General features: G+C 36.4%; 1 protein-coding gene across 1 annotated transcript; it reads right to left on the bottom strand.

Moving 5' to 3' along the window:
• Nucleotides 1–39,809: 39,809 nt before the first annotated feature.
• Nucleotides 39,810–64,007, bottom strand: Tmem47 (transmembrane protein 47). Its single transcript, XM_059250296.1, has 3 exons — nucleotides 63,523–64,007; nucleotides 50,664–50,804; nucleotides 39,810–43,159 (listed from the first exon to the last, which is right to left on the bottom strand). The coding sequence occupies exons 1-3, from the start codon at nucleotides 63,746–63,748 to the stop codon at nucleotides 42,981–42,983; spliced, it is 546 nt and encodes a 181-aa protein (XP_059106279.1). The 5' UTR covers nucleotides 63,749–64,007; the 3' UTR covers nucleotides 39,810–42,980.
• Between the last annotated feature and the right edge of the window lie 8,082 nt (nucleotides 64,008–72,089).

The following is a 72,089-nucleotide window of genomic DNA, read 5'->3' as shown; positions in this document are numbered from 1 at the left end:
ACAGACCCCAAGGTGAAATTCATTCCCATGTAAACATGACTGCATTTGGAATCTACAATCTATGAAGATATGGTATTATCAAAATGTGTTCCACTTGCCTAGTAAGTGCTTGGGGAATAGTCCCCCTTAATCTCAACTTCTCAGGAACAAATGTGAAAAAAAATCAATCCTTCATCATCTTTATGTTCTGTACAACTGAACACAGTATTTCATGGTACTGGCCACAGTGATTGGTTCAGGAAGAGATTCAAGCCCCAGCCAAGTAGCTCACATCCTGGGATTGTAACTGAAGTTATCCAGAAATTAGATGCTATCTTGCCTAAGGAAATTGTGTGTCTTCAGAACTACACAGATATGGAACTGTTCAAAAATGTCTTTGCTATGACACTAAAAAAGATACTTTGCCACTTATTTGTGCCAGATGACAACTCTATACCAGGATCTGTCAATTATATTAACCATGTAATACCACACTTTTGAAAAGTCTAGTTTATTTGTGCTTGTGTTGTTTACCATGACAAAACCCAGACTAATATACTTGAATAAGAAACTTCTATGTAAATATTTATACTAGGAAGATTTACTTACATGAGATCAGACAAAAATAGTATTCTAAAAAAGAACCCAATATTATAATATCAAAATATATCTAATCAAAGAAAATACTCTTAAATGAATTTTAAGTGCATGCAATAAAGAGAAGAAAATCAAGTCAGATTTTTAAAATTTGTAGGACTCAATTCTGAATTTAAAAACTGGGTGTGAAATGTACTAAAAATCTGAACTATCTGAAAATTTCTATAATCTAAAATGTTTCTAAAACCAAACAATTATTTTAAAACAAGGTAAGAGAAAGAACAAAGAAGAAATCAAAATAAAATATAGGAGGAATAAATAAAAGGAAATAGAAGAGTGGAGACCTATCTTGATATGCCATATCAATGTGATTTAATTAGAAGCAAAAGTGTAGTTAATAACCTTAGATTCTGTGGATAATTGAGTAAAGATACATTATGTCACCCTGCAGACCCACCCAAGCTTATCTTTGCTAACACCTGGAAGAGATAAATGAGAATCCCAGAACTTCTGTCACTGGTGACCAATGCCCAGACAGCACACAGGGCAGACAGATAAGGAATACCTGGACCCTCTGTATCCAGTGCGTACGTCTAATTCTCTAAGGGATGTTTACCCACCAACTCCACAGTTCCCCAGAGTTTTCTTGAGTGTGAGCAGCAGCAGAAAATATTAGATAGAAGGATTTAGATTGTGGAGATAAACAGATAGAAAATAAAGGATAGCCTCAAGAGGGCCTGGAACCTATTCCAAGGAGCCCTGACCTGACTGTGTCTGCCCCAGGGTATTTATAGAGATGCCCAGTGGTGGAACAAAAGACCTCCCACCAGCACAGCCAAGTGCAGACCATCTCAGATACCTGCATTCAGGCCTGTGGTCCCAATCATCCTCTCTATGCGGACCTGCTGGGTAAAGCCACGAGGGACCTGAAAATGGGCTCCCACAATTCTCCCTCCACCACCACCCACCATGGAAAGGTGTAGAGTCTTTGGATCCTCAGCCTATCTCTGGGAATACTTCTCCTACCCTGTCATCACCCTACTTAGGTAAGGGCTCCTCAACCTCACACTTCCAATACACACTTGCTTACCCTACCAGCACCCAGCCCTAAAAGGTAAGAAGTCCTTTAACCTTCTACCCCCATGGATATTTCCACTGTCTTCTGAGCACTAGACCCAGACAGGTAAGAAGTCTCTGGCCCTGTGCCTCTAGGGAACTCTTTTACTCTTATAGTGCTCATCCCAGCCAGTCATTTGCAACTAGAACTTCTGTAGTATCATTCTTCTTCTATGGAGCACCAGAGCCTGTGGAGCCAGAGTAAAGCAACATCATCCCCAACTTCTGCCACAAGGAACAGAAGGATAAATCCACGTTCACTTGGGATAAATACACAATGTTGTGAAGTTTCAAGTCATGGGATTTCCAGCTTCAACACACATTCCCACAAAACTCTATGGACTTCAGCTCTGAAGATCAAAACATAAAAATAGAAACCACAGACCCCAGCATGACTGTCTACTAAAGTCTGACTCTGGTTTCTTAGGTCAGAATCTGTATCAGATGCCACAGAGCTGAGATCACTTTCAAGTACCCATTCCAAATATCAACACCACTTCTCTCCACAACTAACATTGAACTCAGCCATGGCTCACAACACAGACAGAATAACAAGCACCCAAATGCTCACTTAACCCCACTATGTAAGAACATCTTAACAAACTAAATTCAGATGCACAAATAATAGTAGCTATGTGAAAAGACAAAATAAATATCCAAATGTAACAACAATAGCAATGTCAATCAAAGACAGTGACTTAGATGAAATAGTAGACAAATAAATAAAAAAGATTATAAACAATTTCAAAGATCTTAATGAGAATTCAAAGAGGATATGAATAATCAGAACAAATTTAAAAAAATAAAACCATTTGAGTGAAGTAAGGATGTCAAAGTAGGAGATCAATTTAGACTTCAAAAAAGAGTTAGAAATTCCAAAGAAAAATTAAACTGAAACAATACTAAATACAAAAAGTTCAATAAGCTAAGCAAAACTAAAGTGGAAAACCTCATCAAAAGTATTAATCTTACAGAGGACAGAATAACAGCACTTGCAGATAAGTAAGAATACACAAATTATTCAATTAAAATTAAAGACAAATGTTTTTAAATGTGTTGGTGGAACATGTAAGATCTTTATAATACTGTGAAAAGACAAAATTTACAAATTATGAGCATAGAAGAAGGGGACAAATTCCATGCCAATGGCATAGATAATACTTTCAACAAAATAATAGAAGAAAATTCTTAAATCTTGAGTAAGGATATTCATGCAGATATAAGAGATATACTAAACTGTAACTATACAGGATCAAAAAAGATACACACCCTTGCCATATTATAGTTAAAACATTAAATATAAATACAGAAGATGACCTTACTTGAACCTTGAATGCTGCAAGTAAGAAGACCCAAGTTACATATAAATATAGACCCATCAAAATAAAAAATGATATCTAAATGGAAACTTTAAAAGACAGAAGAACCTGGAGTACTGTACTTTGGATCCCATAAGACCACAGATAACAACCCAGACAATTATACCTAGGAAAACATTCCATCATATTGAAAAAAGAAAGAAAACTTTATATGACAAAGCATCCTAAAGCAATTTATGTTCACTGAGTTAACTCTATTGATCAGGCCCTCTGAGTGGGTGAGACAGTTGATTGGCCTGATCTGTTTGGGAGGCATCCAGGCAGTGGGACCGGGTCCTGTGCTCATTGCATGAGTTGGCTGTTTGAAACCTGGGGCCTATGCAGGGTCCCTTGGCTCGGCATGGGAGGAGGGGACTGGACCTACCTGGACTGAGTCCACCAGGTTGATCTCAGTCTGTGGGGAAGGCTTTGCCCTGGAGGAGATTGGAATGGGGGGCGGGCTGGGGGGAAGGTGAGGGGGGCGGGAGGGGGGAGAACAAGGGAATCTGTGGCTGATATGTAGAACTGAATTATATTGCAAAATAAAAATTAAAAAAAATAAATAAATAAATAAATAAAAGAATACTTTGAACATAGGAGAATGATAACTATATCCAATAAGTTAGAGGAAATAAAACATGCTAAGATATTTGGTAAGAAAATGAAGACTTTAAGCGAGACATGGTGGTGAATGCCTTTAACGCCAGCACTTAGGAAGGAGAAACAAGTGGATCTCTATGAGTTAGAGGCAGGCTGGTCTACATAGTGAGTACTAGGAGAGCTAGAGCTATACAAATAAACCGTATCTCAAAACAAACAAAAAACAACAAAAAGTAAAGAAAAAGAAGACTGAGTCTGGAGAGATGAATTGACAGTTAATAGTATGCATTCCTCTTTCCAAGGACCAGATTTCAGTTCCCAACAATATGTCATGAAGCTCACAACTCCCTGTAACTCTAGCTCAAAGAGATTCTATATGCCTCTGGCTACCTTGGGCAATAGTACTCAAGTAGTCTCCCAATTAGCTCCAGATGTCAACTTGACACAGCCCAGAGTCAGGTGAGGGAGTCTCATTCAGGAGAATAAATTGATAATATTGGCCTATGGACATAATTTTGTTTAGCCAGAAATTTCTCCAGTCCCATACAGCCTCACAGTCTTGCAGCTACTTATAAAATAATCACTCAGAGGCTTATATTATTTATAAACTGTACGGTCTACGGCTTCAGCTTCTGGCTAACTAGCTCTTTCATCATGAATTAACCCATTTCTATAAATGTGTATGTTGCCAAGTGGCTGTGATATTACCAGTTTGCTGACATCTTGTTGCTCTTTTGGTGGTGAGCTTGCATGTCTCTTGACTCTGCCCTTCTTCTCTATGTCTGCTTAGATTTCCCACCTGGCTGTAAGCTCTCTTGCTATAGGCCAAAACAGCTTTGTTTTCCAATGGGAGCCACACATATTCACAGCATACAGAAAGACATCCCACAGCACTTGCCTTTTCTGTCTAATCAAAAAGGAAGGTTTTAACGTTAACATAGTAAAATTATATATAATAAAACTGCAAGCAAGAATTACAGTTATAGTATCTAGTCTATTTGTATTTGGCAAAATTAAAGAAAATATTCTATCATCTATCCTATTTTTGTAAGTGTAAAGTTTCATATCTAATTTACCTTTTGTCAAGGAAAATATAAAAAATAATTATAACTATCTAGTCTTCAACTCCATCAAAGATGCCAGAAGGATATAATATTACCTGAGTAAACAGGAAGTACATTGCAAGCAACTTCCATAATTCTAGAAATGATAGAGACGTCTGGCTGCCTAGACAGTCATCCAAAATTTCTCTGTAATTTTGGGGCATCTATCTTCAGCCTACAGACCTAGAGTCTCTGGCATAGCTTTAAGTGAAGCAGGAAATTTTAAGGACTGCTCTGCCCATTCTGGCAAAGTTGGTCAGTTGCTTCTCCCTGTGTTCTGTAGAATGTCTGGCAATTTCTTCTTCAAAGCAGGAACCTGAAGGACCATCTCACCTTGCAAAGTTCAGTGGTCACCTTCCTATGGGTCCTGCATGTACAGTTTATACAACATACTGTCTAGCCATCCAAACAAGAGTAGTTTCTTGCCCAAATGGCTAAATTTTGCCATAGGGAAAGCAAGCTTCTTATGCAGTTTCTTCAATGCCCATCATCTTCTCTGAAGTAGATTGGTGCTGCCAGGAGCAGACATGTCTCAATGTCCAGAAAAGTCTAAGTTCTTAAAACATTTTAAATGCCATATTCTATAGGTCTTTGAAGTGTTTGAAGATCACCTACCCACTTGAAATATATCTATGTATACCCAGAAACTTAACTAACATGACTATAAGCTTATCATAGATGACTATTCAATATGTATTTCTTAATGATACATTACAATTTTAAATGAGTTGCAAAAACATAGTACCTTAAACAAGAGTAAAAATATACATACAGTATAACAAAATTAACTTTAAATTTGTATCAATAAACTAAAATCTATAGCAATGTAAAATATTTCAAAAGATTTGTTGCTTTTTAAAAGTGGATTCAATATTCTACCCTTTATTCCTATCATATTTATATTCTATTTCTATATCATATCTCCCTTTCTTCTTTTAGAAAGAGATTGACTATCACCAATAACATTTTTTTCATTCTTTATAGTTTTTTATTAAGAAATTTTCTTATTCATTTTACATACCAATCACAGATCTCCCTCTTCCCTCCACCTGCCCCTCCAGCCTTTTCCCCAAACCCAACCCAATTCCCTCCTAAAAGAAGGTAAGGCCTCCCATGGGGAGTCAGAAAAGCCTGGTACATTCAGTAGAGGCAAGTCTGTAACCAACCCCTTAAACAAAGACAAATATCCAAAATCCATTTTGGGGGAATGTGGGCATAGTCTTCTAGGCTACTTCCTGCTGATTGGGTCATTGTTAATCTTATGGGGATCCTGAGAAAATTCAAGATAATGATCAAGTCCTGGGAAGACTAGCTGTAACCTTTGCTGATAAATACCATCTGTTAAGTTTCAGGAGGTCCAGCTTGATCAAATCTGATCCATCTTAACCTGGAACAAATCCATAGCCTCTTGCTTTCTGTGGAAACAAAAGCAGAGCCTCTTTTCCAAAGCAACATATCCTTAGACCTAAATTTTGAAGTCAAGATAATATATATATATATATATATATATATATATATATATATATATATATTTAACACTGTAGCTTTCACAATCAAAGGTCTCTCTCCAGTTAAAAATCTCAAAGATAAAACAATCCAGACTCTCTTTGTGTAATTTCCATATGTACATGGCTTATTATATTTTTACATATTATTTTATTTTTTAAGACTGTATTTTATTTTTATGACTGTCTATATCTTTTATCTTCTCTCTCAAGCCTATGTACCTTTTACATATACAGTAAACCATTTAGTTTTACTCCATCTGAATCTGTCTTATTGTGAATCTATAATTCTTTTTTTGCCAGGAGAGATTTTAAACTGCTAAAACAGGTGAGCTGCATGGCTAGGACCAACACAGTAGCCTTGCCTGTTGACTCCACCTCCCTCAGCTTCCCAACATGGCAGAGATACATTTACCTCCAGCTCTAGGAGCCATGCTCACCACTCACTCTGATAAGCAGTGGGTCTATGTCTCCATCAAGCAGCATGTAGGCCAGAAACTTTTTTTTTCATATTAGCAACAGCTAAACTTACCATGCAACACACTGTGTGGCTTTGAGATGCCTCTGTGTACTGTGTCAGGAATCTGCCATGCTGCTTAGCTTGCAGGCAGCTGTTAGGAGACAAGTCTCTATGCTGGTTCTGGCATGAGACTAGGAGGCCTAGTGTAGCTCCATTTCTGTGCATTCAGAATCTTTAAGCTTTCTTAGGTCTATGTGGATCAATGCACAGTGGTGAGCAACAAATATAGCCAGAAATTACACTGGTCCCAACCAGCCCCGTGGTCCTGCAGCCACTTATAAAATAATCACTCAGAGGCTTATATTAATTACAAATTATACCATCTATGGCTTCAGGTTCTTACTAGCTAGCTCTTTCATCTTAAATTAACCATTTCTATAACTCTATATGTTCCATGTGGCTGTGGCATTACCTGCCTGCTGACATCTTGTTGCTCCTTCAGTGGCAGGCTCATGTCTCTCTCAACTCTACCTGCCTTCTCTCTGTATTTCTGCTTGGATTTCTCACCTGGCTGTAAGCTTTCTTGCCACAGGCCAAAACAGCTTTATTATTATTCAATGGGAGCCAAACATACTACAGCATACAGAAAGACATCCCACAGCATCTTTGGGGCATTTTTTATTACTAATTGATGTGGGATGGCTCAGCCCACAGTGGGTGGTTGGGGTCATGGAATGTATGAGAAAGCTAGCTGAGCAGAGGATGTAGAGAGCAAGCCAGTAAGCAGCATTTCTCAATGGTTTCTGAATCAATTCTTATTTGAGATCCTGCCCTAATTTCCCATAGTGATGGACCATTACTTGGAAGTGTAAATAAATTCTTTCCTCTCCAAATTTCTTTTATTCATAGCAACAGAAAAGGAAGCTAGAGCACAAGCACATGCACACACACAAATAAAAATAAATTCTTACCTGCTGTTGTGTCCCTGCCCACATCTCAGGCAGATATCTACTACTCAGGAACAAGCCATACCAGTCAGAAGGACAGGTAATAGATCTACTGCACTCAGAAATGTCTCATTCCCTCTGTACTGGTCCCAAAGTGCCAACACAGGGCTAATGTTTCCTAACCCAACTCTCACCACCACCCCCTGTGCTAAAGTACCACAGGCAAATATCTATTACTCAGGTGCAGGCAACACCAGTCAGAAGAACAAGTGAGAGGCCCACTTCCCCTCAGAACTCTATCATGCCCTAGGTTGGGATGCCAAAATCCCAACCCACTGCTACCCTTCTTGCCCCATGTCACATACCCACTGCCATGTCACCAATTCCACCTCAGACAGATAGCTGCTTCTCAGGTGCAGGCCATACCAGCTAGAAAAATAAACTACAACAGCCAGAAGGATATATAGGTGAGCTCAGGCAGAGACCCTCTGCTGGACCAGAGACCACAGCAGCTGCAAAATCTCCAGAAAGGCAAACCACCTCATGGATCTCCTCTACTCTTTCTGTACCCTTCCACAATCTCCAATCCACACTCCACTACTCATGTTCTACCCCCTAACTTGGGCAGAGAACACCTGTTGGACCAAAGGCCACTGTAGCTTCCAGAAATCTAGCACCCAACTCAGAAAAAGACTCCATGCAGGACCAGAGGTCACACTTGCTACCAGAAATTTCAGCCAAAAAGACCAGAAGACCATATAGAAAACAAAAACTAAGGAACAAAACACTCATTCAAAAAAGACAAAAGAAGAAATCAGCAACTAGACCTATAATCACCCCAAATCCAGATGCCTTGAGGCCACTGTAAAAACACAATCAACAAAATCCAGGGCAATATGTCATGACCAGAGCTCAGATATCATTCTACAGGAAACTTTGAATATTTCAACACAGTTGAAGCACAAGAAAATTACCATGAAACCTAACTTATGAAGGCCATAGATTTCCTTAAAGAGGAAATTAATAAATTCCTTAAATAAATCAAGGAAAACACAAACAAGTGGAAGAAATGAATAAATCCATCAAAGAAATAGAAGGGGGACATATAAAAGTTGGGAAGCAATGCATAATTCCCTTTAAAGAAAGTCAGGGTGGGGGAGCAGATGAAAGTAATGAATAAAAATGTTTAAGACTTTTAAATGGAAATAGCATTAGAGAAAACACAAAATCAGGGAATTCTGGACATGGAAATATAGGTAATCAAAGAGAACTAAGGAAACAAGTATTACCAACAGAATACAAGAGATGGAAGACAGAACCACAGACATTGGAGATACAATAAAAGAAATTGATATGTTAGGCAAAGAAAATGTTAAATCTAAAATATTCCTGACATAAAACACCCAGGAATTCTGGAACTCTGTGAAAGTAATAAACCAAGAGCAATAGGCATAGAAGAAGGGGAAGAATCCCAAATCAAAAGCACAGAAAATATTTTCAGCAAAGCCATAAAAGGAAATTTTCTTAACTTAAAGAATGACATGGTTATAAAGGCATAAGAAGCTTATAGAATACCAAATAGATTGGACCAGAAAAAGAAAGTACCACCAGTCATATAATAATTAAAACACAAAAATACAGAACAAAGAAAGAATATTAAACGCTGCAAGGGAAAAGGGCCAAGTAACATATAAAGTCAGACCTATTAGAACTGCACCTGACTTCTAAAAGGAGATGCTGAATCCAGAAGGACCTGGACAGATGTTCTCCACACTCTAAGAGACCACAGATCCCAGCCCAGACTACTATACCCAGCAGAACATTAAATCACCACAGATGGTGAAAACAATATATTCCGTGACAAAGTCAAATTTAAACATTATCCACAAATCCAGCCATACAAAATGTATTAGAAAGAAAACTCTAACTCAAGGAGGTTAACTATACCCATGAAAACCCAGGAAATAATAATCTCACACTAGCAAAACCAAAAGAAGGGAAGCACACACACACACACACACACACACACACACACACACACACACACACACACACACACATACACAAGCACACACACACTACCACCACCACCACTACCAACAAAATAACAAATTAACAATCATTGGTCACTAATATCACCCAATATCAATGGATTAAATTCCCAAATAATAAGACACAGGCTAACAGATTGGATATGAAAACAGTATTCATCCTTCTTCTCCATACAAGAAACACACCTCAACATCAAAGGTAGACATTCCCTCAGAGTAAAGGGTTGAAAAAATACTTCCAAGCAAATGGACCCAAGAAGCAAGGTTGTATAGATATTCTAATATCTAACTAATAGGTTTCAAACAAAAATTAATCAAAAGAGATGAGGAAGGATACCTGATATGAATCAAAGAAAAAATTCACCAGGATACTGTTTCAGTTCTTAATATCTTTGCCCTAAATGCAAGGGTACCCACATTTGCAAAAGAAACATTACTAGAGCTTAAATCACACATCAAACTTCACACATTAATAGTGAGAGATTTCAACACCCCACTCTCACCAAAGGATAGGCTATCCAGATAAAAACTAAAAATAGAAAAAAAAATTAAGCTAACAGACTTTGTAAACCAAATGGACGGACCTAACAGATATCTACAGAACATTTCATGCAAACACAAAAGAATATACCTTCTCAGCACCTCACAGAACTTTCTCCATAATTGACCACATACTCAGTCACAAGGCAAGTCTCAACAGATACAAGAAAATTAAAATAATCTTCTGTATCCTATCAGACCACAACAGATTAAAGCTGGTTTTCAACAACAACAGAAAGCTTACAAACTCATGGAAATTAAACAACTCTTTATTGAATGACTACTGGATCAAAACCAAAATAAAGAAAGAAAGACTTCCAATAATTCAATAAAAATGAATGCACTGCATACTCAAACTTATGGAACATAATAAAAGCCAGGCTAAGAGAAAAGTTCATAGTACTAAGTGCCTAAAAGAAATTGGAAAGATCTCATACTGGCAATTTAACAGCTCAGCTCAACTCAAAGGTCTAAAACATAAAGAAGCAAGTACTCCCAAGAGGAGTAGATGGCGGGACATAAACTGAGAGTTGAAATCAATAAAATAGAAACAAAAAAAATAATACAAGGAATTAATGAAACAAAGAGTTGATTCTTGAAGAAAATCAGTAAGATATACAAACCCTTATCCAAACTAACTAAAAAACACAGAGAGAATATTGATCTTAACAAAATCAAAAATGAAAAGGGGTACATAATAACAGACACCAAGAAAATCTAAAGGATCAATAGGTTGTACTTGAAAAACTTGTACTCTATCAAATTGGAAATTCTAAAAGAAATAGAGAAATTTCTTGATAGATACCACTTACCAAAGTGAAATCTAGATCAGATAAACAATTTAAATAGACCTATAACCATTTTTTGTTTCTTTATTTTTTTATTCATTTTACATACCAACCAAAGGTCCCCCTCTCTCCCTTCCTCCTGTTCCCTCCAACATCCTCAAACTCACCCCCATCCACTCCTCAGAAAGGGTAAGACCTCCCATGGAGAGTCAAGTAGGCCTGCCATGTTCAGTTGAGGTAGAACCGAAGTACCCAACCCCCTACATCAAGGCTGAGCAAGGCATCCCACCATATGGAATGGGCTTCAAAAAGCCAGCTCATGCACCAGGGATAGATCTTGGTCTCACTGCTAGGGGTCCCACAAACTGACAAAACTGTCACTCACATGCATAGGTCCTAGTTCAGTCCCATGCCATCTCCCCAGCTGAAGGTCTAGTGTCTGTGAGCTCCCACAAGTTTTGGTCATCTGTTTCCATGGGTTTCCCCATCATGATCTTGACCCCTCTTTTTCCTATAATCCCTCTTCCCTCTCTTCAACTGAACTCCTATTGCTTGGCCTGTTGTTTGGATGTGGGTCTCTGTATCTGGTTCCATCAGCAACTGGATGAATGTTCTATGATGACAGGGTAGTAGTCAATCTGATTAGAGGAGAAGGCCAGTTTAGGCACCTTCTCTACTATTGCAAGGGGTCTTAGCTAGGACAATCCTTGTGGATTCCTGAGAATTTTCCTAACATCAGATTTCTCCCTAGCCTCATAATGGTTCCCTCTATCAAGATATCTCTTTCATTGCTTTCCCACTCCATCCTTGTCCCTCCCCCAACATGATGATCCCATTCCTTCATGTTCTTATCCCCCTTGCCCTCCCCTCTATTGCTCCCCTAACTCCTAGTTTTCCCAGAAGATCTCACTTCTTTCCCCTTCACAGGGTAATCCATGCATCCCTTTTAGGGAGCTCCTTGTTACCTAGCTTCTCTGGAGCTGTGGACTGTGGTCTGGTTATCCTTTGCTTTACAGCTAATATCCACTTATGAGTGAGTACATATGCTGTTTGTCTTTCTGGGTCTGGGTAACCTCACTCAAGACAATTTTTTTTCTAGTTTCATCCATTTGCCTGCAAATTTCATAATGTCATTGTTTTTTACAGCTGAGTAATACTCCATTGTGTAAATGTACATTTTCTTTATCTATTTTTCAGTTGAGGGGCATCTAGGTTGTTTCCAGCTTCTGGCTATTGCAAATAATGCTGCTATGAACATAGTTGAGCAAGTATTCTTGTAGTATGATTGATCATCCTTTGGGTATATGCCCAAGAGTGGTATTGATGGATCTTGAGTTAGATTGATTCCCAATTTTCTGAGAAATTGGCATACTGATTTCCAAAGTGGCTGCACAAGTTTCCACTCCCACCAGTAGTGGAGGAGTGTTCCCTGTGCTCCACATCCTCTTCAACAGAAGCTGTAGTCAGTGTTTTTGATCCTAGCCATTCTGACAGGTATTAGATGGTATCTCAGAGTTATTTTGATTTGCATTTCCCTGATGACTAAGAACATTGAGCAATTCTTTAAATGTCTTTTGGCCATTTGAGATTCTTCTGTTGAGAATTCTCTATTTAGATCTGTACCTCATTTTTTTTAATTGGACCTATAATCCTTAATGATATAGAAGCAGTCATTAAAAGGCTCCCAATCAAATAAAGCCTAGGGCAAGATGGTTTTAGCACAGAATTATACCAGACTTTGAAAAAAAAGTTAACACAAATATTCGTCAAATTATTCCACAAAGTAGAAATGGAAGGAACATTGCCAAAATCATTTTTGAGGCCACAGTCATACTGATACACAAAACACACAAAGATTCAACAAAGAAGGATTACAGACAAATTTCCTTCATGAACACCAATGCAAAAATACTAAATAAAATACTCATGAGCCAAATGAAAGAACATATCAAAAAGATTATCCACCATGATCAAGTATGCTTACATCCCAGAGATACAGAGATGGTTCAACATGTAAAAATATGTCTATATAATCCATTATATAAACAAACTGAAAAAATAAAAACACGTGATCATCCCATTAGATGTTGAAAACACCTTTGACAATATCCAGCACCCCTTCATGGTAAATGTCTTAGAGAGATCAGGGATACAAGGGACATACGTAAAATAATAAAGGCAATTTACAGCAAGCCTATAACCAACATCAAATTAAATGGAGAGAAACTCATAGCAATTCTACTAAAATTGGGAACAAAACAAGTCTGTCCACTCTCCATATCTATTCAATATAGTACTCAATATAGTATTCAAAGTTCTAGCTAGAGCAATAAAGCAACCAAAGGAGATCAAGTAGATTCAGGTTGAAAAGTAAGATGTCAAAGTATCATTATTTGCAGATGATATGATTGTATATGAAACTGATCCCAAAAATTCTACCAGGGAACTTCTACAGCTCATAAACATCTTCAGTGATGTAGCGAACACAAGATTGATTCAAAAGAATTAGTATGCCTCCTATATACAAAATAAATAAGCTAAGAAGAAATCAGAGAAACAACACCCTTCAAAATAGCCACAAATAATATAAAATATCCTGGGGTAACTCTAATCAAATAAGTGAAAGACCTGTATGACAATGACTTCAACAAGTCTTTGAAGAAAGAAATTGAAGAAGAGATTAGAAGATGGAAATGTTTCCCCTGCTCATGGATCGGTAGGATTAACATAGCAAAAGTGGCCATATAGAGACTCAGAGAGGCTAAGTAACAAGGAGGGGTCAAGGGAGGACTCATGCATCTCCCTGAGAAAGGGAAATATATTTTTTGGGTGGACTGGGGTTAGGTAGTGATGGCAGGAGTGATTAACTTGTAGGTGGGATGGAGGGAGAGATGACTGGAATGTGTGGGGGGGCATTTCAGAGGCAAGGTAGAAACCTAGTGCAAGGAAACTCCCTGGAATATGTGAAGGTGACCATAGTGAAGACTCTGAGTAATGGGTGATAAGGAGCCTGAATTGGCAATCTTCTGTAACCAGGCAAGTCCTCCAGTGGAGGGACTGGGACACTAACGCAGCCACAATGACTTTGACATACAATTTGTCCTGCTGCAAGAGGTGTCAGAGTAAAATTGGCCAAGCAGTTGGATGAGGTTTCTAGCACGACAATTAGGGTGTTTGGCCATCCCATCACCAGAGTAGGTCAGTTCGGGCTGTATCTTGACCATTGCCAGCAGTCTGTTGTGGGGGTATCTTTGTGGATTTCTGTGGGCCTCTCTAGCACTTTGCTTCTTCCTATTCTCATGTGGTCTTCATTTACCATAGTCCTCTATTCCTTGTTCTCCCTCTCTGTTGTTGATCCAGCTGGGATCTCCTGCTCCCCCAAGCTCTCTTTCCCTCGACCCTCGCCCTTCACTATCCCCACTCATGTCCAGGCTGTTCATGTAGATCTCATTCCATTTCTCTGTCATTGGGCGATCCCCGTGTCTTTCTTGGGGTCTTGAGGGATCTGGATGCAGAGATCAATGGCTAGGCCCCAGGTGGATCGCTGGGAGTCCAATTAGCGAGAATGAGGAGGGTTTATATGAGTGAGAATTGTTGAGACCAAGGTTGGATAAAGCACAGGGACAAATAGCCAAATGAATGGAAACACATGAACTATGAACCAATGGCTGAGGTGTCACCAACTAGATCAGGCCCTCTGAATGTGTGAGACAGTTGATTGGTTTGATCTGTTTGGGAGGCATCCAGGCAGTGGGACCGGGTCCTGTGCTCATTGCATGAGTTGGCTGTTTGAAACCTGGGGCCTATGCAGGATCGCTTGGCTCGGCCTGGGAGGAGGGGACTGGACCTACCTGGACTGAATGTACCAGGTTGATCTCAGTCTGCAGGGGAGGCTTTGCCCTGGAGGAGGTGGGAATGGGGGGTGGGCTGGGGGAAGGTGAGGGGGGCGGGAGGGGGAAGAACAAGGAAATTGGTGGCTGATATGTAGAACTGAATTGTATTGCAAAATAAAAATAAAAAAATTAAAAAAAAAGAAACACAACCCTATAAGTACAGATGAAAAAAAAAAATTGGCCAAGCAATGACTGGTCCACGTTAAGACCTACACCACGAGAGGGAAGCCAGACTTGACCCTGCCTAGAGGGTCAGAAACCAGAGACTGAATAGCTAAAATTCCTAGAATATAACCAAACACAACTAGCTAAAAAAGGAAATTACATGATTCCTAATGATATTTTCTGTACTCATAGACAAGATCATAGTGTAATCGTCATCAGAGAGGTTTTATCTATCAATTGATAGGGGCAGGTGCAGAGACCTACAGCCGAACTTTAGGGGCACATCTGGGAACCAAGAAGAAGAGTGGGAAGATGGATTATAGTAGCCAGAGGGGTCAGGGACACCACAGGAACACAGCCTACAAAATCAACTAACAATTGGGGCTCATAAGGGTTCATAGGGGTTCACAGAGACCAGAGTGAAAATCAGGGATCTGTATGGCTCTCCTAGGTCCTCTGCATGTATTTGTGTAGCTTGGTGTTCTTGTGGGACTCCTAACAGTGGGAGCCAGAGCTGTCTGTGACTATTTTGTCTACTTTTGGGACCCTTTTCCTCCTACCAGGTTACCTCATCCAGCCTTGATAGGAGGTTACGTGCCTAGTATAATTGTAACTTGTTATATCATGTTTCATTGATATCCCTGGAAGGCCTTCTCTTTTGTGAAGGGAAATGAAGCAGTAGTCTATCTGGGGGAGAAAGGAGGTGGAGTGAGGGACTTAGAGGAGAGCAGAGAAGGGAAACTACAGTCGAGATGTAATATATAAATGAAGAACAAATTATAAAAAAAAAAGTAAGTTTTTTTTTTAAAAAAAGTACAAAAATGAAAGCTAAGAAAACATCAAACAATGAAAAAACTTAACAAAATTACTGGAACGGATACACATATTTCAGCAATAACTCTCAATATAAATGGATAAAACTTCTCTATCAAAAGATGCAGACTAACAGATTACATTAAAAAAAAACATAAATTTTCTTTTTGTTGCCTATACGAAATTTAATCTGACCAGGAAGGAGACTCTATCTTAGTGTGAAAGGACAAGCAAAGATATTCCAAGCAAATAGGATCAGGAAGCAACCAGGAGTCATTGTTTTGATATTACAAAATCAGAGTTGAACATGGGCCGCAAAATATGAAGATTACTTCTTCTGATTAAGAGAACAGTCCATCAAAGATACATCACCATTCTAAACCTATGTGTACCAAACATGGATATAAATAATTTTATAAAAACCAATACTACTGGATTTAGTTTTGCAAATTTATCCCACTGCAATAATATTAAGTTACTTCTACACCCTACTGCTAAGAATAGACAGGCTACCCAGGCAAAAAATTGAATAAAGAATTTATGAAGCATATACCACAGATCAAATTGATTTAACATACTCTACAGAATCTTTAAATCAGATTACAAAATTCAAATCTTTTTAGTAGTTCATAAGCTGTACCTTGAAATTGATCATATACTAAGATATTTAATCACAAATGTAAAAAAATTAAAACAGTATTAAAAAACAAAAAAATATAAAACTCATGGAGATTGAACAATGTACTATTGAGCAATGACTGTCTCTTTTTAGAAACCAAGAAATAAATTTTAAAGTTCCTAGAATTCAATGAAAATTAAAACACTTTATGAAAACTTATAGAACACAGTTTAGTCAATCCTGATAGGGAGATTTATAGCTTTACATAAGAAAAAGACATTTAAAATAAGTAATTATGCATTGAAGGCCTTGGAAAAACAAAAGCAAATGAAACCAAGTGCAAGTGAAACACAAAAGATCCTGTCTTGACAAAGCAATTCTGAGCAATGAGAATTCTGCTGGAGGTGTTACCATATGCAATTTTAAGCTATACCAAAGAACCATAATAACAAAAACATCATGATACTAATACAAAATAGACACATAAATCAGTGGAATAGAGTAAAGGACAAATTACTATACAACTACAATGAACTAAGTTTTGACAAGAAGGTACAAAAAAAGCACAATGGAGAAAAGACAGTCTTTTCAACAAATGACACTGGTAAAATAACATGTCCACATGCAGACTAATACAACAGGATAGTTTTCTCTCACCATGCACAAAAACCAACTCCAAATGGGTCAAAGTCCTCAACTAAAACCTAAACCTCTGAAATTACCAGAAGAAAAAGCAGGAAATATGATAGAAGGCATGGGTATAGGTAGAGCATTTGTAAACAGGACTCCAATAATTCAGAAAATTATGGCCAACAACTTACAAATGGGACTTTGAGAAGTCAACAGGTTTCTGTAGAGAAAAGAAACTGTCAATGGAGTAAAAAAAAAAAACTTAGAGAGTTGGCAAAAGTATTTGTCACCTATACAGCAGACTGAAGATTAACACCTACAATATTAAAGAACTGTTTAAAAAGATAAATAACATTAGGGAAACAAACATTCCAATAAAAAATGAACTCTGGGAATCCAAGAGAACTCTCTAAACAAGGAAATATTAATTCTAATAACCACTTAAAAGCACCCAGATTCCTTGGACATCAAAAAGAAAAAGAAAATTAAAACAACTTTGAGATTCTATCTCACCTCATTCAGAACAGCTACTTTCAAAAATTCAAATGATAGCACAATGATTTAATTTGCAGCAAAGAGGAACACTATTTACAATTTTGGAGACTGTATACTATGGAGATCAGTGTGGAGGTTTCTCAAAAAGCTAGAATTGTAACTTTCATCATATGACTCAGTTATTCCATTCCTAGGCATATAGAAAAAGGGTTCTTTTTCCTGTGAGAGAGGTACTTGCTCAACTGTGCTCATTGTGGCTGTAATCACAATACCTAGGAAATTGAATCAATCTAGATGTCCATCAACAAGTGATTAAATAATGAAACTGTAGTGCCTATATACAATGGAATATTACTCCAGTATAAAAAACAATGAAATAATTAATTGCAAGTAAATGAGTATCTGGAAAAAAAATTATATTGGAATGAGGTAACCCAACTCCTGAGAGACAATGTACATTCTCTTTAATATGTACATCCTAGCTTTGAATCTTAGTTTTAAGTGTTTAATTTGAAGTACCTGTAAAAGGCTGGTAACTAGAAGGGGGGTATCTTTGCTACTTTTCTATTACTATGACAAACACCATAATCAAGGCAAAATATAAAAGAAAGCATTTGATTTGGGGCTCACAGTTTCAGAGGGTAGTAGTCCATGACTATCATGGTGATGAGCATGGCAGCAGACAGATAGGCATAGCACTAGAGTAGTAGCTAAGAGCTTACATCTATTACATGAGCATGAGAATAAGAGGAAGAGAGGGTGCTAACTGAGACTGTAATGGAAATTTGAAACCTCTAGTATACCCCATGCCTAATCCTTTCCAAACAGTTCCACCAACTGTAGACCAAACATCCAAATATATGAGACTATGGAGGTCATCCTCAATCAAACCATCATGTCATGCACTGAATCTATATTTTCACCTAAATGCCCATAACTTCTCAGGTGGACACAGACCCCAACACTCTCCAATATTTCTTGAACTTCACCAGCTTCATTAAGTTATAGTATTTCTGCAAGTTTGTAGGGTATCTATTTCATGATCCAAGTCATCTTTCAGGCATTTGGAGTTTTATTTGGTGGCACATTTTCTATTTCTTTCTCCTAATTTAGATACTATCCTCTTATTTGTGCTGTACATGTATAGTAACATGATACATGCATTTGTGATACACATATATCAACAGCAGATTCACAGTATCATTGAAACAACTGATCCAAAATTTTGACTGATACAATAGTCAATTCACCTAAGCAAACAGATGAATGTTACCATCAACATAGAAACCCTGAAGTTAGATAGATTTTAAATAGGCACAGGATGAAGTAAAATAATAAAAAGTACAGAATACTAGTGTGTTCTGTATTGGAATTCTGTACTGGAGGTAGCTTATAGAAGTGATTAGCTATCCTAGATTTTGTTTTGTTTTGTTTGTTTTTGTCAACTTGATAAAAGCTAGAGTCACTTGCAAATCAGGATCCTCAATTGAGAAAATGTACCCAACAAATGGTCTGTGGGCAAACCTGTGTGCCTTTTCTAAATTAATGATTAATGTGGAAGGGCTCAGATCGCAGTGGTTGATACCATCTCTGGTAGTCCTGGGTTTTACAAGAAAGTAGACTGGAGAAGCTACAGAGAGCAAGTCACTCTTCCACAGCATCAGTTCCTGCCTTGCTTGAGTTGCTGCCCTCACTTTCCTCAGTGATGAGCCTGAAGTATAAGATGAAAAACTGAAAAAAGAAAGATAGAGAAAAACCCATTCCTTCCATAGTTGCTTTTCCATAGTATTCTCACAGCAATAAAAACCCTAAGGAAGATGTTAGCCTTTCCTCCTTTTTTCCCCTACTTCTTCTGAGTTGCAACTTCTGAAGAGACCCAATCCTAAATTCTATACTGTTAAGTATTTGAGGGAAATGTATCTTTTAATGATCTTTTTCTGTAGGACTTACAATTAACCACAGGACATGTAAATGATTTTATTGTTTAGCAGAGATTCCTTCACCTAATGAGTGTGATATAGAAATCATATTTCTAATTAACTAGGGAATTTCACTTGGGAGAATATATTCTTCTTCTCATTTCTATTTAGTAGCAGAGTAAAAGAAAAACATTCTAATTAAGTGATCAATAAGGTTCCTCATAATAGGAGATTGTGTTTCAGATGCTAGCAAGTAAGAATGATAGGCAATCCACAGGACACCGAAGGCAGCATACTAATGGGAGGTTTTGTAATTCACAGTCAACAATATTTACCAGGCATGGCAAAAGAGGGTAAGGAGAAGAAAAGAAACAATAATGATATTAAAGATCTAGTACGAAACATCTGTAGATTGCCATTTTTAAAGACATCTTCCCATTTAAAAATGAATTTTAAGTAAACATGTCATTTGTTTCCCCTTAAACACCTCCATTGATTCTTTATCACTTGTCTGTGTTGTTAGCTAACAGATTTCCAGTTGTGAAGTGCATGATAGCATCTACTGTGCAGATTGTAATGATTATAGAGAAAATGAAATTGAATTAAGATAAAATTCTGCTTATCATAGCAGTAGTAAATGGTGAGATGCCTGGTTTGAAATATGGATTTTGATTTTGGCCAAATATTGTAATCCAAAGAGATGTAAGTAGATAGCAACTATAAAATTTTCCAAGACACACTTGGAAGTTTCAGATGAATGTAAACCTACAGTTTTATTGCAGAAATGAAGTAAGATGAGGAAGGAAAAGAGAGAACAAGGTGACATTGTGATCAGTTGTATGCTGGTATTTACAAATGTTGACCTAAATTTATAAAATTTGGAAACAGAGTATAGAACAGAGCCAGTTAATGGCTTTCAGTAGTAAGGAACCTGACAAATTTCAGAATGATGCTTACTAGGTATCTGTGCTTTTTCCATTAAACTGTGTCAGTGGGGTTTAAACATAACTTTTTTCTTATAGGTATTAATGCTCCTAAATTATCTTTGATTTAGCATTTCATAGCTCAACAAGGCCTAACTAACCACTGAGATATAACTCTGTGGGAAAGTGTTTGCCTATCACATACAAAGCCCCAGGTTGTTTCCTTAGCATTACATAAGAGTCCAGATTGTTGTTGAATTTTCTGAAATTGATAAAACCAGTTCAACACAAAATGAACTCAATGGTATATTATCTATATTTTATATTTCATTTTACATTGCTTGGGCATTTTTGTCTTATTGATGTTTTTCTTGTATACTTTGGTTTCTCTTTTTGTGTTTTGATGGTTTTTCATGTTTTGATTCATTTGTTTGTTTGATGTTTCCTGTTTGTGTGTTTTTTAGGAGAGAAATAACATGAATTTGGGTGGCTAAGGATATGGTGAAGTTCTTGGATAAATTAGGGGAATGGGATATCATGATCAACATACATTGTGTGAAAAATTCAATAAAAAAGAAAAAGACCAATTTAAATGTATTTTAAATTATATCTCTATGAAATTAAAAGTACTGATTTTGGGAGTTTTTCTTGTTATTGTTTAGTGGTGGTAGTAGTAATGGTGGCATTATATGTGTGTGTGTGTGTGTGTGTGTGTGTGTGTGTGTGTGTATGTGTTTTAAGTGTTAAGAATAGGCCTCATTGTCATACACATGCTAGATAAAACATAATGCTATTGACTTTTTGTGTTGGTTTATTTAGGCAGTTTGGTTTGGGTTTGTATGAGAATGAAAATGTTAGTGTTTGGAAAGTCCCTGTATTTGTCAGGCTTTTTATTTCTCTGAAGAAGTAGCATATGACCAAATTAAGTAAATAAGGATTCACTTTGGATTATGTTTTCCAAGGGTGTAGTTGGTCACTTGGTTTTGATTTGGGGCCCACAATACAGCAGAACATCATGTTGGCAGGAACACTGGTCAGAGGATACTCACCTTATGGTGGATATGTGACAAATAAGGCATAGCCTCTAAGACATACCCAAAGTACCCTATTTCCTCTTGCTGGGCCTCAACTCTGAACGTACCCATAAACTCCCAAAGTAGTACTCCTTGCTGGTGGCTATACAGTCAACATAGAAGCCTGTGGAGAACATCTCATACTCAAACTATAAAAGAAAAAAATAATAAATTTTTACTATATGCTTTATTTCATATTAATTATGTAATTTCACTTTTTGTAATATCCCTAGGAAATAAAATTTGTTTTTAATTATAAGTCCCACATTATAAATGCTAAATTTGAGACTTTTTCATTTGCTCACATGAATCAGCATTTAAATTCTGATTTATCTTACTTAACAAATATGCATATACTGTCACATATAAGTGGGAAACTGATTTTATCCTTTGAAAGACAAAATAAATCATATAAGAACAACACAGGGTAGAAAATATTAGATAAAAGTACAGGAAAAAGGTTCAGTGTGCATGATCATAGCATTTGCACACTGAACTATACAATGCATTTGTTATTGTATCAAAAAGATTTGAAAATATTTCAGTCTATATTCATGTGAAAATTATCTGTGTTAATTACAATATGCAAAAAGTGTAAAATAAAATACTATGACAGAGTTGATTGGTTACTTCTGAAAATTAAAGAATTGCATGTGCTCTTTTTAAATTTTGTCCTTTAGTAGATAAAAGAAGATATCTCTCAGTGTGATCAATAAATATATAGAAGTTAATTATATACATTATCTCATTTAATGGCACCCAACTATGAGTTAAGTTTTATAAAAAAAAAATAGAGATTTAAAAACCACTTCTAATGTCAAAAAACTGGTAAAAGATAAAAATTGGGATCAAATATGACTACTATGGTATCATGTAACTTCATATATCCTTTTGATAGTACACAAAATGGTGTTCAAAAGAACACAGCTTTTATATTAACAGAATATAATGATGCATAAGAAGGATGAATTAATCATTAGAGCTTAAGCTATGGCTTTCTGTACTTGTAATACATGGTTTGCTTTGTTGGTTTCATCACAGGCACATGATAAATCAGCATATTCATTCAACTTGTATATATTGCTTGTGATCAAAGCCAAAATCTCACACATGCTAACCAAGGGCTCTATGGCTGAGATACACCTCAGCCCTCATTCAATTTAAAGAGCAGTAAATCACACAATCCTAAAGTCTCAAATTCAGTTAGTCAGGAAATGAGTAAAACTTTGATGTTCCTGATATTAGTGAGAACAGGAAAAAAGGAATGAATGTTTAACTATTTTGAATAGATAATGGATAGACCAAGAAGATTAATTTCATAACAGCATATGATAATAAGGTGCTTTCAATACCTTATTGCATTTGTAAATACTATCTGCTGTGAGTCCTATGTAATACTGTTTATAAGGAATAATTTTTATTGATGTCCATTTAATTGACTTATTTGAGTGTTCATATGGGGGAATCAATTTTAGTATTACTATTTGGCTCTCTATTAATCTAGTTAATTCACTGAGGCTCAGTAGAGGCCACTCAAGATATAGCAGATATCAAATCACTCATGTCATCTTGAGGCACTGTTAACTCTAAATATATTGTAGACACAAATGTCAAAAAGAGCCTACATGTTTCTTTACATGTAATGTATTTGTCCATGTGGTTCAAGTACAATTACATATGCATTCAAGGAATAAGAATGAAAAATATCACTCATGTTTAGGAAAATGTGAGATAGAAGACAATTTGTGCATTTGGCGTTAACTCAAAAGTTCTCAAATTCTTTTGAGATTCTTTCTGAGAGTACTACTATAGCATTTAGTTATACCAGCTAAATTTCTATTTATAGGGACTACCAATTAAGAAATAGAAAGCTACAGGATTATTTTTGGCAACAGTCCAGATTTTTTAACTGTCTGCACAGTGCATAAATTTTATGAAGAAAAGGGCCTGGGAAATTAGGTCTCTGGATTGAATGTAAGGTTATGTGTCACTATTATTTCACTCTTTCCACTTTGGGAGCACGTCACCCAGATCCCAAATAAACACAGAGACTTATTCTTCCTTATGAATGCCTGGCCATAGCTTGGCTATTTTATAGTCAGCTTTTCTTAAATTATCTCATCTACCTTTTGCCTCTGGGCTTTTATCTTTCTCTATTCTATATACCTTTCTTTACTTCTTATTCTGTGGCTTGTTATGTAGCTGAGTGGCTGGCCGCTAATGTCCTCCACTGTTTCTCCTTTTCTCACTCTTCCCTCTTCTCTTTTTCTCCTTCTATTTATTCTCTCAGCCTCGCAAGCGCACTTATCCCTCTCCTGCCAAGCTATTGGCCATTCAGCTCTTTATTAGACCAATCAGGTGTTTTTGACAAGCAAAGTACCACAGCTTCACAGAGTTAAGCAAATGCAGCATGAAAGAATGCAACACATCTTAAACATTGCATCATTAAACAAATGTTCTACAGCATAAACAAATGTAAAGATTCTTCAATTAATATTCCATATTTCCCCCTTTGTCTAAATAGAAATGAAAGGGTTTTTAACTTAAATATAGTAAGACTATGTACAATAAGAACAATTATCAAGAAAGGATTACATTCACAATGTCCAGTCCATTTGTGTCTGGCAAATATAAAGAAAATACTCCATTATCTATCCTACCTTAGTGATTCCCAAATTTTACACCTAATTTACTTTCTGCCATAACTAAGGAAATTGGTAACTATAACTATCTAGTATTCAGCTCCATTAGAGATCCCAAAAGGATGTAATATCACCTGAATAAACAGGAAGTGTGTTGCAAGCAAATTTTAAAACTTTAGAAATGACAGAGACATCTAGCTGCTTGGACAGTTACCCAAAGTTTGGGGTATTCATCTTCAGCCTACATGATAGAATATCTGGCAGACTTTTCAGTCAAGCAGGAAATTTGCATGACGATTCTGCCTTGCATTGCCAAAGTTCATCAGTCATTTTCTTCTGTGTCCTGCAGGATGTCTGGCAGACTTTTCTGTAAAGCAGGAATTCTGAAGGACTTTCCCTCCTTATCTTGGCAAAGTTTGGCAGTCACTTTCCTATGTGGCCTGAATATCCAGTTTTACAGTATACTATCAGGCAGTCCAGGCAATGTAGTTTCTTGCCCAGATGGCTAGCCTTGCCACATTGAAAGCAAACTCCATACAGAGTTTCCTTGATGTGCATCATCTTTTTATGGAGTAATTGGTGCTGCCAGGAACAGATGTGTCTCATTGTCCTGAAAAGCCCTGCTAACAAAAACATTTTAAATGCCAAATTCTGTAGGTCTTTGAAGTGTTTGAAAATCATCTATTTATCTAAAATATACCTTTTTAATCTTGAAAACATACCTAATGTGACTACAAGTTTGACTAATATATGTTAATTACTAACCTCATTTCTTAATTATACATTCTAATTTTAAGTGAGCTGCATAAGCACAATAACCCAAATAAGATTAGAAACATATTTGGTATAACAAAGATAATTTTAAATTTGTCAATATACCAAAATCTATGCCAATGCAAATTATCTGAGATTGATAGTTTTTTTTTAATTCTATATTCCTTTATTCCTCTAAATGATAACACAAATCCATAACTCACCAAATAATCAAAAACCACCAAAACTATCTCATAGGAATGTGGGCTTCATGTTCTCCATACTCCCCCCTATTGTCTGTGAAGGCAACTTAAGGGGTCCCTGAGAAAAAATTAAGATAGTGGCCAAGTTCTGGGAAGACCATCCATAACTTTTGTTGATATATATCACCTGTCAAGATTCAGGAGGTCTTCCCTGATCAAATCTGATCCATGTCAATCCTGAAGGAATCCATAGCCTCTTGTTTACCGTGAAAAGAAAAGCAAAATCTCTTCTCCAAAGCAATATATTTTTTTGAGTTCCATTTTACAAATACTTTTTTTGACTACAATTTTAAAGTTAAGGCATTCCTAAGGTATATTGGCTGGTTTAATTTAGCAGTCCAGTTCATAATTCCATGTCTGTCAGCAGCTGTCATTTGCTCGTCAGCGTTCAAAAAATTAAAAATCAATGCAATAATATACATGATTCTGACATTTTGTATATTTTCCATCATTATGTGGCTTTTTCTTTTATATTAATTTTACTATCTCCTTAAAGACATTGCTTAATTATTTTAAAAGTATTTATCTCTTTCTAGGACTGTCCATGCCCTTTTTCTTTTTCTTTTATGCCTAGACACATTGGAACTTATTTAGAGGGTTTTTTTTTTTCTTTCTGGATCTGTCTTTACTGCATATCTCTAGTCAATTTTCTCTGCATGAGCAAAAAAACTGCTAAGCAGTGTAGCAAGGACCTCCATAACGGCTCTTGCAGCTGATTCTGCCCACTTCGGGACATGAGAGCCAATCCTAATGCAGGCAGCCCAGTCAGAGGAATGCTGATTCTTACAATGCAGCAGGTGTTTTGCACTTAGTGTTTTTTGTTTTGTTTTGTTTTGTTTTGTTTTGTTTTGTTGTTCTTACTTAACATATCAGCTACTCAAGGGCTTGCTATAAGGCAGAAACTCTTAAAGGAGCCGTGTCCTTTTTTTTTTTAATTCTTTTATTCTTTTTAGCTTTGTCAGGCCCTATATGAAATAAGGGCCCACACTGGAACACCAAAATGTTTGGATTTTTTTTTCTCTTTTCTCTTTGGGGGATCCTCCACCCACCTCCCAAATAAATCACACAGAGACTTATAGTTTTATGAATACCTGGCCTTAACTTGGCTTATTTCTAGCCAGCTTTTCACAACTTAAATTATCTCACCTACCTTTTGCCTCTGGGATTTTATATTTTTCTATTCTGTATACCTTTATTTATTTCTTACTTTATGGCTTGCTGTATAGCTAGGTGGCTAGCCCCTAATGTCCTCCTCTCCTCCTGTTCCTGCTCTTCCTTCTTCTCTTTTTCTCCTTCTCTTTATTCTCTCTGTCTGGCAGCCCCATCTATCCCTCTCCTGCCTAGCTATCAACCATTAAGCTCTTTATTAGACCAATCAGGTGTTTTAGACGAGAAAAGTAACAGAGGTCCACAGAGTTAAACAAATGCAGCATAAAACAATGCAACACATCTTTGTATCATTAAACAAATGTTCCACAGCATAAACAAATATAACATGCCTTAAACCAATATTTCGCAAAAGTTCTGTGCAGGAATTATGTATCTGTCACCACACATCCCAAAATACAGTTGGAATATAGGTGAAAACAACTATGTTTATAAGTAGAAGAGTACATTGAAATAAAATGCTAAAATTAACTCTCAAGTAACTTTGAAAGTTAGTCTTCAGTTTCTTCAGAACTAAAGACAATAGGCAATAATTCCTTATCACATGGTATTATAATAGTAATTTGTGAATAAATCACATGAAATTACAAATATATGATAATTTTATTCACAAAAAAATGATAATTTCATTTGGACAAACCTATTAGTAATATTTTTCCATTTATTGAATTCGTTTTTTGTAATAGGTACTATGTTGATGTTTTATATGTGGCAGATTACAATGATAACATCAATACTTCACTTTCCCTTTATCTGCACTACTTTCAGTGTCCATTTTCAGTTTCTTTCCATCAGATTTACCTTGTCCCATTGGTCTTGGCTTGACAATATGATTTACTTGTCCAATAGATTATTTGGTTGTGTGGGCAAACAGAGCCATAGAATGAGCATATGCAATAGAGGCTTTGCTCTCTTCTACCATGAATTAGACAGAGAATTTGACACATGAAGAAATACACTTAGAGACACTAAGTCAGCCTACTCCACACCATCTCTGATCTACAGACAGTCAACAATTCCAGACTTGTAAATGTGACTGCCCATGCCATGCATAGCTAGGTTCCTGCCAATCCCTAGCTGAAATTTTTAAGCTTGCAGTTGTAGACAATTATTTTGGTAATCATATTGTAGAAGTAGTAATTAGCAGAAAAAATATTATCTCTACTCATACACACCATGAATCTGTTGGCACTGTTATTATCTACACTGAACAAAGGAAGACACAGAAAGAGAAAAGTCCAATGAATTTTCCATGGTAATATTACCAGACAGTAAATTTAAAAGGCCATTGAAAATGAGGAAGCCTAACTCTTACCCAGTACACTGACAAGTTTGTTTTCCTTCTGAAGATGAAATTAGATTATTGTTTAAGTGGTTTGTCAATGTTAAAGTACACTAAAAATATAAAGCATTATTATGAGACTGTAATTCCGTTTCAGATATGTTATAAAATTCCAGCTAATGATTTTCTGTTTCACATAAAAAGAAAACCAAAACAAATGTTAGATATTTTAAAATGTAGAGTTCTTTGATATGTCAGTTACATAAGGAAAATTGATAAATGTTGAAATTCAGCATACCACCTTCCTTCTGAATCTTTGACAAACTGCTACTATTTGCTAGGCAACTACCAAGGAAATAGGAAAACAAAGCTATGATTTTCTTGGCAAATGTCATTAAAAAATAGATTATGTTTCTAGTAAATATAATCTGTAATAGATCATACAGACAAAAACCTGAAGGGGAAATAAAAGCATTAATATGATATTTCTTAATTTTATGAAGCATAACTAAACACATCAGCATACTGAATCAAAATAACCTCTGGGAATGCCAATGAAACAGGACATTTATTCTTGAGCTTCAGGAGGCATGAATACATAAATAGTGAAAAGCAAAAAGTTGATTACACCTTAAGCTTCAATAAACATATACAATAAAAGTTCTGGAAATGTTAATAAGTGGTTCGATTATATGTTGTGACTTTATTTACATTGAATAGTTTTTGTACCCATACATTTTTAAAATTGCATTTGATTTTTCATGTTTCTATATATTGAAACTTCTGAAGATCATTATTTTCTTGAAAGAATTAACAGTAGTAGTGGAATGAAAAATGATGAGCATGCCTATATTGAAGAGCATGAGCTAAGCTGAGCAGGCCATGCCAGGCAAAGATACAACTTGGAGAGTTTCAAGGGGTATTATTCACTTTCTTTAAAATCAAACACAAACATCATGCTTTTATAGAAAAATTATTAAAATACAGAAACAAATAAAATGATGAAATTAAAAGACAGAAACAGAATAGAGATGCCCCCATAACCCAAAACATGATTTGACAGAATAAGAAAAATCTGCTTTGGAAAATATAATTGAGATTTAAACATAAAATTGTTGGGTTTAATGGATTTTTGTTTTAGCTATTTGCTTATTTGATCATTTAATAATTGTCATTTAATTCTCTTTGTTCATATATAAAAAGATTTCAGTGGAAATGCAACATTCAAATAAGCTTGTTTGGAGGGTCTTTATATTACTTAGTATTCAGCTTTTAACAATACAATTCACTCATTCATTTATTCACATGATAACTTAAAAATTAGCTGAGGGATATGATCATTCTTTACTATGGTTTGTCTTACGTAAATTTTACTTTGACAATACTAATCTTTCTGAATTAGATTTGGATATCATTTTTTAAAAATATATCTTAGTTACATTATTCCATCTTCTTTTTAACATTTAGTGATTGGGGAAAAGTAGTGGGTTTTAGTGGGAATTTTCATACATGAATATAATGTATTTTATCACATACACCTTCTATTACTCTCTCTTATCTACACTCTTCTCTCCACTATCCTTTTCTTCTTCCCTAATTGTACTTCTACTTTCACGTCTTGTTTTTCTGTTTTTTTTTTTATTTATTCTTTGAGAATTTCATGTATGTATACAGTTTATTTTGGTCATATCTACCCCTATACTGCCTCTAATTTTCTCCATACCCATAAATTTAATGTACTCTCTTTTATCATCAAAGACTATTGAGTCTATGCAGTGATATCCAAATGCTGATGGGTATAGATCCATCCAATGGAGCACAGGAACCTTCAAAAAACCACATCCCTGAAGAAAATGGACTACCCTGACTAAGCAGCCATCAACTCTGGGAGCTATGAGCTAGGAGTGGGGCTAGATGATTCCCTCCTTTATCCATCCTGATTGTTGAGTGGAATGATTTTGTTTTGTTCATGCAACCACTGATGCTGTGATTTCATGAGTAAAACATACAGTCATGTCAAGAAGACACTATTATTCAGTAGTCCTTTCTGATCTCTAACTCTCACAAAGTTTCTGCCTCCTTTGCCATGATTTTAACTAAGCTTTGGAAAGAGGGGCTGACATAGATATTTTATTTGGGTATGAACACTCCATATAGCTTATTCTCTCTGAATGTTGACTAGTTATGAATCTTTCTGTTAACAACTATGCACTGCAATAAAAATATTCTCAGATGAGTGAGAGCTACATTAATTGATTGGTATAAAAATAGGTACTTAGAAGGCATTTTGATAGTATATCAATTTAGGAAAACAATAATATGGGTTTTCTCCAGCCTCAGGTTCTTGGCCACATTTACAATCACAACATATGAGTTCCCTCCTGTGAAGTTGACCTTATATTCCATCAGAAACCTGTTGATTTCAACAATATAATACTCATGACACTGTTGCATCTATGAGTACACCTTATCAGGCCAAATGTTACTATAGCTGCCGTAGTTAACAACTAGAAAAGACTATAGATCACCTTGACCTTTTTTCTTCTCTCAGCAGCCTGTACAGCAAGTTCTCTTATTATGAAATCCAGCAGAAAAGGAGCTTCAAGATCAGTAACAGCTTGAAGTTTCCATGTCCTGTGTCCAAGGTGTGTGATGTATTCACCAGTAAGGTCTTAAGATCAAGTTCTGGTGGGCAATAGTCTATATTGTTAGGGTTCTTGCTGGAATTCCCCTAATCATAAATCATAGGGAAGTATCCTGGGCCTGGGATCAAGCTTTATATTTGATAACTTATGGCTTCTGATTATCCTCTTCCATATTAACTCACTCCAATTAAACGCTTTTTAAAATTTTTAGGGAGCTTATAAAATTGTAGGTTTCCATATGTGTTTTTCAAACATGCTGTTAGTTATTCCTCAGGCACTCCTCCTCATCTCTACCCTCTCATCTCCACTTCACTCTGCCTCACTAGTCCCCTTTCTCCTTTCTTACTACCTGTGCTGTACTATCTAGCTGCCTTAAGTATTGCTATAGGTGTTCCAAATTAAACACATAAATATGAAGATTTGAAGTTAGGAACCATATATCAGAGAGAACATGCAGCATTTGTTTTTCTGGGCCTGGATTACCTCACTGAGAACAATTATTTCTTTTTTTTTCTGAATTTTATTCTTTTTTTTTTATTTTACACTACAATTTGGTTCTACATATCAGCCAGGGATTCCCTTGTTCTCCCTCCTCCCGCCCCTCTCCCCTTCCCCCCAGCTCACCCCCCCATTCCCACCTCCTCCAGGGCAAAGCCTCCCCTGAGGACTGAGATCAACCTGGTAGACTCAGTCCAGGTAGGTCCAGTCCCCTCCTCCCAGGCCGAGGCAAGCGACCCTGTATTAGCCCCAGGTTTTAAACAGCCAACTCATGCAATGAGCACAGGACCAGGTCCCACTGCCTGGGTGCCTCCCAAACAGATCAAGCCAATCAACTGTCTCACCCATTCAGAGGGCCTGATCTAGTTGGGGGCCCCTCAGCCATTGGTTCATAGTTCATGTGTTTCCATTCGTTTGGCTATTTGTCCCTGTGTTTTATCCAACCTTGGTCTCAACAATTCTTGCTCATATAAACCCTCCTCTTTCTCACCGATTGGACTCCCAGAGCACCACCCGGGGCCTGGCCGTGGATCTCTGCATCCAGTTCCCTCAGTCATTGGATGGGGTTTCTAGCATGACAATTAGGGTGTTTGGCCATCCTATCACCAGAGTAGGTCCCACATCTGACAGAGGACTGATATCCAGAATATATAAGGAACTCAAGAAATTAGACATCAAAATGCCCAACAGTCCAATTAAGAAATGGGCTATAGAACTAAATGGAGAATTCTCAACAGAGGAAACTCAAATAGCTGAAAGACATTTAAGGAATTGCTCAACATCCCTAATCATCAGGGAAATGCAAATCAAAACAACTCTGAGATACCACCTTATGCCTGTCAGAATGGCTAAGATAAAAAACTCTGAAGACACCTTATGCTGGAGAGGATGTGGAGCTAGGGGAACTCTCCTCCACTGCTGGTGGGAACGCAAGCTTGTACAACCACTTTGGAAATCAATATGGTGCTTTCTTAGAAAATTGAGAATCCATCTCCCCCAAGATCCCGCTATACCACTCTTGGGCATATACCCAAGGAATGCTCAATCATACCACAAGAGCACTTGCTCAGCTATGTTCATATCAGCATTATTTGTAATAACCCAAACCTGGAAACAACCTAGATGCCCTTCAACTGAGGAATGGATAAATAAAATGTGGTACATATACACAATGGAATACTACTCAGCAGAGAAAAACTATGACATCATGAAGTTTGCAGGCAAATGGATGGATCTAGAAAAAATCATCCAGTGAGGTAACCCAGACTCAGAAAGACAAACATGGTATGTACTCACTCATAGGAGGATACTAGATGTGGAACAAGGATGACTGGACTGCTACTCACATCACCAGGGAGGCTACCTGGAAAACAGGACCCCAAGAAAGACATGGGGATCGCCCAATGACGGAGAAATGGATGAGATCTACATGAACAGCCTGGACATGAGTGGGGGTAATTAAGGGCGAAAATCGAGGGAAAGAGAGCTTGGGGGAGCAAGAGATGACAGCTGGGTCAAGAACAGAGAGGGAGAACAAGGAATAGGAGACCATGGTAAATGAAGACCACATGAGAATAGGAAGAAGCAAAGTGCTAGAGAGGCCCACAGAAATCCACAAAGATACCCCCACAATAGACTGCTGGCAATGGTGGAGAGACAGCCCAAACTGACCTACTCTGGTGATGGGATGGCCAAACACCTTAACTGTCGTGCTAGAAACCCCATCCAACGACTGAGGGATCTGGATGCAGAGATCCACGGCTAGGCCCCGGGTGGAGCTCCGGGAGTTTAATTAGCGAGAAAGATGAGGGTTTATTTGAGTGAGAATTGTTGAAACCAAGGGCTTTTCTTTTACCTGAAAATTTCATAGATTCAGTTTTCTTGATAGCGTAATCATATTTCAGTATGTAAATATTTTCATCATTCATGTCAGTTGATGGATGTCTAAGCTATATCTATTTCTTGGCTTTTATGAATAAAGCAGAAGTGACCATAGATGAACAAGTATCTCTATAAGTATCCTGTCCTTTGGGTATATGCTCTACATTTCACTAATTTCCTAAGTATTTATTTATCCAATCAATTTGACAATCAAAATTTAGCACTGCACCATCTTTCCATGAATTTTAGTTGGATTTTCTTTCTTATTTGCCCATTAAATTTTATAGCTATTTATACCTTAATAACATGTTATTGGTAATAGAAATTTACTTTTTTCTTGAAGGAAAACATTTAGATTACAATTGAATAGAAAATCCATATGGATTTTTCATGAGTTATTCTTGATTAACCACAAATTCATTACCCCAAATCTTGCTATGTATTTAATACACTATATTATTAATAACAGCAAAATTAGCAAATTTATTTTTGAAAAATCAAGTCAATCCTCAATATAAGGGAGAATTATAATTATATTCTCATCCTAGATTATAAGATCCATGAAGTCAGAGCTCACATCTTTTTCAACTCTACCACAAATACAATTTCATTTCCATGTTATAGAAACAATAAAACTGAATGCTTGGTGAATTTTTAAAAAGTGTGCAAAATTCTTATAAGAAACAAAAATACCTGTAAATAAGTGTGTGTGTGTGTGTGTGTGTGTGTCTTTTTTAATCCAAAGAGAAAGTTCAATATCTGCAACACAGAAGCAAAAACAACTTGTGGGATCATCAATATGAAAACATTTTGGCCTTGCTAGGATTTACTATTATGGACAAGTGCTTCGGAGAAATGGAGAAGCCTATCTACAATGCTTGCTCCAACAGATTGAATTCATGGACCTAACAGGTAATAAGAGAAGTTTCTGGACCATGTAAGGGACAGCCCAGGCACAGCTAGGTGTGCTGGCTATTTTATACATTAATGCCAATTTCAAATAAATCATTTCTGGGTATGCTTTGGAAGGCAAGAGGATATTTCTGTTCAGTAAGCAAATGAAGGATTACTGACTTGCTTACCTTTCTTGTGATAAAAGATGACTTACTTCCTTTTAGCAATACTTCAAAAATGGAAATTGCTCTTTTAAATGTGCAATGTGAAAATGAAGTTGGCAGCCAGCTATTATTCCATAAATAGATGGTGGCAGAGAGCACCCCTTGGGAAAGGAAGAATTCTAGGTTTTTGATTGCTCTCAGTATCCACGTGTTTGCATTTCAGGACTGCAAAGAATGAAGTAAGTCTTGAACAAATGTATATTTAAGACTACAATTTTATTCATGCAACATTTAAATATAGTGTGTAAAATACATCACTCTTAAATGCCTTGTGCTAAGTTTGCTGTTTGTAATCGTAGATAATTTTCCGGAAGAGTTAGGAATGCAAAATTTATTTTTTTCTGCATTATGAGTGCTGTGGGATGTTCTATATGCTGTGAATCTGCTGCTCTGATAGGTTGATAAATAAAATGCCGATTGGCCAGTAGCCAGGCAGGAAGTATAGGCGGGATAAGCAGATAAAGAGAATGCTGGGAAGTGGAAGGCAGAGTCATGAGACGCTGCCAGCCCCTGCCATGAGAAGCAAGATGTACAGATACCAGTAAGCCACGAGCCACGTTGCAAGGTATAGATTTATAGAAATGGGTTAATTTAAGATGTAAGATCTAGCTAGCAAGAAGCCTGCCACAGCCATACATTTTATAAGTAATAGAAGTCTCTGTGTGTTTACTTGGATTTGAGTGGCTGCAGGAGCCGGGTGGACACAGGAAAACTCCAGCTACATTAAGATACAAATAAGTATGGATAATAACAAACCATGTATTTTTCCTTGACCCTGGAAATAAGACAATTGCCTGGTGTTTTATAAAAATATTGGATTTGCTGCTCAGCCACAGGAAAAGAAGGTGTGAGAGGATTGAACTTTAAATATGTTGAAGAATCTCCTGAAGGCTGAGAAGTTTAAATAAATGAAAAAATTACACTACTTGGTAGTATCAATTACTGCAAAAAATGGTAGGATGTCCCACCATGTCACTAAAATCTTTGATTACTTAAACCCAGAGGGATCCATCTTGCAGTCATGCCATTAGTCAGAACCATTCTTTTGTTTTATTGTATATAAATATCAGGGATGGTATGTTATACAGCCAAATCCTCTGGTAACTAACTTAAAGCAATCTGTTGTTCATATTTAAAAAATTATTCATTTAAATTCACATCAATCAATGTAATTTAATTCTTTTAATTACTTAAAAGGAAAAAAAAACCTTCTCAAAATAGATGCCTCTCTCAGTCTCTGAATGAAAGCTATGAATATAACAAATAATTAGGCTGTCTATTATTTTGAGACTAAGCAAGTAAACTGTCATAGTACATCATTTAAACATTTACTTTTAAGAATAAACTGTACTTTTCCTTAAAGGTGTTTATGTCATAGGTATATTTTAGATTGAAACACATATTGAACATGTAGATTTTTAAATAAATCTTTAGAAAAATCCAATGCACAAGCACACATGAGAAATGTTTTCCTCTGTGTCTTATGTAACCTCAGGCTGTGTTGGGAATACAAATATGCCAAAGAATAGGTCCTTAAAATGGGTTCAGTTTCCTGGATTTGTAGATATTTTTTTTTTGTGTATGCAGTCACTATGGTAGCAGAAGAACAAATTAACTGTTGCATTGACTTTTAAAATTAACCATGCGGTTCCATCTCCAAAGTTCAAGTCACCAAAGTAACACTATTACAATATTACTGAGAAGATAATGGAAACCTCGTTTGATAGAGATCATTAGGCACCCTAGGATCAGAAGGAAAATGTGTTAAGAAATGTCCATGTACTTTGTAATTCTTTTTTGGAATCTTAACACAACCTGAATATGGATCCTTTCATTAAAAGGATCTTTGTCAAGGTTCTCCTGTGTCTTAGTAGATTTTATTAGAAAGATAAGAGCTCTTCGTGGAACGTAAGATAGCTTCATAGTACTAGAAATGGGGACTTTCTGGGTCATACATAATTCTTTTTCACTTTTCTCTGTGTATTTATTTAATTTCTTCATTTTCTAGTTTGTTTTACTTGAATCTCCGCACACACCCCAGACCCCATAATCTACGCATTTTTATTAGTAGCTACATGCAGAGAACAATTTCAAATTAATGGGCAAGAGAAATGTGGTGGGGGTAGCTTAAGGCCAGAAGCATCTCTGTTCTAATCATCTCTGACCAGGGTGTAGCAACATGTGGTGCAAACATGGCTGACTGCCAAGTCTTCTGTTGTTCACAAAAAAATCATTATGGAAGGACCATAAGTTCGAAAACCCATCAATTACATCAAACGTTTTGATTTCTACTCGTTCTCATACCTAAATAGCATTATAGCATGCAGCTATGACTAAATGACAACACCTGGAAGAGCCAATTGCTTAATACCTTTGCCTGTAGGTTATTTTCCACAACCCTTACTTTTGACTTCAACACTGTATTTTCACAGATTGCAAACAATTTACAAAATGCTCCAATTCCAAAATGGATATTGTAAACATATTCTAAGTACATAAATGTATGGAATGTAGACATATATATCCTTATGAATCAAAACTTGGCTAACTTTAGCCAAAGTTTATTACATTTGTTTTCCTCATCAAAACATCATAAAAGTCAGTTAGCACTAAGTGAAGCTAAACAGTGCTTTAGATTTGATGAGGTAGATGGTTTAACTGTTTGCTGCATCATCTTAACTGATGTATATCCAGTATAAAGAGTTCATGCAATCATTGGCAGTAGCTTACTAAAGTTTGAATTATCATGGAGTTTCCTAAGGCTGAAATGCCTGGCTAAATATATTCTGATATTCATTGACTTTCAGAGATGGCTAAAAAATATTTCACGTAAGGCTGACAAGTGAGGTAAAGTAACTTTAAGAATTCCACATTGTGAAGATTTACTAGAAAGAGGTGGGCAAAAGATTGAAGTTTATTCAATAAAATCTGGGAAATAGATTTTTTTCTAAAGTTCTTTATCATAAGGAAGCATTTAAAAACACTAAGTCTTCATTCGGAGAATGTAACTGGAAACTGCATATGAAACATTATTTCTCCATAAGGATTTCTACATCATGTCATATTTATGCCAAATATGTTCCAGTGGTCAAAAGAATTTATAACTTGAAATAAAACAAGAAGCATATTTTTCAAGACAGTGTACTAAAACTTTTATAACTTGTTTTCTTATGTACTACATATATCAAATAAATACAACCATAATAGCTAAGTAATTTTTAAGAGGAAGAATCACCTAAGAGTTGATAACTGGAAAGCCTATGCTTTATGCCGCAAGTTGGCACATTTCCCCAGAATACAAGCAAAAAAAGGGGGGGCTTACTTTACAAAAATAGATTGTAGTACACAATCCTGCATGGGGAATTTATTAGCCTTATCTGCCTTTGTGGTTAACATGAAGTTATCACAACCAGCAAGATAGTACCTCTATGTCGTTTAACTCTAACAATTAAGCTCCCATTCCTACCAATCATAAGACAAATGCTCAGGTTTGAAACGGTTTTCTTTTCTTTAGTTTTATTTGTGACCTATCATTTTATTTAAAAACTAAATACACTATATAAATAATTGATATTTCTTATGATCAATTCAAAGCAAACTGAGGGCAGTTTAATGAACCATCATCTTACACATGACATGTTTTGCTTTTACCTCCATGTCTAGTTGGGTCTCATCTAGAGGGTAATACTCCCTTAGGTCACCAACAGCTGCATCCTCACTCATGTAAAAATTAAAACACACACACACACACACACACACACACACACACACACACACACACACACACACTTCATCAATGCTTGACACATGTAGATTGAAGTATTCCAGGTTTCCGGTGGTTTGATGACATGTTTCCAGCACTTGTTCCAAGCTTCTTTTATAGCCATTCTATGAAGTCATTCAACTTGGAAATAATTGCCTGCCAAAACTGAGTTTCTCTGGTGAACCACTCAACACAGCCTTAGTTTCACAAAGAAGACTATTCTTTGTGTGTTGTTAATCTTGGCTTAGAAACACCACATATTATCCTTTCCACTTGAACAGTTCAGCTGCTGTTCTCTTAACTAAACTTTGGAATGCTTAGACATACTTCTGGAATATAAATGTGAGTTACCTACCTCGTGAAGATGAAAATAGATTTTTTCCAAGTGTGTATACACATTCTAATTTTTAGATAGATACTGGTGCATCTTACACTCTAGATTGGACACCAACTTTGCCCAGGGTAAAGTTTATGCATAAACAATACTCAACTTGCTTACATTAGAAAATGACTTGCATTTTGTTATGCTGAGTTTGGATATTAAGTCTGACTTTAGAAGTCACATTGTTATAATAGTGTTCTATAACTTGACATATGATTTAAATCATTCAAATAAATTAGGCTCCCTGTGAAAATATGCCTAAGCTCTAACTTCTAATTTTTGTTTAAAGTTTCAATTTTATCTCAAAAGACATTGCACTTCTGAAACACTAGGTCATAACATGAAAATTTGAAGTCTTAAGGGACTTTTAAGGATACACAATTTTGCTATCAATTTATTTTCTAAACAAAAGGACCTAAACTATGGAAATGGAACATTGTTGACATAGTGCAGGCTTGACTTAATTAAGCTGACTGCTCATGCTACATGGCCATTATGGAAAAATAAATTGAAATTGCGTTCTGTTTTATGTTCACAATGAAACCTCTGAAGTTAAAGGATTTTTCCTTGTCACATCCTATGAAGCTATGTTTCCATGTCTGCAAATTCAGAGAAACTAGGTCATTCGTAATTACCAGGCTAGACATGTTTACAAAGGTGATTTTCTCATGAGAATTTTCCATGAAATCGGTAGGCATTTATATTGAAAACGTAATAGAGTAAATGAATGACACTGGGTCACTGAAAAGGAAAACCATTCAAACAGAAAAACTGAGAAATTGAATTTATTAAATATGTGTATTTTAGTTTGTGATATTACACATTACATTAGCGCTCTTAGCAGGAAAACTCTAAATGACTCAAATTTGAAGATTCATGAGATTAAAAAAAGTCTTTGTGACAAATACGTTTATAATCAAACCAGCGTTTTGAAGAAAGTTTGCTCAATTGAATGGTTCTACTTATATCTTCAGGCAAATTTTCTGGTAAACATACAACTAAATTTTATTGAATGTCTAATTGAAATTGGTTTCTAAGCATAATATATACACACAAAAGGTTAGTGGTGGATTCTTATTTTGATTTTATTTTTTTCATAAAGATATGTGGAAGTCTATTTACAGATCCACACTGAATATAGTGTCCCTCTTTAAAAAAGAGGAATTCAAAAACATGCTTTAACACAATACTGAAATCTACACAAAAACATCATACCCTGTCTATACATTTTAATGCAAATAGCTTCAAAACAAGAAGACAATATTCCTTGATGTTATCACTGATTCTCCATTTGGCTCACTTGCAGAAGACAGGAAGGATCATAGATGAGAATATATGTAAAAAAAAATTTAAACTGTATTTTTGGGGCTGAGGGTGTAACTTCGTGGTAACATGCTTGTCTAGCTTGTATAGGGGTCCCAAGACCCAACCATAGCACAGCAAAAATACACACATATACGTATCCATAGCATAGTGAAAAAGAAAACATATATATATGTATATATATGTGTGTGTGTGTGTGTGTGCGCACACACACACACACACAAACACATCCGTGAAATTTTAAAAAAGAGACCATTTGGGAAGAGGGAGTGGGACCTATGATAGGAGAAAGAAATGTGAAAATACAGTCCAAGTGATGTTGCTGCACAAACTGTCCCTGTGTTATCATTTGCTTTGTACAACAAACAGACACTAATGACTTTAAAATAAAACTATAAATGTCTTCTGTTATGCTGAGTTTTCTATGTATTTTAAAGTAGAAAATGAACCAAAGATATGCAATTTAGAAATTTTGTCTAAAGGGCTTATGAAGAAGAGAAGACATCAAATGAGAGCACTGTCAGTGAAATCACTTTTATTTTTATTTCTTCACATAGATAACTTCAGGTCAACTACAAAAATCATGAAATGAAGAACTGATCATGGGACTGCACACTCAAGAATCACTGGAGTGAAAAAAAATGTCTCACCAGCTGACTGTTAAGAAACAAAAAAGAACCAGGATGCTATAAATTCAAAATTATGTAGTACACATGTCAGATATTTAAAAGTAATAAATACAGAACAGTAGGAGAGAAAGTAATAGCATAAAACAGTACGGAGTACATTTTATTTTTTATTTTCTTTAAGACAGATGAAATTTCTAGGCACAGTTTTAGGCAATAAGGAGGACACAGAGGCATAGGTTAGTGTGCACTGCTCTGTACAAAAATACAGTCTGAATAAATTACATTGCTAGCCATACAATTAGACAATCACTTACCAGTCAGTTCACTGCATGTTTAATAATATACAGGTACATGCTAATCCATATATATCATTTATATTTCAAACACATAAGTCTCTCTATATTTGTTTTAAAATTTACATGTTGACCTTACAAAAAGCTAAATACTTGTGCAAGAAATCTGAATAACTAGCCCTGCTGAGTACTTTTATGAAATCTCTCTCTGTGTATATTATCTCTCTAAGATAAACCATGGGTTCATGATTAACAATTCTGCTTAAGAAATTACCAAACAAACCTAAAGCTACAAAGACATGATGCTAGTATAGCTGAAATTGTCACTTATGTTTATTCTGATAGACACAATACTGCTTTGGACGAAAAACAATTTTCTGTTAAGCTTTGTTAGCAATGTAAAAGTTCCAAATATTAGTGATGGTAAAAATATGGTGTAGGGCTTGTTAAAATTACAGAAGGAATCTACTTTTCAGTAGACTATAAATATGTGTGCTTCAAACTGTATGTAATCTGTCACATTTTGGCTTGTCACATGGATAGAGAATGCCACCTCAATAGTACTCTAGATATACTGGTCCAATTGCACACTGTATCCTCCAACAAGCCTCGTTGATGCCAGCACCACAGTACTGATCTTCCATTATTTAAGAATAAAGAGATCATCTCACAAAAGTCCATGGTCAGTAGCAGAAATCCCTCTCCAAATATCACATTCTTCATACTGTTCTGACAATATGCAATGAAGTTTATAAGGAAGTCTGCCCAAGATTTTATGTTAAGAAAGCTATTTCAAAATATCCTATAATACGAATACCTTTCTGAAAATTTTCAAATCAGTTACTTATGATTCTTGATACAAATACAATAAGGTTTGATTTCTAAGACGAATTTCATAACTTTTGTTTATCACTACTAAAATAAAAATAAGTTAGGTATTCATATTTACTTTGTGATTCCACAGAAAATTCACAATTGGTTTTGGCATTTGAATAAAATCCTTTGGGGGGGCAGGGAAAGGCTATTGTTTTGGCAACCATTCTTAAGCTGAAAGCAGAAGTTTGCTCTGGGAGGCTAAGCAAATTATTAAATACCATTGACATGGTCCTGTTCTTATTGAATTATATAATATATTAGTAAATAGGTACATTTTAAAGTTTTTTCCCCCAATGTTTCTTTCTTCAAGAGGGTCACACGAGAGCATACTCGTTTTAGTGTCTTTGTTAACAAAAATAATCATTTACTACTTTCATATCAGAATTGTATATTTTATATAAAAATAGGTTTATACTTAAACTATCCAGATTTGTATAATAAACAAAATGAACACAAGTTTGCAGTAGGAGATTAATTGCAAACTTTTCTTCTATTGTTGATATTTTCTTCCCTCGGAACAGTCAGTGAATGATTTCCCTAACATAAATTCATCATACTTGTGTGCACAAATCAGTTAGCCCATCAGTTAACATCAGAGGAGCAGGTGACAACCAAATAAATTCTACTCGTCCACTGAGACATTTTGACATTTATATAAATCTATCACTATTGCTTTCTTTTAAAATGAAGACATTTAAAATACTTGCAAAAATAGCAGCCTTGTATTTCAATGAATTTTACACAAAGTGATCATCCTAATTCCTACTTTCTTTTGAACTACAGTGCTTATAAAAGAATCATTAAATTTCAGATTAACAGCATTTCAATTTTTCTTCTTAGGCAATTCTATTAATACCTTCCAGTGATTCAGTAGAGAACATAGAGCAAAAGCTTTAAGGTATATGAACTTTTGAATGGTAATTAACTGTGAATACCGATCTAAGCCTCTTAATGCATACAAGGTTAGTGTTCAAATTACTTCACTAGAGCAAGTATTGAATATATGCATGATAGGTACATGTATGTGGAGGATTAATGAACAACTTATTATCATTTATACTAATGGCTCACGGTCTAGAAAAATAAGCTTGTTACATATGCACAACTGTTTGCTGCAAATTTTGGTAAATGATTTAAAGGGAACAAAAGCAACTCATCTACGTTTCTTTCTGATTGCCTCAGGGGAAAGCAGATACTCTCATTTTGCCCCATTCTAGAGGAGGCTGAGGCACAATTTCTTAACCGCATAATGAAAAACACATGTCTCCAAACTTCGACTTCCTTATTGGAAAACTATAACTTGCCATTAACAAGAACATCCTTAAAGGCAGAATTAACCAGTTATATCTACAATTATCATTTGGTGCCCAAAAGGCAGTTTTTCTTTCAAAAGCTCACTCAAGCAAGCAACCAATAACCAATGTAGTCACTGTGTGGTATAAATAGGTGATAGGGGCTCCAACAGTAGAACTTTTGTCAGAGCAAAGGAACTTTTAAATGTTGCTTATGCCAGCTGCTCCCCTGCAGGCAATACGAGATTCTGGCAATTTTCATTCCAACTAGCTTCTCACAATGGTTGCTGTTATACAGACCCTTCACTTGTCAAGAAAAATGGCATGAGCATATTGGTAGTTTGCAGCATGTGCCTACATCTAATCAGCTCTCTTAATTTGTGCAGCTCCCTAAAATGGATATAAAAGCTGGTTATGATGTTGACAGCCAAAAGGCAAAGGATATTAAATCAACTGAGCAAACTGCTTGATGTTCCACAACTGTTTTAGAAAATAGACATTAATCTTTTTTGTTCGATAGTTGGTTTCTCTCTTAGTGTGTGTGTGTGTGTGTGTGTGTGTGTGTGTGTGTGTGTGTGTGTGTGTTTTGACACTTGGTTTTAGTAGTAGTCTTCGTAGTTCTTAGGGTTCAGGCAATAAAGGATGGCACCCCCAAATGAAAATATAGTTGCACCCCAGGCCAGGCCATAACCCCAATTGAACTCGTGGTAAATTTTCAAGCTCACAGTTTCAATGAACTTGATTGGGTAAAGGACCAGGCTGCAGACCTGCAGAACAACTGAAAAAAAACAAAAACAAAAACAAAGAAAATTATGTTATTTACAGCAAATAAAACAGCATACATATAAATGTAAACTCATGAGTTAATTTTTAATAAAATAAGTATAAAAGCCAAAAAATTAAAGCATTGCTAATTCTAAACATTATCCTTTAAATATTAACAACTTTTTCTTTCTTTTTTTTTCACTTATCTACTCTGACAATTGGTATTAGCAATTAATGAAATTATTAAAATACAGCAATTCATTAAAATACAAAGTAGTGATTCTTGCTTTCATTGTACATTGCAAACACATGTACAATTATTACTATTGAAAAGTAGCAGCACTGTTTATACTAAACTGTTTCATACCAAATCTATAAGGAGCAAACAATAGTGACATCGATGCAGACTTAAAACTTCACTGTTTTTTTCTATACTTAAGGAACTGAAGAATTCAGCAGTTTTAGTGAATATTCTGGGCAACCTATATTTGAAACTGTACCTTTGTTCACAAGCATCTGACTCATCCCAATATTTCAGGAAGATTTATTGTGATGCTTTTGCTTCTATTACTCTAATTAGAAAATATTTTCACCTTTTCCCTCCCACTCAGCCTACACCTCTCATCTTTAAAAGAGACTCAAAAGTCATCTTTATCAGAAAGCTGTAACTAATTATATCTTTTCTATTAGATCTTACCCATATTTGCATATTTATTTCCCACTGGCTTTCAAAAAGAATTAAGTCAATGAAGGAAAGAGGAATAATGATCCAGAAAGACCTAGGCCAAGAAGACTACTATAGCAGAGACAAAATGTAGATATTAGTTCCTAGTTAGCTCTTGGTTTTAACTCAGGAATGAAGGGGAAATGTGATGAGTCATGTTTAATAAAATAAAACAAACGAATTAATCAGGAAGGGAAGGAAGGGGAAGGCTTGTTTTAACTATCTAAAATTAGAGTGGCATATATCCTATGGGTACTTTTATATGAAAGTTACTACACTGGATTACACAGGAGATGAAGTCACCCATTTAAAATTCATAATTTCCTATTGGATCAACTATTATATAATTTCTATTTTATTTAAATTAATTTAATTAGAATGTATGGGGCTAAACGTGCCACATTTGCCTACTATGGCAGCTTTAACACTCAAGAAAGGTGATTTTTTTTCCTTAAAAATCTAGGTAGAGATATAAATAAAAGGAGCTTAAAATTACTCAAACAGGGGGAGCTGGAGAGATAGCTCAGAGGTTAAGAACACTGGCTGCTCTTCCAGAGGTCCCAAGTTCAATTCCCAGCAACCACGTGGTGGCTCACAACCATCTATAATGAGATCTGGTGCCCTCTTCTGGCCTGCAGGCACACATACAGGCAGAACATTGTATACACAATAAATAAATAAATAAATAAATAAATAAATAAATAAATAAATCTTTTTAAAAAGTTACTCAAACAGTCATGCTCATTCAGTTATACACTACCCACATCATAATGGCAGAAGTATAGTTACAAAAAAAAACAATATCCTAATGCCAAAAGTATTTGTTTTCTGGACATTTGAAAAGTTAAAGTTTGACATATGAAACAAAATTCTTTGTTAAACATGATTATTGTTTAGTTCATATTAAAATATTATAAATTCTAGCAGTTCAGGAACAAAAATATAAACAAATACAACAAACTGTGGTATAGTGTATATATGCATATAGTTTTGATATTTTATTAAACTTAAAAAGAACAAAAGGATTTCAGAATTTAAGATCTATCCTCACTTGTTCTCAGAATCTGTAAAGGGTCACATTACTGATATGATTAACTCTCCTAGCAAGTCTACATGGCAATCATCTATCTTTGGCATAAAACTGATGAAGTGGCACATGGTTCCTCAAAACCATACCTTTCTTTAACAATGACCAGAGAGTAAAGACTTTATCTGGATCCAAGTAGAATTCCAAAGGTGATTGCCTGGTAGCTCAATGCTACTCTGGGCTTGCATCCATTTGCCATTCTTCTACATTACTACAAAGAGTAGATAAACAGGAAAAAGGAAAATCTCTTGACACCAAAAATAGAAACCACACCTTCTTTTTGGTTTAAAGTTTTAGATCATAGTTAAGCCTCTGCCAATAGCAAAATTATAAAACTTCACTTCATCTATTTCTAACCACATATGTCCATTAATTAAAAAAATTGGTCAGATTTCTTCCTTGCTGAAGGAAAGGGAATTCTCTTGTTTTAAATGTCATAAAACTAATGAATCAATTATCATTACTCATGTATAAAGCCAAACATTAGTTACTGTGCAGGGCTTTCTCTCCCTTTTAAAGGCTTGCCTTCCAGATCTCTGTGAGTTCAAGGCCAGCCTGGGCTACCAAGTGAGTTCCAGGAAAGGCGCAAAGCTACACAAAGAAACCCTATCTCGAAAAACCAAAAAATAAATAAATAAATAAATAAAAATAAAAATAAAAAAAAATAAAGGCTTGCCGTCTTAGACTTTTATACTCTCATCACTAAATCATGAATAAAGTATTCAGGATATGATTAAAATAGTGATGTAAGTTACATATGTTATTTAATTTATCTGATAAATTACTCCATTCAATGAATATTTGAATGTTTCTGAGTTATACAGTTTTAGGCATTATTGATAATAATGGAAACAAAGCTGTTATTCTTATGTTTAGGCAGTCTATCAGTAAGTGCATACCAACTAAAAATATGGCCACTGTAGTGCATGCCTATGATCCCAGCCAGCACTGGGGAAACTGAGGCAGAAGAATCATGTACTAGAGGCCAGACTGGGCTACACAGACACATTCTGCCTCAAAACCACCAAGTCACCAATCAATAAACTGCATAACACCAAGTACTACTAAGATCCAAGAAGGACCAGAAAAAGAAGTCAGAGCTGCTTTTAAGATTCACAAAGGAAATCAGATGCTTCTGGGAAGGTGATAGGAACACAGATATGAGTGAGTCCTGAATAGAGGTTCAGGTCAACATAACAAGAAGGAAAATGCCAAAGGAAGGAAGTGTTAAATTCCTGATGAGAAATGTGCCTCTGGAACAAGGAAGATGACAATGCTGTTGTCCTGGTTCAGAGAGCAAAGAGGGTAAAACCCAAACCAAATAAACCAAACAAAACTCAATACAAAACCATCACGCATCAGTTCCTGGCTAGGTCTTAACCTGAAGACCACAGTTGGGGTTTTGGTTTCCATTCTAAGTGACAGGCAGTTGTTAGAGAAATTTGAGCAGAGAAATAACAACCAACTTGAATTAATTAAAAAGGTAACCATGCAGTCTCTAGGGTAAGGTGTTAACATAGGCTATTTTAAAGATTCATTTCAATGTGTTTCATTTAGCAAAATCTGAATCTCCATGGTATAACGTAATGACATAATTTCCTGCTACAAGGCAAGTGAATATACAACTCCATTAAGGGTCCAGAGCCATGATGAAAACTTACCCTAAAATGATATAGCCCCCTGAATTGTGTCATTCTTTATGGAACCACAGAGAAAGTTGCATGCAATAGAAAAACTGAGAAAAAATATAAACCTACAATGGCAAATAAATGTTTTTTTCCATTTATCACAATAATATAGTAAAAGCAAAATGCCTCCTTGCTTTACAGAAATTTCTGCAAGAGGGTGTAGTATAGCATCATGCTATATTTATATCTTACTAACAATCAATGAAATATAATATAAATATAACGGAAATGTGGTATTCTGTGCCCTCCATCAGATACAGGACCGGGAAAGTTGTGAAGCATTTCAGAATTTGAAGACAATCTGGAATTTACTTCCTTTTTTAAAAAAGATGCAATGAAAATGAAATTGTGTGGCTAGAAACACAAGAGGAACTTAAAGCTACTAATTTCTGTGCATATTTTATTTTTTGTTTTATCTTCTTGCTTAGATTTGAGATAAGGTCCCTATATAGGCCAAATTAGTCTTGAAGTTCTATCAATCCTCCTGCCTCAGCAGAGAAAGATCTTAAACTTATGATCCTCATACCTCTGCCTCCTAAGTGCTGGTATTATAGACATGAAACATAATATCTGGCTTCCAGTTTTAAACAGGTGTTTGTCAAAAAATTCATGTCAGCCATGTAGTACAAGTCAGTTTGTGGTCTTTATGACATTTCAAGCTTCTGACTTCCTTTAAGTATTATTCCTGAAACTGCATTTACAGGATAGACCCACCTGCAATAAAGTTGATAAGTAAATTCTAAACCAAGGTAGTTTCTGCCCTGCTATTTTGGATGTGATATTTAACCTGTAAGATGATTCAGGTATTTTAGTCTTTTATGTCAGATTGATGCCCTGAATTGAAATCCTGGCTCTCCAGTATAGCAGGTGGGTCATAGGGCATCTTTTATCAGTCATTTAAAGATGATTTCTTGAGTATCCATGGGTTCCTGGTATAGAACTGTGTAGAATATTTTCTAAGTGGAAGTGGTATGTCTGTTTTGAATACAGGTACTGCCCATCTCCGCAAAAGAAATGTTTCTTTCAATAGATCTCATTGTCTATATGAATGAACACAGACACTACTTGGTGGCACAAAGCTTATTGATATTTGGAGAGGAAAACATTTTGTTAAGAGAAATTATTACTATTTTCACAAATGCCAATACAAATATAAATATGCATTTATAAAATCACGGAAATGAATTACAAGTGAAGTAAGTCAACTGCTTCAATACATTAGTTTCAATTATGTAGACTTTCTAAGTTTTTCAATCATAAATCCAGATTAATAATTGATTACTATAAGCAATGAACACACTTTCCAAAAATCAACCAAATGTAATGATTTAATTTCTTTCCATGGTATTTTACATATAAACAATACGTTTAATCTTGTTTATATGAAAAGCCAACATTAAGCTAATGGTTATTTCAAAATAAGTTTCAGTAATCAATGCTAAAAAAAAGAGTATAATTAAATCTGAGGGCATGTACATTTTAAATTATAGCAATCAGTATAATGCTCACTCTAGGCCTCAACGCATGCTGTACTTGCTACAGAGTTTCTATTCATCATTTTTTCATTCACTAATATGTGATAGCTAAAGCTAAATCAAAAACTTTATTCTGGGCAAACCTATTACCAATATATTTTTTTATAATCAGTATTTATTTTCATCAGTGTTTCTATACTTGGAAAAATATTTTTAAGCAGAAAAATGGAAACTCCTAGTTAGTTTTCTACAAATGTCTAGATGGTGCCAGCAATGGACTTCTTTACAGAGTTTTCACTTGCCATGATACAGTGAGTCAAAGGCTAGATGGAATAGCAACTAGGTGTTCACAATAACATGGAATATTAAAAAAAATAACGAGTATATCTGTATGCCATCCTACAATAAGAAATGTCTATTATTCCAAAAATGGCTTGTAACAATTCCAGTTTTAAAGCCTCTCATATCCATGAGGTACAATTTATCAAAAAAGGATTCAACTTATTATCTCATTGTTATGTTCTTAAGTCCTAGCTCAAAGACAAACTCATACTTCAATTAAAGCATCTACATTTTTTCATTCTAAAAAAGAAAAAGACCCAATGGTAAACCAATGAAACAAGAAATAAGCTAGCAAACAGTGATGAATATCAAGGGTGTTTTTTATTTGGTACTGTATCATTCCCAATTTAGGCTCTCATTACAAATGGCAGCAATAGTGTAATAATACTGTGATATTAAAAACATTTCAAAATATATTCTCAAGTCATACTTTGTAGTCTGCTAAAAAGTTTTGTGGTGATACTTTGACCAATTTTAGAGCTGTCTTAAAACAATATTTAGTCCATAACAGACATCCCAGAAACAGTGAATGAGGAACTCAGTAGTGAATGAACCACTTGTTGAAGATTCATTGTCTTCTAGTCCCAGCTATGCCAGTAATTACTTGATCTTGATTAGATCATTTAAATAAGTAAATTAGACATATTTCTAGATTTCTGTTCAGCCCTTTGAATTTTCTTTATTTGTTTTTTTGTTTTGTTTTGTTTGGTTTGGTTGGTTGGTTTGGTTTGATTTCTGTTTTTTTGAGACAAGGTTTCTCTGTGTAGACCAGGCTGTCCTGGAACTTGCTCTTTAGTGCAGTCTGGCCTCAAACTCACAGATATCCACCTGTCTCTATCTCCTTGGCACTAAGATAAAAGGCCTGCACCACCATTGCTTGGCTCATACTTTATGCCTACATTTTGATCTTTGTTATAAGATGAACACAAGCAGCCGGGCGTTGGTGGCGCATGCCTTTAATCCCAGCACTCGGGAGGCAGAGGCAGGCAGATCTCTGTGAGTTCGAGGCCAGCCTGGGCTACCAAGTGAGTTCCAGGAAAGGCACAAAGCTACACAAAGAAACCCTGTCTCGAAAAACCAAAAAAAAAAAAAAAAAAAAAGATGAACACAAGCAGCAGGGGGCAGTAGAACACTTTGGGTTTTGTAGTTTTAGCTCACACTACCCTTTAAATCCTGAGAAATTTGATCTATTCTGATTTTAACTAGCTTTTAAAACTCCATCTAACAGCCTAGATAGTTGTCAGTATCTTCATTATTGACAGTCACAGGGGCTTATTTTGCAGACTTCAAATCAGACATGACTGACAAGGAAAATTGAAGATACCACAAGAATATTTCGGTTAAGAGTCAAAATGAATAATATATTCAAGCATATTCTTATAACTGAAAATCAAAGCTCACATCATGTAATGAACTGGGCTTGTAATAGTCTACAAGTTCATGAGTGCCCACCCCCACAGACTTTTTTTTTAAACACAGCTGTTGGTCTTTTGTTTACTCTGTTTGATATTTCGATTTAAAATGTGCTTCACAGAATAACGGTTGTCATATTAATAGACATCCAACTGCCCTCATATAATTAACTTCTTTGATGGTTCACATTAACTGTCATACTTTTTCCAAAACATGTATGCCTTTAGGAGTACACTTTTTGAAAATTCCTTTTTCTTGTTTCCTGTCAGACTTACTGCTACTGTCCTAAGATCACAAAGGAGGCTAGGAGTCAGGGTAGGGGACAATGGATGCTTAAAATAAAAACAAAACCAAAATGACAAAATACCAGACTTGATAAATCCATCTGCTACAATTTCTAAGGCAATAGGCCAGCATCCCTGTGGAGAAGGTGTTTTGCATTTGGGGTTTTTATTTTTGCAGTACCATGAATTGAACCTAAACTCTAGTCCCTAGGGCCTCAAGTCCTACTAGGCAAGCATTCTATGACTGATCTATATTTCCAGCCCGAGAAGTTTTATTTATTCATGCTTTAGCAAGAAGTTTAGAAGTTGCCACTGTTCTGTGAAATGCTTAACATGCTGAAAACCGGTAATATGATAATCCTTCAGCCAATTTACCTTAAAAATATAACAAATGCCTCTCAATTTTTATGTAAGTAGCAAACACATACTGATGCATGAGAAGGAAGAATGGTATAAAGGTTCATGAATCTTTAATGCTGGTTTGAATGTTATGAATACATTTACCTGCTGCAAAAAGCATGACAGCAACAGGTCTGTAGAAGCGCCTTCGAGATCCCACGCAGATCGAAATCAAACCCACCAGGAATGCAATGAGAATGATGGCAGCACCGCCCAGGAGTAAAGCCAGAGTAGCAATCTGCCAATCTGGAAAGTGAAAAAGAAAAAGCACGGCTTTTAAGCAATAAGACTGCAAAAAATCAACAGAAGCCTGTTCAGCACCCTTCACTTGGATGCAGCTCAATGGAAGTGATTTAACTGCATGTTATGCATCTTTTGGGGTTTGAAATGTTTTGCTACAAAAATTAATATTAATGTCCTTTTTCAGAAATGGTTCCTGTGCTAAGCTCAGCAGAGTTTTTAGGACAGAGGTTTGCCACACTTCTTATATGGGCTCTACTAACGTTAAATCGAGCACCCCTTTCTATGACCTGCTTATTTTCAATATTAACATTTAAATTTTTATTGAACTATAAAGTTGAAAATATTAACTATAGAAAATATGGATAAGTATATAACCATAATTCAGATAGAGATTTTAGATATTGTCATCAGCAAGAAAATCCCCCTTGTGCCCTTCCCCAGTCAATGACTATCCTACTTCTAAGGCAAATGACAAGATCCAGGGTCATGACCAACTTAGTTTGGTCTGTTCATAAATGATATGAACTATTTTGTATCTTTCTTTTAAGGCAGTAAAGATAATCTCATTATTATAAGTGACAATAAAACACACTTTTTAAATTCCTTTCCTTCTTGGATAACTTTCCTCAGCCTCATAAAAGCTCTGAGTTTTAGTTTGCCTTCCTTCACTGCCAAAACAACTCCCTAGTTAATTCTTATCAGGAAGGTTTGTTAATGGTTTATTTATTTCATTTCTGACTACTTGAGTCACCATCAACAAAATGGTTTTTGAAGTAAAGAATTTCAGGGAGTCAGACTAGACTCTAAATGATTGCTCAGCCACCTTCTTCAATCAAGAACAAGTAAATCTATAATGACTATTTGGCATGCTTCTGATTCAGTAAACACTAAATCTCATTGATGACAATTTATCATTTCTTATAAGGATGTAGCAATGGTATGAAAGAAAGATGTTTGATTTTACAGTTAAGGAAAAGAAAGATGAATTTATTATAAAGTACATATAGATCAGGAAGCATCACATAAGGGATACTATAGCAATTGGCACACTTTGGTGGTGGTAATTTGAAGGAAATTCCCAGGATGCCTCTTCTGCTCCTCAGTTTAATGTATGCACAAGAAATGCAAATACATTTTAATCTATTGTTAAACTGCAATGAATTCTACTCAAAGCCCCATAATCCATGACACTTTGATGATTTCTTCTGAAATTATCCTTCCAAAAAGCTTCTTGAGTGCTGAAGTATAAGAAAGAGTTAGCAGAGAAACCTTCAGATGTTCTTTTTGTATTTATACTTGAACACTCTTTTCCACATTCTTGCCTCCAAAAAAGTTCTGTGTTTGACTGGCTTTCAACTTGAACCTGCACAGCAATCAGGAAACAAATACATAAAACAGGTCCACACATCTGAAAATATAAACATGAATCACAAGAAAGTTCAGAGCATTTTTAATGCATCTATTTGTAACAAAGCCATATAACTTCAAACAAAAAGTGTTATCTGGCTTTCAACTAGAAGTTAAAAGGATAGCCATATTATGGTATTTTTATTCCCAAACAGCATGTAGCTTTGAATTAAAAAGACAAAATAATGCTTGTACTTGGAAACCTCTAGATTACTTTGAAAAAGTTTATGCAGAGTATATTATTTGACATTAGAAACTCATAAGTTGAAACATCCCAATTAAAAAAAATCAGTATAATTACATCAAAGTTATTAATAGGGAACAAAGAAAAGAGTAAAATCCATCTATGCATTCACAGATCAGTGAAACACCTGGCATTTCAGCAGTTACACTATGGATAATTTTAGTTGGATTACTACTTTTAAAAAATGATTATCACTTTAAAAGAAGCCTTAGCTTTCTTTAAATAAAGGTACAACTAAAGAGCCACCTCCGTAAAAAATATCAATACAAACTTACAATAGACTGATTTTCCTGATAAGCTGTTCCATGCAACCAAATAAGCATAAAACGGCAGTTTTCACTTTCAACTCAAAATAAGGCAAGAAATAATCTTGGCCAGTATTGCCTACCTTTAATATCCTCAAATACCCAAGTCATACATTTAGTTGCATTTTGTAAAGATGGACTAAGAAAAAAATTCAACACATTTTCAGATTCATACCCTCTTAACTGTGACATAGTGCTAATGCCGCCACAGACAACAAGTAAATGAACACATGCTAATCATAATAAATTACAAAAACAATTTTGGTGGGACAATCAGACGGCTTAGTAAGTAAAGGCACATACCAGGCCTGAGAAACTGAGTTCAATGCCTGGAACACATCTGGTGGAAAAAGACAATTGACTACACAAGCACACTGACTACAAAAATGTGTATGTGCACACACACACACACACACACACACACACACACACACACATACATGTAAAAACAATAAAGCAAAAAAAGGAGGGGGTAGGCTAGTGTTTACCATGTCCTAGACTATGCTCTACTTCATTTTCAAATGTTAAACATTTTGTTTTCTAGCAAAGGCTAATCAAACAACTGAAATCACATAATAATGTCAATGGGATGAATCTGTAATCCCAAGTGATACTCATCCAAATTTGCAAGGAAAAACAAAACAAATCCTAATTGCACATAAAGTTGAACTTTCTCAAACAATGATATTTCCTTTCATATAAAAAATAGAAAATGCAGTAGTAGACACAGGAAAATAAGTTATTAAAAGGAACTAGGAACTAAGAAAGGAACATCTTACAGGCCAGGAAATACATTAAAAGCAGATGAACAGAAGCAGTTCTGGGTTTTCGACTAAGTGCCCTATATTTATTTTTAGTGCTGGCTTTATAGCTAATGAAAAATATCTCTCTACACTCAAAGTCAACAAGGAGAGTCACAACCATCATTGCTGTGATATTGCCACCCTTCCCTTTGGTTTGCAACCAGTTATAGCTCAAACAGAAAAACTGTTTTCTTTTCCCAGAGGGACTAGAAATGGGCCATGACTGTCACTTTCCTGGCCAGAACCTAGGGCTTGAAATGGAATATCAAGATTATATTCCTAGTAGAGAATGGCAAGTTTTTTAAATTATTTTCAGTACATTCATTTGGAAGAATTCACTCAGGCTGTTTGCCTAGGACTCAAACTTTACATTATTGCCCAGTTAATACTCAACTCACAAGCTAAAATGGTGATTAGGAAGAGCTACTATAATCAAGGATGTTCAGTATGCTTTTCAGGGCTCTGTTTGGTCCTTTGGAGCTAATAACAGGGCTTCTGTTTAGTGTCTCTACCTAGAATCTATGATTTAAGACTCAGGGCGAGGCTAAAAGGTGATCTTTAAGACATGGACAAATAGTTAACATTTCCTTTTTCTCTTACTAAACATCACTATGAAATGGAGAATTTTTTTAAAGTAAATAAGATTTATATATACTTGGGTCATTAAAGTAAAAGGCTAGGGTTTGTAACATTTATTTCTCAACCAATTTAAAAATTGGATTTAGCACAAATGTATACAAAATACCTGAGCAATTTTAGAGTAATACACTAAAAAGTGACCAAAATACTTATTTCTACATTAGGGGTATTTTAGTTAATGTTTACATGCCGCAAAAATGTACTACCCCATATTCAATGTGTATAAGGTAAACTAAAATATTATAACATTTGTGGTTTTCAGGCCTTTTTTTTTTTTACAAAAAAAGTCGTGTTTTACGTTTTCACTATCAGTTAATTTCTATATTAATCTTTGCTCTTTGACTTAATTGCCTCATGGTACTAGTCAGATGCACTATAAAAATCTGAGATTATTCTTTTTTTCTTTTTAATCAATTCTGTAAATGATGATGTGATACTATAGTAGAACAGTGAACATAAAAACCAGTCATGATGAACATCAATGGCCTATGGCACTGATTTAAACACTGTAGTGCTCTGTTTAACATTAGGCCAGCTGATTGCAAATCTGAATTTGTTTTCCTAAAACCTGAGAGAACAGGTGGTAATCAATCTTGAGAAAATACTGGATGTTCTTAGTGTACAAAATTGGTGAGGGCTCATATGGGCAGATAACATACCTATAAACCAAACTGAAATAAAGCTTCCATAGTACATGTTACATTCCCTCAAGAGCACATGGGCAAAAGTGACAAAGGAATGCAGTAGAGGCTTTGGAACTGAACCTAGGGAAGCCACAGCCTAAGACAACTGTGTACTTTTCCTAACAGAAACAAAAGTAAAAAGTAAACAAACAAAAATGTACATGCACAAAGTATTTCCTTCTACAGTAGCAGGATAAAAATCAGGAAACTCCTTATTATAAGATTATGTTCAATATTAACATGCAGGTCAGGAACTAAATTTGAGTCCTCTTTCAAGGTATTTTTACTCGCTAGCATCAGTCTCCATTATCTATAAATACATTAGTATTCTACAGAACTGTGCTGACATATTTTTAGCAGTGTAATACGTGAGACTGGTCAGAAGTTGCCAGTACATTATGAAAATTCTATAGCCTATGTTACAACTGACCAGCTGGAGAATTGTTTTCTCTCAGGGGAATTCATATTCAAAATTCATTAATGATTTCCAGGAAAGGAAAATCTTAATAAGGATACATTGTCTACTTTGAGCCAAGGTCAGGGAACTAAAAACAGCAGTGTCTAAAGCATTCTTTCTCAACTTATTTCCAAACCTTAACTTATCAAATACTGACAAATTTGTTTAACTCCCCATTCACAGTTTCTATGCTGAGATTAGTTCTACTATGCATAAATCTCTGAACCTAAAATTGTTACTTCTTTCAGGAACTTAGGTACCATAAAAAGCATTTATTTTAAAATTCAAGTTCCACTATTTGGGTGAGTAGTATTTCTCTAAATGTATTATATTGTTTATATTAATGTATTAATATAATGTGTTAATGTACTAATGTTTTATTCTTCCTTTTCTATAATTCTTGTTAGAAACTAAAATACGGATTTTTAAAAACTTGTATAATCACAATCAAATTTGTTTGTCAGCCACTTCCATTTTCATCTTTAACTGCCCCAAGAAGAAGTTGTATTAGTTAAAATGAAACCCATAACTTAAGTGAAAGTCACTCAAATTACCTAACAAGGTGATTTTTACCTTACTCCTCATAAATTTTCCTCACATTCTCCATGATCTACCTAAATAAATTTGAGCACTTTCACTCATTCTTATCAAACAGCAACTAGTTCTTCTGACTAATTTTATTTCATTGTAGGACATATTTATAGCAAAACATTTCAGATTAATTATTGATAACAACTTAGAAAACTAACTCATTACTGTGAATTCCTTTCTACCATTAGGAACTAAAAACACCAAGGTGATAAATTTAAGGGAAAAAAAATCTCAGGTGCAGGTGCATTACTAGTGTTCAATCACGACAATTTTGTTCAAACCCTTTGGCTCTTTTTTGTTTGTTTGTTTTTTCGTTTTGTTTTGGGGTTGTTTTTTTTTTGCTAGTTTTAAAAGAATAAACCTTTTTCTAAACAAAAAACCTCTTGGCTGTTTCACATAGTTGTATATTAGAGAACTCAGTGGAAATGTAATTTAAAAGCTGAGTACTGTAACATATGGTGTTTCCTCTCAAATAAAACTGTTATATACAGTGCTTAGCAAAGAGCCTTGGTATTAAAGCATGTTTTAGCACTTACACAGAAAGCCAACATCATGCCAAATGACTGCTACATCTTCATGTGCTATATGAGGAAACTTTCACTGGCATTTGATGATGCTAGTAGCTAACATGCATTGTTACTTCTCAATAATAACTACTGGGGGTATTTGTACAATGATGTGTTGGGTACGGTTAACTGAACGCTGTTTCTTCTCCATTGTTAAAAAAAATTAAAAATTAAAAAGCCAAGATTGCAATTTAAAAACCCGGGTTTCTTTGAGAAAAGTAGAAAGCTGAAAATCCACAAGCGGAAGTGTGAGTGGGAGTAGGAATGGGTGGCCTTCTAGCCACTATAAGCTTTGAAAATAGGTATAGGACAGCTCATACCATTCAGAGAGTAGAAGGACAATCTTCAAATAGCCGCCCACATTAAATAATTTCCAGGTAAATATGAATCACAGAGGTGAGCTAATCCCTCAGACAGCTTTTTCTTTCACCCCTCCACTGCTTCACTTTCAGCATGCTGTAAACTTATTTCATTAACTTAAATCATATCATTTATTCCATCCATCACTTCATTCTCCCCACCTAGCACAAAATCGAGCACACAGACTTACCGGCTATGCTTAGATTAAGATCATATCTACCCCTTGCTATTGAACCACTGTCAATGAAGTTAACTTACTAGGGCTTTGTGAGAAGGTTCAAAGAAATGGAGAGAAGTCATTTCTATCTATCTGTAACATGGTAGTGCTAGGAATAGACCCTAGGTTTCATTCACAATAGACTATGGCAATGCTTTGGTGAATATTGGTTTAGAAATCTTAAATGTGACATTAAGAAATTTTCTTGTTAAAAATTTAAATTTCAGGTTGAGTGCCTGTTTTGAAACAAATAATTATGGAATTTGGGAGATTTCATCATTTATTTTTCCTACATCATTTTTTTTCTAGTAAGAGATACACTTTAAACAAACAATGTAAATGTAAAGCTTGTGGCATTACATTCAAACAACTCCTTAAATTATTACCTTACACTTCACAACAGTTAATAATACCAAAAAATAAAAATAAATAAAAAATAAAATGTTTGCTTGGTTCTTTGGGAAACTGCAAACGTCTCTTACTCTTGTATATGTATGCATTTTATAAATGACAGTTTGTGTGGCAAATATTACAATAGAATAGAAAATTGAGGATTTACTAGTTTCCCCCAATTCCATATAAGCTTAAGAGCAAAAGAGTCCCCTTCTCTAATTTCAAGAGATCTAATAATTTGAAAAGAGTGATAGATTTATCTGTCACTGCCTTTGGCATGAAATATTTAAACCATTCCTAATGAGTTTCAACCTTAGTTATGTAAATTTTATATGTGCCCATCTAGCTACCCACTCATATTTGTAATTATGTTCTTATGCTCATTTCATCACACAAAGAACAAATTATAAATTCTTATAAGTGACTAATCATTAAAGCCATGTATTGGCTAAGGGCAGTATTTATCCTAGCTAGGCATTATTTATGTATGGATTAGAAAAATCAAGTGCAAAAGCTACATATGTTGTTCTCTTTGTTCTTCAGAGGCAAAAAAGTTTTTATAGATGTGCAACAAACTGTGTCAGATGGTGTGCTTCATTGAAACGTGGAATCTGACTCTCCCCTTAAATCTGAGCCGGCCATGTCACTCTGTGTAACCAATAGAATGTAATATGAGAGCTGGAAGACTTCCTAGCTAGTTCACAGAGAAGATAGCTCTCTTCAAATTCTCACTCTGTGGGTAACTAGTTTAATTATCTAGAGACACCATGCTAAAAAGACTACCTACAAATATTCTGGACAGTGGTTGGGCCAAGACAAGTCTTCCAATCATTCTCACCAAAGTGTCACACTCTTGAGTAAATGCATTTAGAAAAGAATCATGCAGTCCCAATATTCCAGTCCCTGATCATGAAAGTAATACTCAGCTACAACCACAGATATCTGCACCGATGACAAGTTAGACTCATTATGTACTATCTGCATTCCTGGCCTTCAGTGTTCCATAGCATGAATTTCTGGTGCTGTTTGTTTCCTGTAATTAGTAAAATGAGCAAATGTTCATCTCTATCACAAACAGAGAGCCTAGTAAACTTAGAAAAGTCCATAATGTTCTCAATAACATTGCATGCTCATAATTGTGACACTGGGAACAAGTGAGGTATCCAGCCTTTCAGTCCTGAAAAAAAAAAAAAGTAGCTACTAAGATAAAAGTTCTCTGATCATGACCTACAAGAAGTTTTAATAAATGCTAGGTAACTCATATGAATATTTAAATCTGACATGAAAAAAATTACCTCATTATCCAATACAAGAACTTTTACTGCTTAAAAAGGAAAATTCCTCCCACCGAAAAATATTACTTTGAGTTTGCTTTTCTAAAGATAAAATATGAAAGAAAAAAATTGTTTCATATATTTAATCTTCATGACATGCCATCTGAGAAGGTTAAGTATGTTCTATGTACTTGCATGATTGGTGAGTGGCCAAGTTCAGATCAGAAGGAAGCTGAAGTCTCATGTAGTCTTCATAATAGTTCTTTGTTCTACCACAAGATTATAAGTTAGCATAGTTCCTAAAAAGCTTATTTTAGAGACTTATTTTGAAATATCTGCAAATATTTTCATTGTTGGATCCTAAAAATACTGGCAATATCTTAGTTCTCTCTAAGCTGTCTTATGAATAAACAGAAATAAAGTCCTGAAGAGAATTTCTTGTCAACAGGTGAGATCTTTTGCTTCAGAAAAGTTTTTGTTTTGTTAGTTACCTTGTGTTTTTCTTGTTTTGCAGTGCCAGGCTTTGTTTTAAATGCCAATTTTCACACTCCTATCAAACCCCTTTGCTGCAAGAAGACTCCACTAAGGGATTCCCTGGGGACTGTAATCTTTTTACGAACAGAAGAATTCTATTTGACCACAAACTAAAATATTCTTTAAAGATTTGAAATTCAAGAACACATTACAAGGAAAAAATCATCATGCAGACCTTGATTTAATTCATACCTGGTTTTCTTTGGTTTATTAGTTAAGAACGTTTGGGTGCTAACTAGTACTGGTACCTTTCCACCCATTAGCACATTTGTCCTGGTGATGTTCTTTTAGAAGAAGCTGGAAGAGGGTACACTTGTAATGATTACACAGCTTGTTATCTGTAAACATTTATCAGAGTTAAGGCTCCTCTGGGACCACCTAAACCTTCCAAGACCAAATCATATTGAGAGGTTTCCTGATGACATCCCATTTCCAAATTAAGGTGTAGTCTCAAAATATGCGCAGCTGACATGGATCTGAACTCAGAATCACTGTATGTTAGATTTTCTAAGAATTGCAGGTGTTCAGACAGTTCCATTTATCTTAAACTACACCAAATGAAGTTTTTAATAAATTGCTTTTAAAGGGAATTTTTATAGTAAAGTTAAAAAAAAGGATAAATGTACACACTCTTAAAAGAACCTTCTGTCAACTGAAAATAATATTCACCTGTTTTAGCACACAGTGCCCTGCCATTTCAAAACTCCCAATGACTCATGTTACTAATGCAGCTATTCTTAGGGCAGCGCACCAATGATGTTAATAATATTCCTTGAAAAGGGTACTATTTAATCAAGTGTTTTGCTGATAGAAAAATGGATAAACACACCCTTGTTATAGTTCCAAATCACTGTCAGTTAAAAATGTTTATTGGGCCACCTATGTGTCCTCTCTTTTTTTTTTTTTTTTTTTTGCTGAGTCAAAAATCAGACAATAAAAAGCCATCCGCTTCATAGGAAGTAGCTACAAATTAATTGTTTTGAACAGAAGCATAAAATCATCCTAAAATTACAAAGCTTTGTAATGTGGAGTTTAGGGAACCTGTATTCTTTATTGTCTTGTAATTGCTATGGTTGTAAAACCCTAACTACTATATTCTAGGGAGAAAATGACCAAACTAAACAGGGAGCAGAGGTTAAAACATTATAAAAGCTTTGGATAACACTGAAGACTTATTAAAAGACTATCCAAAAAGTACTGGGAAAATCATTAGAAAAGAATTCTAGAGCCTGCAGTCTTCTGATTACTGCATATTCCAATGTTCCCCAACCCCACTACCAATGACAACCAATTAGCAGTTTCCTCCTTTGTCTTCCTAAAACTATTACAAGTAAAGATGAATGCTAGTGTTGTCCCCACATCTCAAATTCAGACTCCAGAGAAAAGCATTCTGGCTGAATGACAACCAGATTACTGGTTCATACTAGAAGTGCTGACGCAACCTTAGATGTATCAGGACACGAGAGGCATGGCTCTGTTCTAGTTTAAAACCATAGAACCAGTTATAAACAGCAAACAAGGCATATCTGGTAACAAAACTGAAATGCAATTTTAAAATAATGGCTTAGGGGAAAGTTTCAGTAGAAACTGGGCCCAAGTAGGAAATGCTGTCCTCAGAAGAAAAACATTCCTGAAATTTTCCTTCTTGAAATAAAACTTTGCCTCTTCAAGGCAGTTTTAATTGTAATTAAGACGAAGACTTTTAATTAAACCCTGAAGATCCTGGGGAAGGACCTTCAGTAAAACTATCCTTGTTGTTTTCCCCAAAGTGTTTCCAGAGAGAATGAAGTGGATCTCTTAAAATATTCCGACACACATTTTCCTTCTACCCCTCTGCTACTCGCCACAACAAACAGACTGAATAAGCTGCCTGCCCCTGGAACAGGCAATAACAGCATTCCTGGGCTGATCCTAGTGTCCCTCTTTGTCTCAAAACACTGAGAGATCGAAGTTTCAAGTCCACATAACATATTTAAGAGCACATTTTCTAAGTGAGAACAGCAATTTTCTGTATTTTAGCCCCTTCCCTTCACAACTTTTCTGCTATAACACAAGTCACGAACTTGTTCTACAGAACTTCTAACAAAACCATCTGTACTTGTAACCTATCTTGTTATCTTTAAGGGGACACAAAAACATTTTTTAAACAAAATGAAGCTATATTGGATTTCAGGAACCCAAACTGAAGGGCATGAAGACAGAAAAAAGGCACGTGTGGTGGGGGGTGGGCAGAAAGTGTCCCTGCCTTTGATTTTCCCTTTTCACAGTCCTGTGGACACCATATTTGCATTAAGCTTATGCCTACTTATTTCTTTGTCCAGCTTAGGTCTTCTTTCTTTTCTTCTCTTTCTTTCTTCCTTTCATCCTCTCTCTCTCTCTCTCTCTCTCTCTCTCTCTCTCTCTCTCTCTCTCTCTCTCTCTCTCTCTCTCCTTTCTTTTTTGTCCAGCTCCAAATTTCTTTGTGGCTGAAATCAATGAGTATGGAGGCAATTAAGGAAAGATTAGCAAACAAACTGGGGCTGCCTTCACTCCATTCTCCACATTCCAGGCCAAGGGAAAAGGATAACAGCCTGAAGAGCAAATGGGAGCTGAAGCTGGTTTTTCCAACCTATCTGAAAAGTCTTTGTGCAATCAGAGGGCTATTATTTCAGGAGACAGAGAGAAGGGGGCAAAAGATTCACGTTGCTAAGGAGACCTGCTGAAGCTGGCATTCCTACATAAATTTCCATTTCTATTGAAGGTGGAAAAGAAAAGATATTTTTTTCCAAAGTTTATTTGCATCCCCTGGTTACCAAAGAAAGGCATTTTACCGATTTATTTTATCTTTAGTTGTAAACAACTAATCCTGAAAGAATTAAAAGACCTAAGTGTTGACCTCCTGCTGCTAGCCAGTCCCCTTCACTATGAATCAACCAACAAAGAAACCCTTCAATAGGAATTCTGAGGTAACTGCAAAGAAAAAGCCTTTGTAAACACAAAATTAAATTTCTGGAAGGAATTTAACCAAGTGAACTAATCTTTCTTATAACAAAAAAGAAAGACAAAGAAAAGTCGGGGTGTTTTTGTGCTATTTCAACTTCATTGGAACTTGAAACGTTTCCAGTAAAGCTTTATAAATAGTCTCAGAGAAGACATGAAACTGTCAAAAATGAATTTAATGAGTTTCTCAGGTCAGTGTGTGTATGTGTGTGTGTGTGTGTGTGTGTGTGTGTGTGTGTGCGCGCCCATGCATGAGCGTGCACACCAGCATAGAAAACCATCAGCAGAGCCCTCCTTTTACACACACTCCTTAATCTCTGCACACACCAGTAGCTGAAGAATCAGAATTTGAGATGGCATAGTTTGCAGTAAGAAAATGGAAGTTGGCAAAATCCTACTAAGAATAACTGGAATGCTGGGAAGGGGAAAAAACAAAAACAACAACAAAAGACAAAAAACTGGAGGGTCATGAAGTGAATGAAGCCATAAAGTTCCTTTGGAGCTAGTAGAAGCCACAAAGGCTACCGCCTACTCTACCCCTCTCCCATCTTCATGCAATTTTCACCGCTTGCTGAATAAAGCACAACTTTCAAAGCAACTGTGAGTAACTAGCTCATGAAGAAAGGGACAGGAAGAGAGGGGAGTTTCTTACTGCGGGAGTGAAAGAAAGGCAAGTCAAAAGCAACAACGGTATGGCCAAAAAAGGAAAGGAAATTCATCAGTCTCTCCAGGCTCTCGGTATCCTTCCCCAAAATGTAAAGGGGGGGGGGGTAAAAAAAAAAAGTGAAAATTCATTTGGGAAAACCCAGATAAAGTGAAATAGAACAGAGAAATGTGTGCCGAGAGGAAAACTTAAGCAAATTTTTTCTTACAGTATTGGGAAAGGAGGGGAACAGAGATGAGAACCCACACATCTTGAATTTGGGGCGTTTTGCCTGTTTCTTTTTAACGGGGGTGTGGAAGGCGATGCATCTTTTTCACAGCCACATGGTTCTCGCCTTCAATGATAACAATTACCCAAAATAGCATACGTGTTACTCCAAAGCAGGAGAGACCGGCAAGAGAAAAGGAGAGGGCGTGGGAGGTCTCCGGAGTCTTAGCGACTCCTTCGAGAAAGGGGAACATGCAGGGGCTGCCTGGAGCCTGAGGGTCTGATTAGAGGAGGGGAGGGAGGAGGGAAGGAGAAGGGAGGGGAGGAAGGAGGTGGATCAGAGAGGCGGTGGCAGCAGAGGAGCCCTGGGCAGCAGGGGCGCGGCGCGGGGGCCTCACCGCTGCCGAGTGTAGACTCGCAGTGCCAGATGTCCAGGTTGGCGGGCTTCCGACAGGACTCCCATAGGGACAGGTAGTACTGGTGGTCCGCGGTGACCCAGGCCGGGCTCAGCACGGCTCCCAGATCCAGACACAGTGCCAGAAAGATGCACACAAGCCCGACCAGCTTGAGCGGGGTCAGCACCGACACGCGCACCTCTTCCATGCCGCTGCCCGCTGAAGCCATGCCCGGGCGCCGCTGCCGCCCTCCTCGACGCAGGCGAGGACGCCAGGAGGGTCCAAAGAGCCCGAAGCCGAAACTCCAGACCAGAGAAACGCCGGTACACCGCGCCGGGGACTCGACCCTTGCGGCTCTGTTCCGCACGCCTAGAGGCCGACGGGACTCGCCTAGCTGGGATGGCTGGCCCGAAGAAAGTCGTCGGCAGCCAGCAACGATAGCTAATGCACAGTGGACCTTCGCGGAGCAGTCTGCCAGTGCCCGCGCCCGCTCCTCCCTGGCGCGGCTAGGCTGGCTCCGCCCCGGCCCCGCCCTAGGCTGCAGGAGGCGGCGCCCTGCAAGAGAGGCGGAGGATCCGCGCCCAGGCTGGGGAAGGCTCTGGTTTCTGGCGCCTGGACTCCAGCCCTTAGCCGGCTGGCCACTGTGAACAGCAATTCTCTGCTACCAGCCCGACCACGCTTGCTCCAGGGTCCCTCCCTGGGGATGTCTCCGAGTCACGTGGCTTTTCTTTTTGTAAAAAGCAGGTTTTTGACCCTTTTTTCTAGAAGGCGTCTGATGTGGATTCCTAGGCTTCTTAGCCTGTGGCCCTTGGAGAAAGAATGGGTCCCCACTCAGCGACGGTATACCCTCTTCCCAGCCAATTCACATCCAGAATGATGTTATGGAAGGAGGAGAAAAGTAACTGGAAATTCTTTACACTCTCCAAATTCAGAAAGAGCCCAGGAGCCACCCTTCTATCCCCCCCCCCCCCCCTTGCAGCTCCTTATTAAGTCAGTTCTCCTCAAGCTGACTGCAGCCTCTGCTCTCCCTCTGAAGGGCAAGTGGGAGATAAAATGGAAATGAGAGATTTCACAAAATGTAAAGCAAGCCCTATTTGCATCTCTGCTGTTCTGTCCGTTGTACTTTGACTAAAATCCCTAATTTACTCAGCACTGTGTGCGGCTAGATCTGAATCCCTACCTTGGTATTAATCTTTCCTTGTTCCTCAGCAAGCTCTACTACAAGGGCCTGAGATAGGAAAAAGTGGTGTATCATTCCTGAATGGGAAACTAATGCATCTACATAGATTTTTTCAGGAAACTGATGTAAGGACTCTTCAAAGAGCATTGTCTTGGTTCCTAAGGAGTGGCTTCATGCTTTTAGCCAATTTGTGAGAACTGCACACCCCTTGAAATTGAATTTGTGGTTTTGTAATCGTCGAATTCAGCACGATTGGCGGGCTGTTTCACATTTTTTTTCTCTCCACCTTGCCTTAAACAAAAACAGTTTATCGACTAGATCTGGCTAAGGATGTATCCAGATCATTTACTTTTTCAATAAATTAGTGTGAAAGTAAAAAATAAAGATAATGATCTGAAGAATGCCCCCTCACGTGCTCCCCACCCCTCACACAATACCATCCTCAACTCAATGGCTCTTTGTGTGCAAGGATGGGTAAGGGGGCATTTAACAGTCTTTCTCTTCCACCTGCCTGATTCGACAGGCATACCACATTTTAACAAGAATACCTGGAGTTGAAGAAGCAATCAAAGTAGTATCAGGTGACCTGAGACTAAAAAGAAATCCTAGGTGAAATAAAACCCAAGGTTTTTTTTTTTTTTTTTTTTTTTTTTTTTACAACTGTAAATAGGAGAGCTGGCCATCTTTTCTACCTCTCAACCATGATCATGTTAATTACTTGAGGATACATCACAAACAAACAAGGCACACTCAAAGGAATTCTTTTACTTGGATCTTCCAAAGGCTTCATTGGTGCCAGACTGGAAGACTAAGAACCCTACTCCTTACTAAAAACACATCTTTATGGAATATTGATGAACAAACCAGGAGGATCAGAAGGATGAACTCTGGTGATCAGGTTTGTGATACTTCCTTTTACCTGGACTTACACTTGCAGGTTTATAATTTTCATTCAAAAAAAAAATATTTAAGAAAATTTCTGGAGCATGTTCTCAGTTTAAAAAACACTGTTTTTTCTTCTAAATTCTATCACCTTACTTTTTTGAGTCAACTTATATGTTTCTTATCCATCATGCTTATTATTCATTCTATACCACTCATACTCCAACCTCCACACTTTAATTTTTCTGGATTGTTCTCAAATGCTTGCTGGAATTATTTCTTTGTATTATTTGCATTTTTTTCTGTTATTTCCAAAAGTAGAAAAGTAAACTATTTCTAATAACAAGCCAAATTTTACTAAAATGTTTTAATTCCTCTACCAATCATTTATAAAGTAGGTCAACCATCCTCAGTATTCACCTTTAAAATACAGAAAGGCTTCAAACCAAAAATACTATTTAAATTTTTGGCAGCTTCATTTGGTAGAAAACTACTCCAAACTATGTTGAGGTGAATTATAGCTTTGATTTATCTCAGTGTTAATGATCAGAGATGACACTGTATTCTTGTGTAACTTATGTAACAAACAAAATGTATCCTTCAGTGCATCTGAAAACTTTTGATTTTATAATCTCAACTGGCTCCCAAAATTTCACTGACAGAATGGTAGAGCAAATATTTCCCCTAAAAATGGCAAAGTAGGGAAATCTAACAAAGATACTAAAAGATACCTGATTGGAAGTGGAGGTGGGATAAGACATGACAACTGAACTACAAACACACGCATGTGCGTGCACGCATGCGCGCAAACACACACACAGTGTACATATATTATGGGCAATCATGTATGTACATATTATATATACAGTGTTGTGCAATCTAGGATAGAAATAGATGGAGACTGGGAAATGAAATGGGTCCATGGTGAACTGTAAAGAAAGTTACAACTACAAACTCATGGAGAATTGACTTGCAAGTAAATGAAAAATGAGGACATGACTACTTTAAGGTATAGTTGAGAAGTAGGTTTATTGTAGACGTGAGGTAAAGAACAGCCAGAGGCATCTGAAAGTCCAGACTAAACGTGGCTAGCAGACTGAACCATGTCATGAGGGAATTGAGGGGAGGAGAGTGAGAGAGGACAGAGGGGGCAAGCAGACCAAGAGATATCAGGAGCAGAGCCAGCCAAGAGCCAAGAGCTTGTGGACCAAGAGAAAGCGTAGCCAAAATGGCTGAGGTTATACAGGTAGCAGAAGCTGGGGGAAAGGAATCTGGAGAGTTTGGGGTTAGGGTGTGGGGTGAGAAGGGCTTGGAGGAGCCATAGGTATTGAGACTTGTTCCAGGTTTCTTTGAGACCTAACAGCAATCTGTTTGGCGCGATGGCTTTATTGGTCCAATACTAGCATATCACAGAAAAGCCACATGTTTTGTTTACTTAAGTCTAGCCTAAGATGTATACTGCCTAATCACTCCTGTATCTGGACCTCAAGGGGGAAAAAATAACTGCTAGATTCACTAAGTCTGTTCCATGATATAGGAGATATATGCAAATGAAGTATGTGTGTGTTGGATAGCAAAGGCAAGGCAGAAAGTAGTCTCTCTAAAGACTCTGAAGTTGATGATGAGGTCATCCCCTATGCTGGCTAGTTTTATATCAATATAAAATAAGCTACATTCATTAAACAAGAGGGAGCCTCAGTTGAGAAAAATGCCCACAGCAGATTGGCTTTAGGCAAGCCTGTGTGATATTTTCTTGATTAATGATTGATATAAGACTACCTAGCCCATTGTGGGTGGTGCTTCCCTTAGGCAAATAGTTCTGAATGGTGTAAGAAAGCAGGCTGAGCAAGCCATGAGCAGCAAGCCAGTAAGCAGCACTCTTTCGTGCCTTCCGCTTCAGTGCCTGCTTCCAAGTTCCTGACCTGACATCCTTCAGTGAAATATAAACTGAAATAAATATTTCGCTTACCAAGTTGCCATTGCTCAGTCTTGTATCTCAGCAATAGAAACCCTAACTAAGACAGCTCCAAAGCTTGAGTCAGTGGAGCAAGAGGAACAAAAACGGTCATCAATGTGAGAGCTCATGTTGCAGAGGATATTAGAGACTCTACCAAAGATGTAGGATATGTCACAGCTGCAACACAGGGTGAATAAGAGACAGGGAGAAGATGTGTTACACTATTTGAGCATGTCTAAAAAATTACAAAGGGAATTAATATCACACTATCTGAGCATAGCCTGTAAGCAAGGGCCCCATCTCTGTTTGCTTGCTGGTTGAAATGTAAGTGTGACAACTAAGTTCAATGGAAGAGTCAAGAGGAAGAAGAGTTTATTGTTTTCAGGAATGAACAGTGAAAAACTACTATACTCTTTGTGTCCTCAATTTGTCACTATCATGGCAGCTGCAGGTTACTGTCAGTTCTAAGCCCTTCTGTAGTTAAGCCATGTGGAGATGGCCTCCATCTTTTCTAAACTCAGTCAACCATCCACATGAAGCATTCTCTGCAGAGTACAGGGCCACTTTCAGACAGATTTTGCCTTTCCACACCCTAGAAACAATGTTCTTTGCTGGAATCATTCCAGACATGCATGGCCAGGACTCTTTTGTTTCCAAAGAGGAATGAACATGGCATGGAGAAACAAATTTTCTGGAAGGAAAACAATGAGAGATTAGAAATAACTACAAAGTACTTTTCCAGTGTGGCTGGCAGTAACGTTGACAAATTTCTCTGGGGATCAGAACCTAAGATAAACACTTTAGAGGTTTACTTGTTTTACTTCTAAGTCCATTCTCCAGGTCACTCTGTTGGAGTGTGAAGTGAATTACAGCATGATATAATGAGACCTGCCTGTTACTTATGAAAATTAATGAAGTCATCTCCAGGTTATACATATTCTCTATTGTGTTTCTGGAGTTTCTTGGGTTATGCAACATTTTGCACTTAGGATTATAAAGTAACTGTGATTAGTTATTGTTGATCCTGCCTTTTAAAGAACAACAGTTATAAAAATTAAGAATTCCATATCTAACAGCTGAATTCCATCATTTTCTAATATATCTTCTGATTTTAAAATTGTATTAAATTGTGGATTTAGTTCAGTTGATAATAGTATATTAACTATTCACATTGTATTGATGTTTTTATTTCACGTTAATTGTTGTTTCATATTAATACCCATGACCATAATAATTTTCTAATCCATAAAAGAAATCAAAAATATTAGAGGACAGTGGAGGGAAAGGATGATTAGTTCTATAATAAATATATTTATTGTAATGAAAGTAAGTCCAGGAGGTAGGAATATGGGGAATTTAGAATATTCTCAGTGGGAGTAAAGGCATTTAAAATTAGCAAAGCTTGTCATTCCTGAATATTATTCTTTTTGTTTCTCTGTTTCTGTCACTGTCTGTCAATGTAGTTTGGAGTACTCTACCAACAGAAACTTGATCATGAACTGATTTGGAGTTTACTTGAACACCATCATAGAGATACATCATTTCAGTATCTGGTACAAAGTGACTTCTTGGGAAGGATAAAAGCCTCATAAATACTTACTCTGATAGTTGAAACTTAGGTAGTATGAAAAATTGCAGCTTATGTTTGGTGGAAGGGGCTGGAATGGGGTATGCTATTGAAGCATGGCCTAGCTGTGGATTTGGGCACAGACCAATGAAGTTGCAAGTAGAAGAAAGCATCAAAAATCATCCTGAAGAACTGGTCCCATTTTCCTCCTCTTGCATTCCTTGGAGCTCATTAGCTAAGTATATTCCATTACTCTAAATTCAATCTAAAGCTATCTTTGTACATTCCAGGTGAATGTTCATAAAATTGTTTTCATACTGGCCTTTTTTATTTGATCATTCAAATGGAGGCTTTTGCAGGAAGGAAGAAATATCTAAGAAATAACTGCTTAGATTCTTTGCTAAAGTGGCATAAATTTATAGCATCAAATCAACTTCATAATGTAAGAAGTTAGTAAGAAGTTAGGTCTGGGGATATAGCTCTGTTGGTAGAGTGCTTGCCTAGCATGCACAAGACCCCAAGTTCCTTGCCCAGCACCTTCTAGACTAGGCATGATGACATATGCTTACAATCCCAGTATTCTAGAAGTGCGGGCAGGAAGCTTGGGAGTTTAAGGTCATCATCAGCTACATAAGAAGTTTAAGGCAAGCCAGGGATATGTGAGACTGTATCAAAACTAAGTAAATAAATAAACAGAACTAGTTTATCTATGTTGATATACTGATAAGCAGTATTGTATTCTTTCTCATGAATTAATCTTTGTGATATAAACATCTCAAACCTATTGTATCTGTGAATGTTTCTCTTGTATTCTGGCAGAGACTGCTTCTGCAGGATCAGAAAATTCTTTACTTAAAAAGGAGTGTGCACCGGGCGGTGGTGGCGCACGCCTTTAATCCCAGCACTCGGGAGGCAGAGCCAGGCGGATCTCTGTGAGTTCAAGGCCAGCCTGGGCTACCAAGTAAGTTCCAGGAGAGGTGCAAAGCTACACAGAGAAACCCTGTCTCGAAAAACCAAAAAAAAAAAAAAAGGAGTGTGCATGTGTGTGTGTGTGTGTGTGTGTGTGTGTGTGTAGTAGAGGTCCTTCCCTTCCTTTGTGGTCTGAAGGACTCACATATTCAAATGGGAAATATGAGCCCCACAGTTTACATCTCAAGTACTATCATGCTTTGGTCTAATCAAAAGAAAGGTTGTAGGTTAAAAAATAAAATCTTACAGTGAGGGGGTACCTGGGGCAATTCATACTCACAATTCCCAAGTAGAAGAATGCAGCTAAGCAATTACTCCCTGGGGTTTCCAAATGGGAGTCTTGAATGTCAGTAATGCTAAAGGACTGAGACTAGTGGGAAAAGAAACTCCTTTTTGAAACCTTATTTTAGTGTAGCTCTCACCTCTAGACTTCACCTTTTCCATTTAGTCTGTAAAGTGAGTAAGTAGGATATATTTGCAGTCTATCACAATTCAAAATGTCATCTCATTCAAGTCCAAACAAACATAGGTGGGAAAATACCAAAATAATTTTAAAGTTTACTGTATCATTCTATTCCCTCAATCATTTTCCCATTTTTCTTAAGCTTTAAAATTGGAAATAAAAGAAAATTCTTTTGATTGAGCAAGCTCAAGGTTAAAACATTCACTATGGAAGCTAATGATTGTGTAACTTTGGTCATGCCATTAACGTCAGTTCCCTCCTTTATAAAACGGGATGGTATACCACTGATTGTTATGAGGATTAATAAAGTAATTTCCATAGATGTAATGCCAGGCATATGGTAGGCACTGATCACAATTATTACATTATTGAAATCCAGATGTCAGCTAAGGCCTCCCAGTCCCTAGGAGATTTAGCAACTTTGCACAAACCCCTAATTTCATGATCCTTCACAATCCAAAATCTTTTTCTAAATCACTGGCTCTTCAGTTCTTCTCTTGATTTGGTTCTGTATCTATTCAAATACTTTGCTTATAGAAAAATTGGGTCCAAATCTGCTTCTTCATAAATTTCTGGGGAAAACATATTAAATGTCATGTTATAGTATTGAATTGATGAAACATCTGTGACTATTTGAGAGTTTGTTTAGAGGTTCTAGCAGGGTACACAGCTGCTCGTCAACCCTTGTCTGAAGGAAAAAAAAAAACAAAGAACAACGAAAGGACTTCCTGTATCTGGTAAGGTGGTTCTCTTTAATCAAGTGGGAGGGAAACACATGCAGTCACAATGCAGGGAGGAAGGCAATATCCACCTAGGAGACTGAATCAACTCCAGCAATCAGTGGGGTGATAGATGTGGCATCCAGATCACCTTCACATCCATATTTGAGAAGATATAGGGAAAAGGTATAAAACTAAGAAAAGGAAAGGATTCCACAGCTTGTATACTCACAAGAATCCACATATATTTTCTTATCTATGTTAGTTTCATATTTTCTCCCCTCTCAAAGGACACATTTCATTTCGTGAAGACTGTGGAACATTCAGCCTTATATGGGATATCTGTACCATACCCTGCCTCTCAAGGCTCTGGGATCTATGTGGAATAGGAGGTGTAAAGATGGTAACATCCAGAGGTGGTGGATAATTTCAAAGAAAGAACATTTTACAGACTAAAATGACGAATGTGTGTATGACTCACAGAGAAAGTGACAGCATGCACAAAGTTTGTACAAGCTCTAGCCCGACAAAATCTTAGTATGGATCAGGGGAGGTAGGAATGATATCTACCTCCTAGTCAATTAGATACTGACATTTGATTGTCCTGAGTAAGAAAAATTCAGTTTTCTTCAATGGGGTGACACTGGGTATAGCAAACATTCCATAGAAGGCCCCTTGTCAAAGAGTAGTCAGCCATTGTAAACTGGACTCCATGTTTATTTGCTGTTGTTTATTTGCTTGCTTTTGAGAGAGAGAGACTGAGACAGAGAAAGAGACAGCAGCAGAAGGAACATGAATTATTTGGGTAGGGGATGGGGGAGGATTTAGGAGGA

The sequence above is a fragment of the Peromyscus eremicus genome, chromosome X (genome assembly GCF_949786415.1).
Source record: "Peromyscus eremicus chromosome X, PerEre_H2_v1, whole genome shotgun sequence".
Lineage (NCBI taxonomy): Eukaryota > Metazoa > Chordata > Mammalia > Rodentia > Cricetidae > Peromyscus > Peromyscus eremicus.
The sequence above is the reverse complement of the archived record's forward strand: the minus strand, read 5'-3'. Positions and strand labels throughout refer to the sequence as shown.

Coding starts and splice junctions, on each gene's coding strand:
- Tmem47 (XM_059250296.1), bottom strand. CDS start 63,748: ATGGCTTCAGCGGGCAGCGGCATGGAAGAGGTGCGCGTGTCGGTGCTG. Junction 50,805..63,522: donor CGAGTCTACACTCGGCAGCG/GTGAGGCCCCCG, acceptor TTCACTTTCCAG/ATTGGCAGATTGCTACTCTG. Junction 43,160..50,663: donor TGTCATGCTTTTTGCAGCAG/GTAAATGTATTC, acceptor GTTTTTTTTCAG/TTGTTCTGCAGGTCTGCAGC.